Source organism: Miscanthus floridulus, chromosome 6 (genome assembly GCF_019320115.1).
Source record: "Miscanthus floridulus cultivar M001 chromosome 6, ASM1932011v1, whole genome shotgun sequence".
Taxonomy (NCBI): Eukaryota; Viridiplantae; Streptophyta; class Magnoliopsida; order Poales; family Poaceae; genus Miscanthus; species Miscanthus floridulus.
Window position 1 is genome coordinate 26,668,720 of NC_089585.1, and position 71,868 is coordinate 26,740,587.

Consider the following 71,868-nt stretch of genomic DNA (forward strand, 5'->3'; position numbering starts at 1 on the left):
CGAACTAACAACGTAGTAACTTTAAACAAGGCACCTAACACCTATGGGGCAGTGTCAATCATGGTGAACAACCGGCGTTTCTTCTTGTAGATCGGTGGCTGCCCAAGTTGAGCACGTAGTTCATCAACTTGCTTCTGGAGGCGTCTCTCGGCCCTCTGTGATGCACGCAGCTGTCCTTTAACTTCTTCAACCACCCCTTGCATGGCATGGACATGCTGCACTGTTGCTTCTAGAGTTGGGTCACTCTTTGGTGGAGCCAAGACCTACCAAACACCCTCATGATCATTACGAGGAAGGAACCTGAAACGATCCTCCCTCATGGTCTCAAAACGATAGCCATGGTAGTAGATGTAGGCGTCCTGCGCTGCATCTTCCATGCCATCCAAGGCATGGGCCCTCCTAGCAGTGGCATGGTGGACAGTCTCCACCTCATGTCCATTCTTAATGTCATTCCAAGCAGTGACAACCAGCTCTACCTTCCAAAAGGTTGCCTCCAAAGGATGCTGGTACTCTGCGCAATGATAGCTGATGGAGCCGTGTAGATCGGGGTAGTAGTCATCTAGCACATGGGTGAGGAGGGTGTGGTAGTAGGCCATCTCTGGGGCTAGCTTGAAGTAGTACTTGTACTTCCAGCCTATCTCCTCATCCACCACGGGGACAGCTGGGGATGGCACAGGTGTAGGTGAAGTAGCTGATGACTCCTCGAGTGTAGCTACAACAGGATAGACTGGTGCAACAGCTGGAGTAGGAGCAGGTGTAGGTGTCGGGGTAGCCATCTCCTCATCGTCAGAGATGATCACAATCTCCTTCTCCACCTGTGGAGCACGTGGGGTGAACAAGGCATGGTAGCCAACAGTGCTGAGGCGGGTAGTCTTCGAGTTATGAGACATCTATAGATTTAAAGTGAGATAGAATTAGAATCAATAATTTTATATAATAGATTAAGGTATGAAAAGCATAAATGTTTTAATAAAATAACAAGAATAAGACAGTAAGCAAGAAACCAGAGGAGCAAAGATGCTAAAACGATCATTTCTAACTAGGCTTGCGTCCTACAGTCAACACAACTGTGATACCAATTTGTCACACCCAATTTTAAGGATAAAATTGAATGCACTAACTCATGTGTGCCTAGGGATCAGTCACACACATAAGCTGACAAATTATAAAAGAGTATCATCATAGTGTATCTTACATCATGATATTAACATAACTTAGTCTTATACATCATAGTGGAAAATAAAAGATAACTCTCTCTCGTGGAACACCATCACAAGAAAGGTCAACTAGTGGACCACAAGCCTAATAATCCTTAGGAAATTCCTCATACCCATTGTCATCTGTTACCCATCCAGGATTTTTATCCAAATAAAGAAAATAAACAAGCGTAATTACTTCCCATACTTAACAAGATAACATGGGGTTATGTAGCTCAAAAAGGACGACACTGGTTTACTGCAGTTAGCACTTTTAGTAAGATAGGATTTTATTACCAATTATTATCAAGTTATGCTTAAGCTCCCATTTATACCCACATAATCAGATATCAGAATCATTTGCATCATATTATCATCGTATACCATCATAAATGAACCACAATGAGTAACCAATTATTCTGTGAGTTTTCCAGGCCGCTCGTGACCATGAGCACGGCTGTTATAACAGTTTGTAACCCTCTGCAGAGGTGGTGCACATTCACCGTGAGTCATGATTCCCATATGCCCGGGTTAATTACTCCCATGTCACTGCCAAGGTGAGCGGACAGGGTACACTATGAAGCAATTTCATAGGTTTCTCTAACAAGTTAGGGCCGCTAGGTTTCCTCGGTAGGCAGATGTAGGAACCCTCCCTTTCCTATGGCACATATCCATCGTGGCTATACATATAGGAACAAAGGTAGCCCTATACCCAACGTGGCAAGCCCCTCTTACGCCATAAAGGTAACCTCTAACAAGCTAGAAAAGGTCCTATTACTGAGCTAAAGTTAGAGCCATATGACTCTTACAGTTGCACTGTCAGTCCCAGCTTTTGTCGACAGATAAGTCCTTATGGAGGGCCAGGAGCAACATGATCAAAAGTCATTTGCACTTTCGCCCTATGGATCAGTTGTTACAAATCATGTTATACTTTTAGTTCTATAGAACCATTAACCATTGTATAGATCATGTTCAGTTAGAGCACTAGCAATCTACCCATATGCAATTAACCCATAGGAGTTAAGGGAACAAGTCATCAAATGACTAGAATGTCCTTATGGTTATCAAAGTTAGACACATGCACATGAGTAAATGATTAAAGCGAATAGGACATCAAGGTAGGCCCACGCTATACTTGCCTTGGTTCACAAACTCTTACTAGTCCTGCTGGTCGTCGAAGAACTCTTGATCTCCAACGTTCTCCTCACTGTCTGAACACGACCAACACGGCAACACACAACATTCCAGGAACATTCATGCAAAGCAAACAATCCTACAATTAGAACAGTACACCAATAGTATAGAAAACAAGATAAAATGTTTATGAAAATAATCTATGTCTTGCTACGATCACGTCAACGCGAAGTTCACGAAAATCGGAGGTAAAACGCGAAAGTTATGAATTAAATGGGGTTTTCTATAGCTCTTTATTTAATTAAACCTAATCATGAAATTTAAAAGTTGCAAACTTGATTAACAGTGGTACTAACATGTAGATTAGGAAACTACGAAGCTAACGCAATTTGAACGGATCAATTCAGAGCTAAAACAAAGTTTTTATGAGCAAAACAAATCTAGTGGCACTTCTGTAAATACTGAAAACATATTTTGAACTAAAACAGTGCACTTTACGTTTTCAAAATGAGAAAGCGTACTCTAGAAACTACGCTAGGGACTGTAGGTTCAATTTGGTGAAAACAGGGGGTCTCTTAAGAAAATTTTCCCGCGAAGGGGTATCGGCCACTGAGAGCCGTTGGATCAAGGACGATCGGCTCAGATTAGATCAGGGAAATGAGAGAGAAGGAGATGACGGCCGGAACAGTGACACCGGCGGCAAGCTCCATGGCCGGCGGCGTGGAGGTCACCGGCGCACGCGGTTAGGGGCCTACGGGCCACGGTTCGAAGAACCGAAGGCACCGGGAGATGGAGGGGGTTCTCGCGAACCCGTCCAGGCCAAGAAGGCGGCCGGAGGAGAGGGCCGAGGTGGCGGATGCCATGGCCGGTGGTCGAGAGCTCATGGTGCACACAAAACGGCCACAAGAAGCCATGAAACGAGAAATAGACAGCATGGGGAGAGAGAGGGGAGCGAGAGCGTTCTCACCGCGGGGAAAAACGGGGCGGAGGCAGCTCGGGGACGGTGGTTCATGTGGAGAGGCGGGCGGCGGAACCAGCGATCCTCGGCATGGCGGTTACCTCAGGCATGGGTGACGCGAGAGGGAGAAAGGAACAGCAGGGAGAGTGGGGAAGGGCTCGGCGCCATTTTGTAGAGGCCGGGCATAGGGAGGACGATCCCACAACACGGAACGTGGGCGCGGTGCGGCGGCGGTTGCGGCTGACCCATTGGACCGGGCACGGGGCGAGCGGGAGGTCGGGGGCGGCTCTAACGGGCGGGGCTGGGATGGCAGCGGCTGGGCGCAGGGTGGAGGTGCGGCAGCGGTTGCTGGCCGAAGCTAGGCCGACGCGCTGCTGGGCCGCTCGAGGCTGGCTGGCGTAGAGGAGTTGGGCCAGCAGCCGGTTCAGCCAGCAGGAGGGAGAAGCCGAGTGGGCCCAAAAGCGAGGGAAAGAAAGGGGAAAACGAGCGGGCCGGCTCGAGGAGAAAAACGGAGCTAGGCCGAAAGTGGAGAAAAGAAGGGGAGGGAAAAGAATTCCTTTTCTTTTTTCCAAATACATTTTCCAATCTCATTTTCAAGTTGAATTTGAATTCAATTCAAATTCTAGTCAAAGTCAATCATTACAAAAATAAATGTGCAGCAGCATAAATGCATCAACATGTTACTAACCTTATATTTGATTTTATTTTCACAAAAATTATTTCTTTCCTATATTTCAATGTTCACATAATAACATAATTAAATCAATTTTTTCTTATTTCAAAAGACTAAAATTTTGGGTGTTACAATTCTACCCCCCTTAAGATGAATCTCGTCCTCGAGATTCGGGTGATTGCTTACTCAAATAGTTGGGGATAAGACTTTCTCAGATCCTCTTCTCTTTCCCAAGTAGCCTCATCCTCTGTATCCCAATTCCACTGCACATTGCACATCTTTATAGTTCGGCTTCTTGTAACTCTTTCAGTAGTTTCCAAGATCTTTATCGGATACTCTTCATATGTAAGATCTTTCTTAATAGCAAGTTCTTCCAAAGGAATCTACTCTTCTGGTACCCTCAAACACTTTTTCAATTGAGAAACATGGAACACATCATGCACACCTGACAAACTCTCAGGCAGTTCCAACTGATAGGCTACTTCTCCATGCCTCTCTAGGATCTTAAAAGGTCCTATATACCTTGGTGCCAACTTTCCCTTCATATTGAATCTTTTCACACTTCTCATTGGTGACACCTTCAAGTACACATAATCACCAACTTCAAAAGTCAGCTCTCTTCTGCGAGTATCAGCGTAACTCTTCTGTCGGGACTAAGCCACTCTTAAGTTGTCTCTGATCATTCTCACTTGTTCTTCCATGTCTCTAAGGACATCGGGTCCAAACACTTGAGTTTCACCAGTCTGATTCCAGAACAAAGGCGTTCTACATTTACGTCCATACAGCGCCTCGAAAGGTGCCATCTTGAGACTCTTCTGGTAACTGTTGTTGTACGAGAACTCTGCGTATGGCAGACTCTTATCCCAACTATTACCATACTATAGTGCACAAGCTCTCAACATATCTTCCAAAATCTGGTTGATCCTTTCAGTCTATCCATCAGTTTGCGGGTGGTAAGCAGAACTAAAATTCAACTTTGTCCCCAAAGATCTGTGTACTTTATGCCAGAATTGCGATGTAAACTGAGTGCCTCTATTCGACACAATCTTCTTGGGAACACCATGTAAGCACCCTATTCTTTCCATGTACAACTCTGCTAATCTTGCACCCGTATAGGTAGTCTTGACTGGTAAAAAGTGAGCAACCTTGGTGAGTCGATCCACTATTACCCATATTGAATCATAACCTCTTTGAGTGCGAGGCAAACCTATGATAAAATCCATACCAACTTCTTCTCATTTCCATTCAGGAATCTTCATTGGTTGTAGCAACCCTGTAGGTCTTTGATGCTCAGCTTTCACTCTTTGACAAGTGTCACACAAAGCCACATACTTTGCCACATCTCTCTTCAAACCATACCACCAATACTTCTCCTTGAGATCCAAATACATCTTCGTACTTCTGGGATGTATAGAATAAGCAGACTCATGGGCCTCTTGCAGAATTGCATCATGGATAGCCTTCACTTCAGGTACACATATCCTTTTTCTGAACCAAAGAGTACCATTCTCATCCATCCTGAATCCTAGTGCCTTTCCAAGCACTACATTCTCCGCTATCTCTTTTAGTTTTTCATCCTCCAATTGACCTTTGCATATCTCTTGTTCTAATGTAGGCTCTATCACCAATTCCATTGCATTAGTGACAAAACTCAAGTTGAGATGCTCCATTTCAGCACACAACTCTACTGACATAAATGTCATCCCAAGTCCATTAGCATAACTCTTCCTGCTAAGTGCATCAGCTACGACATTTGCTTTTCCCAGATGATAATGCACTTCCAAATCATAGTCATTGATCAATTCCAACCAACGATGTTGTCTCATATTTAGATCTGACTGGGTAAAGATATACTTCAAACTCTTGTGATCCGTATAGATATCACTCTTATGCCCAATTAGATAATGTCTCCAGATTTTCAAAGCGTGAACCACAGCTGCCAATTCCAAGTCATGAGTAGGGTAATTCAACTCATGCTTCCTCAATTGTCTAGATGCATATGCCACCACTCTTCCTTCTTGCATAAGCACACATCCAAGGCCCAAACAGGATGCATCACAATATATAGAGAAGTTCTTGCTTAAGTCGGGTAAAATCAATACTGGAGCTATAGTCAATCTCTTCTTTAGCTCATCAAAGTTTGCCTAGCATTTATCAGACCATACAAATTTGGCATTCTTTTCCAATAGAGCTGTCATAGGCTTAGCAAGCTTGGAAAAACCTTCAATGAACCTCCTGTAGTATCCAGCCAATCCCAAAAAGCTATGAATCTCACTTACATTGATTGGTGGCTTCCAATTCAACACATCTTGCACTTTGCCTGGATCCACTGCTATTCCACCATTGGAGACAACATGACCTAGAAAAGAGACCTTCTTCAACCAAAACTCACACTTGCTCCGCTTAGCGTACAACTTATGTTCTCTAAGCTTTTGCAAGACCAACCTTATATGTTCAGCATGTTCTTCTTCGGTCTTGGAGAATATCAGTATGTCATCAATGAATACCACCACAAATTTATTAAGAAACTCCATGAACACCTTATTCATCAGATACATAAAGTATGCAGGTGCATTGGTCAATCCAAATGACATAACGGTATACTCATACAAGCCATACCGTGTAGTGAATGCTGTCTTGGGAATGTCTGAGTTTCGAATCTTAAGCTGATGGTATCCTGAGCGGAGATCAATCTTGGAGAACACATAGGCTCCTCTCAACTGATCAAACAGGTCATCAATCCTAGGCAAAGGGTATTTATTCTTGATTGTAACCACATTAAGTGAACCGTAATCTACACACATCCGTTGACTATCATCCTTCTTATCCACAAAGATCACAGGTGCCCCCCATGGGGAAGAACTAGGGCGTATGAAACCTTTTTCTTGCAACTCTTTTAGTTGTTTCTTAAGCTCTTCTAATTCATTAACCCCCATTCTATATGGACGTTTAGCTATTGGTGCAGTTCTAGGTAATAATTCAATAATGAATTCAATGTCTCGGTCAGGTGGCATACCTGGCAAGTCATCGAGGAAGACATCCAAAAACTCCTCCATGACATGATCTTGTTCAATAGCATCACCATCCAACTGATTCATAGTGGCTGTTGGCTGAGCTTGCACTTCCACTTCTACATAGATTCTATCTCCATTGGGTGATGTCACAATAATAGATTTCTCCTGACACTGAATCACTGCTCGGTGTTGTTTCATCCAATCCATTCCCAGAATAAGATCAATTCCTGCTGTTCTCAACACAATAGGTTTCACTTTGAAGTCTACCCCCTTAAGGAAATGCTAGTTGAGGGACTCCAATAAGAAGCGGGCATACTGCCTCCTAGTGAATTTACTAGTATGGGGTTTTTCATGGCACACAAAGGTATGCTATGCATTCTAACAAAAGCTTGGGAAATAAAATAATGCGAAGCACCAGAATCAAAAAGTATTGTAGCAGAGATAGAGTTGACGCTGAACGTACCCAACATGACCTCAGGCATCTCCTGAGCTGCATCAGATGACACATAGTTCACCTTCACAGAGTGAGGTGGTCGGGCGTTGAACTTCTGATTGCCAGTCTAGTTCCGAGGAGCTTGCTGGTTCTGCTTCTTTGGACACTGATGAGCATAGTGACCTACTTCTCCACAGTAGTAGCATGCATTAGGGTTATTGGGTGCACCACTCTTCACAGGAGCATTGTTGGACGGTCCCTGGCGTGTTGCCGGATTGCCAGTCTGTTGCGGGGGATGCTGATTACCATATTGTTGCTGGTACTGAGGACGTTGCTGGAACTGGTTACGTTGAGGATACTGACCACGGTTTCCCTGGTTAGATTGTCCTTGATTCCTTTGCTGAAAACCCTACTGGGGATAGGCACGCGGGCGGGTGTTACTTCCAGAAGCTTGCCCTTGAAGCCTCCTCTTCTTGGCTTCCATCTCTTTGCGCTTATCGTCAATCATAATAGCGTGGTTCACCAAAGACTAAAAGTTAGGGTAGGTGTTGGACATCAGCTGGAGATGCAGTCCATCATAGAGTCCCTTGAGGAAATGGCGTTGCTTCTCCTTATCCTCAGCTACATCATTTGGAGCATAGCGTGATAGTTGAGCAAACTTGTCATGATACTCCGCCACAGTCATGGATCCTTGCTTGAGGGATCTGAATTCCTCTTGCTTCAATTCCACCAGTCCATCAGGGATATGATAAGACCGGAACTTGTCCTTGAATTCCTACCAGGTGATAGCAGGAGCATTGTTGGGGTGTCCATACTGGAAAGAATTCCACCAATCCTGAGCTGCTCCCTGGAGTTGACCAGAAGCATACAACACCTTCTCAAGATCGTTGCATTGTGCTATGTTAAGTTGCTTCTCTACAGCACGTAACCAACCATCTGCCTCCATAGGGTCTGAGGCATGAGTGAACACCGGTGGGCGACCCTTCATAAACTCTCCATGCTTATCTCTGACCTGAACAGGCGGTGGTCCTCTTACAGGTTCATTATCCAAGCGCTGCATCATAGCTTGCATTAACTGCGCTTGCATTCCCATCAATTGTTCCATGGTCACAGGTGGCGGTGGTGGTGGATTTATGAGAGCATCACGTCCACGACCACAGCCTCTGCCTCTTCCTCCTCTTGCGGCCATCTGTTTTCCAACAAATGCGCAAAATTTAGAGATTTCCAAATTATAGAGAGCTTACAAAAAATAAAAAATCATGCTGAGAATTTTCTGGACAAGATTCAAATTCAGCAGTTAAGTAAATCTGTTATAACTCGAGTTTTAGAGATCCAACAGTGGTGTACCAAGAACGGTTGGAAAGATTAGGAGATCAGCTACAACTTTTATTTAGATCACTTTTACAGATTCTGACATACACATGGTCAAAAATAGAGCTAAACCAAATCTGTTCTGGGTTCCAGTCTGCACAGGAACATTAACTTGTGACAGCTAGATCTCACAAACCTGAACAGCTATTGACGTGATTCCAGAGACATTTGAAAGATACAGAAGTCTAGTTATCTCCACAAAAATTTCAGAATTTTTGACAGCCCAGATTTTGAGATACATGATAAAGAACACAGGCTGCTCTAGAAAACAGCATAGCAGAGATAAGATAAAGCAAACCATCTGCATTAAGATTTCCTCTAAACTTAAGGTTCCAATCTATGGAATTTGTGGACATGCCCACAAACTTCCAGCAAACAACCAAACTCCAAATCAACCAAGTTCACAATTAAAGACATCTGATCACTAAAGTTCACAAAGACACAACAAGACTAGACATGATACTCAAACTAACAACGTAGTAACTTTAAACAAGGCACCTAACACCTATGGGGCGGTGTCAATCATGGTGAACGACCGGTGCTTCTTCTTGTAGATCGGTGGCTACCCAAGTTGAGCACGTAGTTCATCAACTTGCTTCTGGAGGCGTCTCTCGGCCCTCTGTGATGCACGCAGCTGTCCTTTAACTTCTTCAACCACCCCTTGCATGGCATGGACATGTTGTACTGTTGCTTCTAGAGTTGGGTCACTCTCTGGTGGAGCCAAGACCTGCCAAACACCCTCATGATCATTGCGAGGAAGGAACCTGAAACGATCCTCCCTCATGGTCTCAAAACGACGGCCATGGTAGTAGATGTAGGCGTCCTACGCTGCATCTTCTATGCCATCCAAGGCATGGGCCCTCCTGGCAGTGGCACGGTGGACAGTCTCCACCTCATGTCCATTCTTAATGTCATTCCAAGCAGTGACAACCAGCTCTACCTTCCAAAAGGTTGCCTCCAAAGGATGCTGGTACTCTGCACAATGATAGCTGATGGAGGCGTGTAGATCGGGGTAGTAGTCATCCAGCACATGGGTGAGGAGGGTGTGGTAGTAGGCCGTCTCTGGGGCTGGCTTGAAGTAGTACTTGCACTTCCAGCCTATCTCCTCATCCACCACGGGGACAGCTGGGGATGGCACAGGTGTAGGTGAAGTAGCTAATGACTCCTCGGGTGTAGCTACAACAGGATAGACCGGTGCAACAGCTAGAGTAGGAGCAGGTGCAGGTGTCGGGGTAGCCATCTCCTCATCGTCAGAGATGATCACAATCTCCTTCTCCGCCTGTGGAGCACGTGGGGTGAACAAGGCATGGTAGCCAGCAGTGCTGAGGCAGGCAGTCTTCGGGTTATGAGACATCTATAGATTTAAAGTGAGATAGAATTAGAATCAACAATTTTATATAATAGATTAAGGTATAAAAAGCATAAATGTTTTAATAAAATAACAAGAATAAGACAGTAAGCAAGAAACCAGAGGAGCAAAGATGCTAAAACGACCGTTTCTAACTAGGCTTGCGTCCTACAGTCAACACGGCTCTGATACCAATTTATCACACCCAATTTTAAGGATAAAATTGAATGCACTAACTCATATGTGCCCAGGGATCAGTCTCACACACACACAAGCTAACAAATTATAAAAGAGTATCATCATAGTGTATCTTACATCATGATATTAACATAACTTAGTCTTATACATCACAGCGGAAAATAAAAGATAACTCTCTTTCGTGGAACACCATCACAGGGAAGGTCAACTGGTTGACCACAAGCCTAATAATCCATAGAAAATTCCTCATACCCATTGTCATCTGTTACCCATCCGGGATTTTTATCCAAATAAAGAAAATAAACAAGCGTAAGTACTTCCCGTACTTAACAAGATAACATAGGGTTATGTAGCTCAAAAAGGATGACACTGGTTTACTGCAGTTAGCACTTTCAGTAAGTCAGGATTTTATTACCAATTATTATCAAGTTATGCTTAAGCTCCCATTTATACCCACATAATCAGATATCAGAATCATTTGCATCATATTATCATCGTATATCATCATAAATGAACCACAATGAGTAACCAATTATTCTATGAGTTTTCTGGGCCGCTCGTGATCATGAGCATGGCTGTTATAATAGTTTGTAACCCTCTGCAGAGGTGGTGCACATTCACCGCGAGTCGTGATTCCCATATGCCCGGGTTAATTACTCCCATGTCACTGCCAAGGTGAGCGGGCAGGGTACACTATGAAGCCATTTCATAGGTTTCTCTAACAAGTTAGGGCCGCTAGGTTTCCTCAGCAGGTAGATGTAGGAACCTCCCTTTCCTATGGCACATATCCATCACGGCTATACACATAGGAACAGAGGCAGCCCTATACCCAATGTGGCAAGCCCCTCTTGCACCATAAAGGTAACCTCTAACAAGCTAGAAAAGGTCATATTACTGAGCTAAAGTCAGAGCCATATGACTCTCACGGTTGCACTGTTAGTCCCAGCTTTTGCCGATAGATAAGTCCTTATGGAGGGCCGGGAGCAACATGATCAAAAGTCATTTGTACTTTCACCCTATGGATCAGTTGTTACAAATCATGTTATACTTTTAGTTCCATAGAACCATTAACCATCGTTTAGATCATATTCAGTTAGAGCACTAGCAATCTACCCATATGTAATTAACCCATAGGAGTCAAGGGAACAAGTCATCAAATGACTAGAATATCCTTATGGTTATCAAAGTTAGACACATGCACATGAGTAAATGATTAAAGTGAATAGGACATCAAGGTAGGCCCACACTATATTTGCCTTGGTTCACAAACTCTTGCTGGTCCTGCTAGTCGTCGAAGAACTCTTGATCTCTAACGTTCTCCTCACCGTCTGAACATGACCAACACGACAACACACAACATTCCAGGAACATTCATGCAAAGCAAACAATCCTACAATTAGAACAGTACACCAATAGTATAGAAAACAAGATAAAATGTTTATGAAAATAATCTATGTCTCGCTACGATCACGTCAACGCGAAGTTCACGAAAATCAGAGCTAAAACGCGAAAGTTATGTATTAAACAGGGTTTTCTATAGCTCTTTATTTAATTAAACTTAATCATGAAATTTAAAAGTTGCAAACTTGATTAACAGTGGTACTAACACATAGATTATGAAATTACAAAGCTAACACAATTTGAACAGATCAATTCGGAGCTAAAACGAAGTTTTTATGAGCAAAACAAATCTAGTGGCACTTCTGTAAATACTAAAAACGTATTTTGAACTAAAACAGTGCACTTTACATTTTCAAAACCCTAGAAACTACGCTAGGGACTGTGGGTTCAATTTGGTGAAAACAGGGGGTCTCTTAAGAAATTTTACCCGCGAAGGGGTATCGGACACTGAGAGCCGTTGGATCAAGGACGATCGGCTCAGATTAGATCAGGGAAATGAGAGAGAAGGAGATGACGGCCAAAATAGTGACACTGGCGGCAAGCTCCATGGCTGGCGGCGTGGAGGTCACCGGCGCGCGTGGTTAGGGGCCTACGGGTGAAGGGTCGAGATGGCGGACTAGAGGGGGGGTGAATAGTCTTTTCTAAAACTTAATCGCGTCGGCTAACCGATACAAATGCGGAATTAAAACTATCGATCTAGCCAAGACTATACCCCACTATATATGTTCACTAGCACCTTGCAAAGATAACAATTATGCAACAAAGGTGCCGGGCTAGTTAGAGCTCTCCTAACCAATTCTAGAAGCAAGGTCACACAAACCTATGCCGCTAGTACTTTTAGCAACAAAGGAGCTCCTACACATGCTAGTAAGCAAAAGCACAAAGCTAACTAAGCTCACTAGCAATGCTCAATAACAAGGCAACCAATGCCTAATTAGAGAGCGCAAATACTTAGTTTCACAAACTAAATAATGTGACTAATAAGGTTACTAAAACCAAATTAGCCATGCAAGGGAGCTACTTCTATGCTACACAAGCAAGAAGGTAATTAGCAAGCTACACAAGCTATCTAATTACAAGAGCAACTACACAAGCTTAATATGTATAAAAGTAATTGCAAGCTTGTGTAATGGGGATGCAAACCAATGGGAAGAACAAGGTTGACACGATGATTTTTCTCCCGAGGTTCACGTGTTTGCCAACACGCTAATCCCCGTTGTGTCGACCGCTCACTTGGTGGTTCGGCGGCTAATTAGCATCACCCGCTAAGCCCGCACGTCGGGCGCCGCAAGAACCTACCCCTTGAGTGAGGGTAGCTCAATGACACGCTTTACTAGAGTTGCTCTTCGCGGCTCCCGCGGGGCAAGCACAATGCCCCTCACAAGCACTTCACCGGAGCGCCGCACAAGCTTCTTGCGCGCTTTGATGGAGACCACCACCAAGCCGTCTAGGAGGTGGCAACCTCCAAGAGTAACAAGCACCACCGGCTTGCAACTCGATCACCTAGTGCCACTCGATGCAACCTTACGATGCAATCGCACTAGAATCGCTCACTCACATAATCGAATGATCACTATCAAGTATATGTGTGATGGAGGGCTCCCAAGCACTCACAAGCATGGACACTAAGTCCCTTGAGGTGCTCAGCACCAGCCATGGCCGAAGGCCACTTCTATTTATAGCCCCAAGGGCTAAACTAGCCGTTACCCCTTCACTAGGCAACGGTCGGGCCGACCGGACGCTCCGGTCGTGTTGACCGGACGCTAGACCTCAGCGTCCGGTCGCCCGCAGACGACCACGTGTCCTAATTCCAATGGTCACTTGACCTGACCAGACGCAGTAGCTTCAACTGACCGAATGCTGGACCCTTAGTGTCCGGTCATTTCCAGTAAGCTCCCGAGCATGACCGGACGCGTCCGGTCGAACGCGATCGGACGCAGCCCCAGCGTCCGGTCACTCTCCATCTACTGCTACGCTCCACATCAGCGCGACCGGATGCAGGCAGGCAGCGTCCGGTGCTTTTGGATCCAGCGTTCAGTCACTTGACCGACGCTGGCATCTTCTCCATTCTCTTCACCCTTGCTCAAGTGTGCTAACCACAAGAATTTGCATCCGGCGCAATAGAAAGTAGGCATTCCATTTTCCCGAAAGCGTCGAATCCCGCCTCGCAAGCTCGACGGGAGGGAGAGAGGGACCCAAACCCATCTCAACCCTGCAAACACCACCTCCTTTGTAAATGTGCCAACACCACCAAGTGTACATCACCATGTGTATGTGTGTTAGCATTTTCACAATCATTTCCCAAAGGATGTTAGCCACTCAACTTGCCACGCCACTCGATCCTAGCGACAATACAAAGTTAGATCACTCGAGTGGCACTAGATGACCGATATGCAAACAAGTTTGCCCCTCTTGATAGTACGGCCATCTATCTTAAACCCGGTCATAAACTTCTCTACACACCTATGACCGGTGAAATGAAATGCCCTAGGTTATACCTTTGCCTTGCGCATTCCATTCCATCTCCTTCAATGTCGATGCAACACATGTACCAACACGATCAACAATGATATAATCCACTTCATATCATCACATGATCATATTGGTTCATCGATCTTGACTCTACTTGCTCTTCACCATTGCCATCGTCCATTGGCGCCAAGTCTTGCTCAAGCTTCACCGCCACGCGGTCCATCACTCCAAAGCCTTCGACTTGCCCTTCACGCTTGCAACCGGTCCATCAAGCCAAGTCTTGTCTTGATCTTCTCCACCTTGATCACATGACTCAATGTCATGTCTCATGTGCAATAAGCTCCTTCATCATCACATGTGTGAGCTTTGCAACATTTCCAAGCCATTTTCACCTTCATGGCATATGTTGCTCACACACATGTACCTGTGGACTAATCACCTGTGTATCTCACATAAACACAATTAGTCCACCTAGGTTGTCACTCAATTACCAAAACCAAACAAGGACCTTTCAACGGGCCACGGTTCGGAGAACTGAAGGCACCGGGAGATGGAGGGGGTTCTCACGAACCCGTCTAGGCCAAGAAGGCAGCCAGAGGAGAGGGCCGAGGCGGCGAACGCCATGGCCGGTGGCCGAGAGCTCACGGTGCACGCAAAACGGCCACAAGAAGCCATGAAACGAGAAATAGACAGCACGGGGAGAGAGAGGGGAGCGAGAGGGTTCTCACCGCGGGGAAAACAGGGCGGAGGCGGCTCGGGGATGGTGGTTCGCGCGGAGAGGCGGGCGGCGGAATTGGCGATCCTCGGCGCGGCGGTTACCTCGGGCACGGGCGACACGAGAGGGAGAAAGGAACAGCAGGGAGAGCAGGAAAGGGCTTGGCGCCGTTTTGTAGAGGCCGGGCGTGGGGAGGACGCTCCCACGACGTGGAACATGGGCGCGGTGTGGCGGCGGTTGCGGCTGACCCATTGGACCGGGCGCGGGGCGAGCGGGAGGTCGGGGGCGGCTCTGACGGGTGGGGCCGAGATGGCAGCGGTTGGGCATGGGGCGGAGGCGCGGCAGCGGTTGCTGGCCGAAGCTGGGCCGACGCGCTATTGGGCCGCGCGAGGCTGGCTGGCGTGGAGGAGTTGGGCCAGCAGTCGGTTGGGCCAGCGAGAGGGAGAAGCCGAGTGGGCCCAAAAGCAAGGGAAAGAAAGGGGAAAACGCGCGGGCCGGCTCGGGAAGAAAAACGGAGCTGGGCCGAAAGTGGAGAAAAGAAGGAGAGGGAAAAGAATTCCTTTTCTTTTTTTCCAAATACATTTTCTAATCTCATTTTCAAGTTGAATTTGAATTCAATTCAAATTCTAGTCAAAGTCAATCATTACAAAAACAAATGTGCAGCAGCATGAATGCATCAACATGTTACTAACCTTATATTTGATTTTATTTTCACAAAAATTATTTCTTTCCTATATTTCAATGTTCACATAATAACATAATTAAATCGAATTTTTCTTATTTCAAAAGACTAAAATTTTGGGTGTTACATACATAACGTGCGGTTAAGGCATATTGCGTCTTGAGTAGATCTATTGGCTAGCGAGAACCGTTCCAAGGCCCGTTATCACGGCCTGTGTGATTCTGCCTCACACCCCACTGTTAGCACCGTGGAGTGGGGATCGTTATTTAGTAGATCTATTCCTGGTAAGGCATGACTGTAACTGTGCTTTATGCCTGAATCGGCTGTTTTAGCCGATATCGAGCGCTTTCATGAATAGTTTGCATCACGAGACCGTTGAAGTAAAGATATGTTGAAAGATATGTTAGCCCCATGATCTTATTATTGTATTACGGTCTGCATGATTCTGCCTCATGCCTCACTGATATTAGTAATGAGTTAGGGTTGTCGAGTCTATTATTATTTCTACGGCCTGTATGATTCTGCCTCATGCCCCACTGGTCATGATGATAGATGAGATCTAACATGTTCATTAGATTTATCTTTATTAAACGGTTAAGTGGTGTTGAATTGTTTCTTTATATAAAAGGAGTTCGGTTAATTATAATCATTGGCTCAGCACAAACCGATCATTGTTGATATCTTATTGCCATTGATTAATATCTATTTAATTAATGATATTTATCATGAATGATAACTGATTCTTCTAACACAACCCCATGAGCTCTAATTAATTTATTCTCATGAATATACTGGAATCGATTATTTAGTCGATCTTCTCTCATATCGGCTCTCATAGCCGCACATTCGGGACTGTCTAGCAACACCGACAAGTTTCGCCCTTAATTACTGATGAACTTTTTCTCCTTGTCAATTGCAGGGTCAAATTGACTGGCACGTCTCAGGAGGATCACGCAGGATCGACCACTCCTGTACCGAAGCTAGGCGGATCTGCTCCATCGAGCGGACCCTTCCGGTTTGCTACGTGTGTCCTCGGGACGAAAATTATGTGTCGACAGATACGATCGTAGGAATGTGACATCGAGGCTAGGGTTTCGTCCGCGCTCAAGTTGTCTGTGGAATAGGATGTCGTTTCGTTGTATTATAATCCCATTTTAGAGACCACCAATAATGTTGTTTTACGGCCGAAGCCTTCTGCTAGCTATGTAGCCTATGAGTAAGCCCCTTGGACCACTGTTGTAGACCTTATTATAGATATCAATAAAGCTCGGAACCTTTTTATTATATATCTGTGTACCATCCCTGTGATTAGTGCGTATTTATGCGTGATCCTGGCGTAAATACGGATGCACTGAGGACTCTCAAATTGAGGGGCCGACAGCGCGGGCTCCTCAACGCCTTCTCCCGCCGGGGAACGTGTGCTCCTCTGCTTGCTGAAATCCTAGCTACCTATACGCGTGGTGCAAATTGGTTACATGCTTGTTACTTCTTCTGATCTGGTTTTGTTTTGTTTCTCGGGATTGATTTCAGCTTCCTTCCTTCTCTTTCTTCTTAGGGCTCGTCTACGATTGTACAGGTACAAAGGGAGTTTCAGCATCTTCAACACAACATGTGTATAATTCGAGAAAATTGACTATTTGCCATCGCAAACAATGGGCTTCGTAAAATTATCATCCGAAAGATTAACTTCGCAAAATTGCCAGCCTAAACATGTGTACCCTGATTTTGTTGCCATAATCCCTATTTAGTTCCTTTATTAATATTTATTGGGAACCTCTTCCAAGCGAAAGGACATTACTGCTCTTCTGTCTAGATCTCAGCAAGTCGCGGGTTGGCTGTTAGCGCGGCTTCCAGGTTGGCGCAGGTGCCAGCGTAGCCGCGTCGACGCCGGGCAGCGAGGGCGCGTCCACCACGAGGGACAGACTCGGACCCGGCGAGACTCGAGATGTTGGGGCTGCATCTAGCTTGCCGAGCGCGTCTGCTGTGAGGGCCGCGATGAGGGGTGACGAGCTCACTCCGAGTTCCTCCGTGGTCGTGCCGACGGCCGCCGAGGTCGCTCCGAGTTCCTCCATGGTCGTGCTGACGGCCACCGTGGTCCCGGCAAGCGCGGGTGACGGCGTGGCGACGCTGAGCACGGGTGGTTGTGTGGCGGCGGCGAGCGCGCCCGCCGGCGGTGCCGCGTCTCGGCCGCCCTGCATCGCGTACGTCTAGGGCACGCGAGCGGCGGTTCTTCGTTTGCGAGCAGTTTCGTAGATGCGAATAGTCTCATCTCATCTCTTCACATTCAGAAGTCCAACAATGTACTTTCGCGTGAAAGGGATTCCCAAAAAATATTAACAAAAGAGCTAAATGGGGATTATAGCAACAAAATCATGGTACAGATGTTTAGGATGGCAATTTTGCGGAGTTGATCTTTGGGATGGTAATTTTGCCAAGCCCATTGTTTGGGATGGCAAATAACCAATTTTCTCGTATAATTCCAAGGACAACTCTTATTTCGTGTGGCTGATTCCACGTTTTGGTTGAGGTACATCTTATGCAGAAATTACAGTGAATTTTAGAGATTTGGTAATTACTGTGATGTCCTCAACTTTACTTAGAAAATATAAATTTATGCAATGGATAGTCCAATGGCCTAATTGGAATTAGTTCTGCAGAAAATCACCAATAGGGGACTCATTCATGTGGGAGATGGCTGTTGACCTTAATCTGGTTGCCATCAAACAGTTGGGGGTAAATAAAAAAAAGATCTCTACATAATCAGCTGTTGAGAATGTCTAATTCAATACCGATATTCAATGTAGGTCAAATTAGGCAATGCGCATTCATGTGTCTGTTTTTCTCAGTTGTTATCGAAGGGTAGCAAAGCTTGGTTATGGCTGCAGCGTGTATTATGTTTATAGCCATAACAGTTTAGAAACTTCACAATAATATGGTTACTTTTTTTTTCTTTGATACATGTATCTTGGTCAATGAATATGTATCGGTTTTCCCCTTTTGTTGTCAGATTATCTTGACCAACGGACCGGTGTACCTTCTTTTTGCTAACTGGATGGATATTGGGAAAAAGTACTTGCCTATCATTGTGTTAGAGACAAGGCTATTTGCTATGCTTCTTGAATCTGATTCTTTACTTACCATCTATGTCTTCTTATGTTACCGATTCCAATCCTTGTGGTTTTCTTTTTCTTTTCCTATTGTGTTCAGATATTATATGTATTCAGGTCGATATGAAAGAAGAGGTGAAAGCAGATTGAATGTACGGCAGATTCTTTTTTTAGAGAATACCGTTAATTACTCCCTGCTGTTTATATGTATGTTATAGATAGATAACAAATAGAGTACAGTATAAAACAAGAACAACAAAATGTACGACAGATTGATAGGATAAGAGATTCATAGCTATGGTGACTCAGATTATGTTTTGGTGACTCACATTGGCAGCAATTATATTTTGGTGGCTCACATTGGCGACAGTGCTGCGGTACTGTGCATTTTTTTCCATTATGTTTTTCCTATGTTGGAGGGTTTTCCTAATTTGCCTCATACTGATCCTACTCATTTGTGCAGCTCTGTGCAACTGGATTTGGTCTGGTGGATCAAGCTGAATGAGACTGACTTTACCCCTGTTTATATGGAGTGTATTGGTGTGTGCCCTTTCTTCGTTGCAGCTACATGGTGTTTTTGTTAGAATCATTGGAGTTCAAAAATGTGGTTTCTTGATTGATACCGGCTAATGCCAGGTTTTTTTTTCGTTCCTGGAAGAAAATATGTAATGAGTGCCAATGCCTGCCATGCTAATTTTGTAGATGTCAAGCATTAGCGTGCATGAATATTAGCTTCTCTTTCTGCCTTCCTTCACCACTGCTACAATTTTTTTCTAATACATTCCAATGTGAACTTATCCTTTGTTATTTAGGCATCATGCACTGCCATAAATTCATTGCTTGCCGGCTGGGAATAAAATCATAAGAGGCCTGCTACTTTCATTTACCTATACTGAACTTGATTACTATTATTTTAATCCTGACAAAAGTTGTATTGTTATTTACTATATCATACTTCTTTGGGGGCTTGGATCAATAGCTTGCCACATTATATATGTAAGCTAGCTTCAAACAGGACTTGTGGTACTGCTTCAGTGGGTTCTGTCATTCTGTACCTTCCCTTCCATGTTTCCAGTCTAGCCTTTTTATTAGGAGATGATAAAATTCAAATACATAGATGCAGGTCTCATTTCTATACCTACTCAAAATTCAGTTTATTAACCTCGCTATCTAAAGAGGTATTTATTCTCAAATTAAATGGTTGATAGAAAGTGTATATTGTACAAGACAACGTATTGGATATGTTTTATATGTTTTATCTAGAGACGAAACGCCACCTGAAGTTTGCTTCATGAGGTGATAGCTTAGGCTTATAACTTGCGTGGTGGACAAATGAAAATACTAAAACTCTGCTCTAATAATACGAAAACAGAGTGTTGCAGTTGCATGGAGCCCGTTATGCATGCCCCTACTTTGTGGCTCTAACATTAGTTTTGTGCTTTGCAAACGTTGCCTATTTAAATAACTGCTTTGTCTTCATGCTGTCAACGCGTGGTTGTTTTATATTCAGCATATTCTTTTACTACATGATCTCTTAAATTCGTGTTACATGATATTACGTGTTCTGATATGCTTTCATCTGAACTACTTCTTTTCTACAGGGAAACACCATGTATGTTGACATCCCACAGGCCAAGGTAGAAACCAGAGGCCCACTTAGGGGTCGACATTGCTACTACCATATCACTTTCAAATTATTCCCCAGACCCCGCACAGAGCGGGAACTCTCTGCACTTGGTACGCCCTTTTTATATGTGTGAGGTAACCATTGTTTCATGACCTGCTCGCTATCTTGTGCCTGTATATTGAAGTCAAAATTGTCATTTTGAAGCATATTTTCAACCACACCAGAGGTTAAATTGATGAATTCACACAACAAATAGGATGGGCCCTAAGGTGTTCAGGTATAATTGATTTGCCCAACTCTTCCCATCAGTTTGACTTTTTTCGTTTTGGGGTCAACTAATTGGCACACAGCAGCCATTAGATAGGCCTCTTAGGTTGATGCATACAACTTAATAGAAAAGGGGGGGTACCATTAGATAGAGACCAGCTAATTGGCACATCTACCATTTTAATTTTGTAACAAATTTGGTGATCTTTGTCATTTTGAAGTATATATCAAATTTATAAAACTGCGAGGCATATATGAACTGCGGTGAAAACAAAATTCAATTGAAGACCATCAAAGAAAAGAGGAAGAAATCACACAAAAGATGGCTTGCGACCTTAACACACCGAATTCATAAATATGTTAGGTTGTGACAAGCGGCATTGGTTTCAAGGCTAAAGCATGACATCATGATAGGAAAAACAAGGCAGGAAAATTACCGACCGACGCTATGATAGGGAAAGGAAGCAACACAAATGATGGCACTTTCCTTTCCCCAATATCTGCAAACAACTGCTACATGGTAGCAGCATGTAGATTAATTACCTCACAATATTAAAAGCTAAGTCTAGATGATTAATTTTGGAAAACAGAAAAGACATGTTGCAAGCATCACGAAAACATGGGAAGAGCACACATGCTTATATATTGAAATACGCTCGATTAATTTAACAGCAACAATTCTGCCATTACTCTTTTATTCTCGTACTTTAATTCTACTAATATTACAACATCATCAGTGAGAGGCAAGAAAAAAAGCCAGTAGCCAGTTAGCTTTCCTCACCTGGAAGGTAGCTTAGAAAAACCTCATTAGATATTCAGATATCGTTTCCAAACAGGCTGCCCACCAGCTCTTTCTGTGACATTGTCAGATTGCAATTTAAAAAATGAGCAACTGAGTTTTGTGCTTTCAATTTAGACTCTCTAAACCACCAAGTAACATAATTAAAAGCAAAAGATAAAATATATTTGTGTTCAAAAAAAGAGGAAAATATACCAGTTTCAGTTTCAGTTTCAGATCAAAACATCGCAAAGATCACCAAATTTGTTACAAAATTAAAATGGTAGATGTGCCAATTAGCTGGTCTCTATCTAATGGTACCCCCCTTTTTTATTAAGTTGTATGCATCAACCTAAGAGGCCTATCTAATGGCTGCTGTGTGCCAACTAGTTGACCCCAAAACAAAAAAAAAAGTCAAACTGATGGGAAGAGTTGGGCAAATCAATTATACCTGAACACCTTAGGGCCCATCCTATTTGTTGGGTGAATTCATCAATTTAACCTCTGGTGTGGTTCAAAATATGCTTCAAAATGACAATTTTGACTTCAATATACAGGCAAAAGATAGCGAGCAGGTCATGAAACAATGGTTACCTCACACATATGGTAGTAATAATTTGAAAGTGATATGGTAGTAGCAATGTCGACCCCGAAGTGGGCCTCTGGTTTCTACCTTGGCCTGTGGGATGTCAACATACATGGTGTTTCCCTGTAGAAAAGAAGTAGTTCAGATGAAAGCATATCAGAACACGTAATATCATGTAACACGAATTTAAGAGATCATGTAGTAAAAGAATATGCTGAATATAAAACAACCACGCGTTGACAGCAAGAAGACAAAGCAGTTATTTAAATAGGCAACGTTTGCAAAGCACAAAACTAATGTTAGAGCCACAAAGTAGGGGCATGCATAACGGGCTCCATGCAACTGCAACACTCTGTTTTCGTATTATTAGAGCAGAGTTTTAGTATTTTCATTTGTCCACCACGCAAGTTATAAGCTTAAGCTATCACCTCATGAAGCAAACTTCAGGTGGCGTTTCGTCTCTAGATAAAACATATAAAACATATCCAATACGTTGTCTTGTACAATATACACTTTCTATCAACCATTTAATTTGAGAATAAATACCTCTTTAGATAGCGAGGTTAATAAACTGAATTTTGAGTAGGTATAGAAATGAGACCTGCATCTATGTATTTGAATTTTATCATCTCCTAATAAAAAGGCTAGACTGGAAACATGGAAGGGAAGGTACAGAATGACAGAACCCACTGAAGCAGTACCACAAGTCCTGTTTGAAGCTAGCTTACATATATAATGTGGCAAGCTATTGATCCAAGCCCCCAAAGAAGTATGATATAGTAAATAACAATACAACTTTTGTCAGGATTAAAATAATAGTAATCAAGTTCAGTATAGGTAAATGAAAGTAGCAGGCCTCTTATGATTTTATTCCCAGCCGGCAAGCAATGAATTTATGGCAGTGCATGATGCCTAAATAACAAAGGATAAGTTCACATTGGAATGTATTAGAAAAAAATTGTAGCAGTGGTGAAGGAAGGCAGAAAGAGAAGCTAATATTCATGCACGCTAATGCTTGACATCTACAAAATTAGCATGGCAGGCATTGGCACTCATTACATATTTTCTTCCAGGAACGAAAAAAAAAACCTGGCATTAGCCGGTATCAATCAAGAAACCACATTTTTGAACTCCAATGATTCTAACAAAAACACCATGTAGCTGCAACGAAGAAAGGGCACACACCAATACACTCCATATAAACAGGGGTAAAGTCAGTCTCATTCAGCTTGATCCACCAGACCAAATCCAGTTGCACAGAGCTGCACAAATGAGTAGGATCAGTATGAGGCAAATTAGGAGGTGTATTTGGATGGATAGTTACCTTCGGATGCATCATTTTGAACACAGGAATGGAAGGTGGCCTGCTCAACCATATTAGCCGTGTTCAGATGGATAATTACCTTCTTAGGTATTCCTTCACAAGCCTAATCTTTGTCTATATCAGTGTTTGGTTGTCCATGTCGAATGATATAGTTTCAGAATTGTTTACCTTAGTCCTTGCTACAAATAATACTCCTCTCCCATATGATTTGTTCGGAATTAATTCCCAGTTCAGTTAGTTGCACACGCTGTACACGTTTGCTTTATTCGGTTTCAGTCAACTTCGTTTCCTTTTCATACATTTTTTCTCAAAATTTATGGAAGATCTATGCTTTGTACATGAGTATTGAGAAGCTCTATATATGAGGAATGACTGAACTGCGAAACCAAGCTTGAAAACAGCCCTCCTTCCCTGTGTTCCATCTAAAATAATACAGCTCAGAGGCTTCACCTGTTTCTCCATCCCCTCCCACAACATCATAGGTAGTGTTCTCTTTTTAGTTATTATGTGTACCGGTTTAAGCTCAGATAAGCATTTGGTTTGTGCATACCTTACGGTGCTCAAATTGAGACTATACCTGCAGTGATGGAGAAATGATGGGAGGAAGGGTAGCAAACGCTCAACAGAGTACATGGTAAAATCTTGCTGCACCCTAATACTTTGATTTGACATAATTTTTTTTTCCTTGGACGTGTTTGATTTTGTTTATTCCCTTTAATTTGCTGTCATTCGCAAGATCAAATAGGAGGATGTGTATCCGATTCCTCCACACACAAAATAATATGGTATGCTTTTTTTGTTACCTGCGTTTGTTAGTGTAATCAACACTATGTGCACTGTGTTCCACTACATTGATCCACCAGCATTAGTTCCTAATTTTGTTTTTCCTATGTCAGTCAATACATGTTGTTTGTAGATTTAGATTCGCAGTTTACAAGCTACTTGCTATTCTTAGCTATATGCGTGGTCTTGCTATGCAGACATGTCTCAATTTTACATGGCAGCCCTCATTTCTTTTTCCTATGTCTAATTGTGATTGTAGTGTTTTTTTATCATCTTTTTTCTCTAAACACATGACACTGTTTGTTACCTCAACCCCATACCCATTATATGCTGATGGTGTGGTGTGGATCACTGGAACTACGATGAAAGCCTCTTTGCTTATGATCTGTTGTACTAAGCATTTGGATTTATTTTTCCGATTAAAAAACAGATTCATTTTTCATCTTCCGTATAGGTTGTCATTGTTTCTGCATGATTTATTTCAAATTCTGATATGCGGATGTACTTCATATTTTTTTGTTACACATACTGTTGAAATTAGGAATAGCAAAATGGAAATGCCCTCCTTTTTTTACGTGTACTATGTGCATAATTAGTTCCTAATGGCATTAATCTCACATCCTTTTTTTTTGGTTTCCAGGTATAATCACAGAAGGACGTAATGTTAAAGGGTACAAGTTTTTTTTTCTCCCCTTTTGTTAGGCCTTGTCCCTTGACTGATCTTCATCTATGTTCCACTATAGTAATCGACATCAAACCATGTATGCCTTGCTGCGGCTTGACACCGGAGGCAGCAATGCCATGTTCCTAATGAATAATCATGGTTCATGGAAAGCCACACTTTTTTTTTTGAAAAAAAAGGATTTTCCAAGTATTTGGTTTCCCCTCTTGCTTAACCTTCCGCGCTATGGCGCTCGCGTTTCACTAGTGCACCTGTAAGACGATTTTATCTTGGCATAATAAGAAAATTATGATTCTTTATAAGAGTCATTCTATGGTTAAGCTTTTCGAAATGTGTTTTCGTTGTTATAGAACCAAATACCTAGTGGCCTCCAAAATATTGTAAATAAATGTTAAAGCTCAAGCATGGCATATTTTTGTTGTGTCTGGTATCATAGATTTTACAATTTTAAAATTAAATTTTTTCCTGGAATCCTATATCTGAGTCTTGTTTAAATTGTTTAGCCTCAAAATGTTTTTTAATCTAAAAAATCATTTGAATTCATGGTTCAGAAAGTATTTTTTATGTAATTTCTCAGCATACATACTCAAGTAAAATCCAAAGTTCCATGCATGCTCAAAATTAGGTTTATTTGAAATTAAATTTGAAAACATTCAAAATAAACTCAAAATTTTCATGGATGTTACAGATAATGGACACGTATCATGATTTTTTTTAGCTTTTCTCCGATGCCTTTAAATTTGATTTCAAAGTGAAATTTAATTTTGAACATGTGCATTCATCTGCATAGACAAATGCATCTTTATAACATGCACTTAGATGTAACTTTTTTTCTTAAAATGTAACTATATCAAAACCAAAGATTAACAGTGCCATCCTTCTGGAGTCGGATCAATCCGGACGATATAGGCATGTTTTCCGGTGTTCTTTGCCTTGCATGCAATAGACAATCAGATAAGGAAGCTAATGCATCTGATACAGCCCATATAGGACATGTTTGGCATAGTTTCACCAACAGCTTCCTGAGCTGCTGTGAGCTGTTTTTGTCAAACACTTTTTCTTGCAAGACAGTTCATGGGGAAGCTCCTTTTTTATGCTCTCACAAGAGAATGAAAAGATGTAGAGCTGGAAAAGAAGTAGCTTTTCACGGCTCTCCTATTGCCCAAATAGTTGGTGAAGTTATTTTGCGAAATAGTTTTTTCAAAACAGCTCAGCTTCACCGAGAAAACTGCCCACGAAGTGCCAAATAGGGCCATAGTCCTAGTTTTCTTTTTTTTTTTCTTACTTCTTCTATTTCAAATTGTAAGAAATTGCAATTTTTCTAGATATATTAATTTTACTACGTATTTAAATATAGTGTACATCAAAAGTATAAAAAACTATATGAAAAAGCTAAAATGACTTGCAATTTAAAATGGAGAGAGTAGTTATTTTGATTGTTGAATTATATTAAAAATGATAGGTTGAAAATTTGAAATCTGTTTGAACTCTTAACTTCTAGGAGAAGTTAACCAAAGTAGGTAGCAAGGCCTGTATATAGAACTAGAAGATACTCCGCACGTTGATGTGGAGATTGCGAAAAATAAAAAAAATAAGTAGAGATGACATGGATAGCTTGTACGAAGAGATTAAAAATTAGTAGCATGACATGTCTATTAGTGAAAGATGACGTGGATAGTTAGTGGAACATGACGTGGATGTCTTGTATATTGAGATAGAACTTAAGATGACATGGGTAGCTTGCATTAAGAGGTTGGAAGTTAGTGGCATGATATGGCTATTAGTGAAAGATGATGTGGATGTCTTGCATGTTGAGATAGGACTTGAGATGTGGGTAGCTTGCATTAAGAGGTTGGAAGTCAGTGGCATGACATGGCTATTACTGGAAGATGATGTTGATGTCTTGCATGTTGATGTAAAACTTAAGATGATATGAATAGCTTGCATTAAGAGGTTGAAAGTTAGTGGCATGACATGGTTATTGTGGAAGATGATGTAGATGTATGTTGAGATATAACATATAGTGGTGATTCGTTTGATAAGAGATATAGATAGAGAGAAGGCGAAGACGACACTGCATCAGTTCGCATGCGACTGAGTGGAGCTCTGTTCAGTCTTGTGTTCAGTTGCTGGCTACGAGATGGACTCATGGAGAAGCAAAAGAGATGGCGCAGAAAAAGGAAGTCTTTGTGCATCTTGGACCCACGCAAGTAGGCATGCCATGCCATGCTTACCCGGTCATCAGTATCTATCTACTTACCATATCAGTCACAACAAACCTTCACGCTGCCCACCTGATCAGCCAATCCATGACATAGCCGCCGCCTCTCCTTGCCTGCCAACCCAATCCATATCCACGGTCCACCCCAGCTGAATTATTCATGGCGGCTGTATAAATTACTAAGCAGGGCACAGATATCCTTCCTTCCTATCTCTCCTACAGATCGACAGAAACACTCCTCTTCCTGTTCTTGGCTTCTTGCAGCCTGCCGTCCAGACGGCCTTCAGCTGCACCCCGATCAGTTTGCTTGGATCGTTGTTACCACTGGACATGACCTACTCGTCCTTCTCCAGTGACCGGTACATGATCCTCGTCAGTCCCTAGTTGATTGAATTCCTCCTCATCCTCAAGATTCAGTAGATCCTTTCTGTTGGATCAATGACGATGCGTCCGTGCTAACAATCGTCTGTTGTCTGATGAGACTCTTTCAGGCCTGTCGGAGGTGCAGCAGGTGGGGCGAAGAACGCGCCGGCCGCCGCCGCCGCGGGATCATGGTCGCCGTCGGTGGAGGACGCGATGAGCTTCGTGCAGATGGTGAAGGAGGCGTTCAAGGAGCGGCACCCGGACAAGTACCACCTCTTCCTCCGCGTCATGGACGACTTCAGGAACCAGCGGGTCGGCATCGCCGAGGTGGCGTCCACCGCCAAGGCCCTGTTCCAGGACAGCCCTGACCTGGCGCTGGGATTCAACGTCTTCCTGCCCAAGGGCCACAGGATCCAGGTCGGCCTTGATGAGCTCGCCGCCTGTTTCATCAGGGACATGAACCTGGACGACGACGACGACGGCCACTGAGGCTGACTCTGTTAATTACTCTGCCTGCGTGTGCTCGCCACACGGCATCTATTTTTCTGTTAAATTTTCCATGTTCTCCCCCATTTTATTTCTTGCTACCGATTGTACTACTCGCCAACGGTTCCATCCTATGTACATAAATTTTGCCTTGTCGACTCCTTTCGAACATCATCACCTGAGAAAAAAGGGCTCAAAATCTCTCTTCGTTGTCTAGAACTACCCATGTGAAGGAACTAAAATTTTGTCAAAATTGCACCTATGCAGCAACAAATTTGCCTTGATTAGTATACACCACTATCCCGTCTTTATTCATTTTTATTTATAGATAATTCCCCACGCGTTGCCTGCGGGAATTTTGATTCACCAAATTTTAGATGCGTATATGATGGATAAAGGAAAGAGTAAAGTACTATGATATTTGATTAGGATAATAGAGTATGGCAGAAATATTAGGAGTGATATGGGAAAATTTTGTAGGTAATAGTAGTAACTTATGCAATCAATAATTTGCTGATAAATTAGACAACCCAGCCGCTTTGATCTAATCCATATCAAGACAATACACTTTGAAATACGCAGATTGAACAAACATAAGATACCATTATCAAATGCACTTCACTGTCAGAGTCTCAGCTAACTCGTCGATTAAATCTGACCAACGTGCATATGAGATTCAGTTGCAAAATATGGAATACATATTCACAAATAATTTATTTAGAGTAAAGTTTATGGTCGGTCCTCAAACTTGTACTGGTGTGTCATTCCGGTCCCTAAACTTAGAAAGTGTGTCATTCTGATCCGTAAACTCTATTCAGATCTCATATTCATCCAAATGGGTCTGGGCCCTATGTCAGTTCTATGTGCCTCTGGGACGTCGTTTGGGTGGACAATCCTAGCGCGTGTTGCTCGAGGCCGTTGTAGAGGCGCTCCCTCCCACCCACGACGCATCGCTCGAGCGCGGCCGTGATCTCCACCAGCGGCGGCGGATCGAACCAGCCCATGCTCCCCGGCGGCTGCGCAACCAGCCACGCAACACGTTCGTGAGACGGCAACATGGGTCTAGGGTGCGCGGCCACAAGCAGCACGCTAGCGCGCGCACGACGGGTACGCCTCCTGCGGTAGCCGTGTCACGGTCGTGCCCGTGTCCATCACCATGCCGTGCCTAATCCCGGACACGCCGACGTAGTAGAAGCTCGGCGCCTGCGGGTTGCGCACGAGCGGCACCCCACACGGCGCCCTCCAGCACCGCCTCGCTCCGCCCGAGCACCAGCGACCCGCCCACGCTCGCCGCCCCGAGGACACCTCGTACTCGCAGCCGCCGAATCGCCTCACCCAGAGATGCGCAGCGTCCGACAGATGGCCGAGCCGCACGACACGTCGGAGAAGGTCGCCGACGTGTCGTGGTGGAAGAGCAGGTCCGCCTGCGTGTAGCACTCTCAGATGACATCGCTGCCGGAGTCCACCACGAGGTGCTGCTCCGTGGGTGGCGAGCCCACGTCCACTTGGACGAAGTACTTGCCGCCGCTGCCCTCGTCGAGGCCCGACACCACCTTCTCTACTCCGTGCCGAGAGAAGAAGTCCGTCGGCTGGTACGTCGGGGACAGGCGTCTCACGATCACAAGGTACTCGGCGCGTGCACTGTCACGGGCCATGAGGTCAACCATCACGTGGAGACGCACGGGATACGTCGCACCGGTGACTGCGTCAAGGGCTGTGGCGGCGGCGCGCCCGTGCGGCCAAGCGGCGGCGGCGGCGGTGGCTCGCCCGCGTGCCTGCGTCGCGTGGCGAGTGCTCGCTCGTGTGCCTGCGTGGAGGCGGCGGCAGCTCGCCCGCGCCTGCCCAGCAGCGGCCGACGCGCCCACGCGGCCAAGCAGCGGCGGCATGACGGCGGTATGAGCCAGAGAAGACTGACTTTTTTTTTAAAAAGAACCCTTATAAAGTTTATAAATATTTGGTTTTTTTGTGTCTGGGCGATATTATATATAAATCCCACCCCGCGCTAATCTTCTAGGGAAAATTGGTTCTATAGCATTGAAAGATGGCAAGAATCGGAAAATACCATCAAAAGAGTTCTGTTACGTAACGTACCATTGAAAGATGAAAACATTACCTGAGAATAGCATTTCGTCATGTTGTCACGTTTGGAGGTAACGGCGTCCACTTCCCTTCTCCATTCCCTCTCTTCTCTCTTCTCTAGTTTAAGCGGACTGCGGCGATGAAGCTCCTTTGGCGTTGTCCGTGTGGTCGGCGGTGACGGTGGGCGCCGAGGAGGCGGCGCCGTTGATGTTGAAGCTGGTGGCGCTGGTCGGGGACGAGGTGAGGACGGGAGGGGAAGGGGTGATCCTGGACGGGTTGAATGACAACAGTGCAGCAGCGCCGCCTGGGGTTTGTAGCGGCGCGGCTCCTGCGGAGGCGGAGGCGCTGCGGCAGGCGTTGTGGCCGCCCAAGAAGTTGTGCTTGTTGTTGTGCATCCAGACCTTGAAGACGCCCTTGCCGACGCCGATGTTGCGGCACCACTCGTCGACGATGGCCTCGTCGCGCTTCTGCAGCCGCCACCCGAGCCGCTCCCACAGCTCATGCATCCGCTACTTCTGCTCGACGGTGAACTTGGTGCGAAACCGCTTCCTGGGCATCGTCATCGCGCCCCCGGCGGGCGGCGTGCTCGACGGCGTCAGCTGCTGGGCGGCTGGGGCCTGTAGCCTCTGCACCGCGGCCGCCACTGCAGCCCCGGGCGTGCCGCCGGAGCCAAGCGAGAGCAGCATGTGCGGCGCCGTCGCGAAGTACGACGGCGGCGGCGGGGGCTGCTGCGCCACCGGTGCCGGCACGTGGTGGTGCGACGGCGAGGGCGGGGACACCGAACGCTCCTCGCCGTACTCCGAGCCCTCCGAGTCGGAATCGGAGTCGTCGGCGTCGACGACCCCCGGGTGGTGGTGGCGGTCCTCGGGCGTCTCCTCCCCGCCGCGGTGCGGCTGGCCGTGCAGCACGCTCGGCGGCGGCGGCGGCGGCGGCGCCGGGAGCGCCAACGGCGCAGGCGTAGGCGGGGAACCCTCCACCGTCCGGCGGTGGAAATTGCGGTGGCACCCGCACGCAGTGCACTTGAGCGACGTTGGGTCGGCCGGGTTGGCCCCCGACGAGGGCATGAACTCGCCGCACCCGTCCACGGCGTGCCCGCCCAGGCTCCCGGCGTGGTTCTTGAGGCACTCCCGGTACAGCGGCTCCCCCCCCCCCCCCCCCCCGGCCCCGGCCGGCGCCACGGCCGCCGGCTTCACCTGCTTCTTGAGGGCGGCGCCGTTGGGGAACATGACGGGCTTGTACTTGACGTCCATGGCTTCCATGCGGCGCGGGCGCCCCCCACTGGGAAGTGGACGCCGTTACCTCCAAACGTGACAACGTGACGAAATGCTATTCTCAGGTAACGTTTTCATCTTTTAATGGTATTTTACGTAACAGAACTCTTTTGATGGTATTTTTCGATTCTTGCCATCTTTCAATGCTATAGAACCAATTTTCCCAATCTTCTATTTCATGCAATCAAGTCTTTTCTATGTATTCGGGCACAGATCAATACCCGTTTAGATGAATACGAGACCCGAAGAGAGTATAAAGACCGGAACGATACACATTCTGAGTTTAGGGACCGGAATGATACATCCACCCAAGTTCGAGGACCGGCTTTGAGTCATCTTGTAGTTCCTGCTCACTCCAGCAAGGCAGCAACTCATCTGACTGAACATGCAAACCTACTGAAATAGCGATGACCTTTGAGCAGCACTGCAGCAGGAACATGTGCTCTCCCTGTCGAGCAGCAGCAGTAGCACGCAGAACGGTGATGAGGCCTTGTGCATGGTCACCGTCGTGCCCCTGGTGAAGGCTTCCTGACATGTCGATGATGTGGTGGGCTGTTGACAGAGCCGCAGGCCGCTGTAGGTGTAGCCGTCGATGGGGCAGTTGTGCGACGCGCGGGGCAGGACTCCTCGTGGCTCAGCTTGTCTGTATACCGAACGACCTCATGACAGCCATACCTCTCGAACCTGCCGGAGGTGGTCGAGGCCGCTAGGAGCTTCTCGAGTGGCTGGCAACGGATGTCGCCGATGGACTCGGTACAGCTTCAGGACTTGCCAGGTTGCCACTCGAGTGGAGGCAACATTTGTGCGGAAGCAAAGCATTTTCAAATAGGAAAAAGGTGCTTACCTGCGCACTGATGCTCGTGGAAGGAAGGCACCCTCGCAGCTGGGAGATTTATAGGCTTGTAGGGTTGGGGTGCGTTTAGATCCAAAAAATTTTGGATTTTGGTTCACTGTAGCATTTCGTTTGTATTTGGTAATTAGTGTCTAATTATGGACTAATTAGGTTCAAAAGTTTCGTCTCGCGATTTCTCGATCAACTGTGTAATTAGTTTTTTTTTCGTCTACATTTAGTACTCCATGCATGTGCCGCAAGATTCGATGTGACAGTTACTATGCAAAATTTTTTGGCAACTAAACGGGGCCTTGGCCGGCTTAGCCCCTAGTGAGATTTCGGTTGGCCGGCTTAGCCCCTAGTGAGATTTCCTGGCACCCAGCTCGGCCTATTCGCTTACTCGTAAACGATCGTAAATTTCCAGCCAGAAACAGTGTTTTTCTCTCACACCAAACCAGCCAGCAATAAATAATCCACGATCGTTTACGGCCTCCGAACAGGCTTAGCTAGTGCAAGAAGAAACCCTTAGCTAGGCTTAGTGGAAACGCACAGATCGGTCGTTCTCCCGTAGCCAGGCTAGCGTGGGCAGCGGGGGTGAATCGCGTCACCTCCCTTTCATCGACTCGCGATGCTCCCCGCCGCCGCCGGTGCGGCCGCGCATGCTCGCGCCGCCATCTGTTGCCGTCGACGTGGGCTCGCGCCGCCCTCCGCTGTAGCCGAAGTGGTCTCGCGCCGCTCCCTGCCATCGCCGGCGCAGGCTCGCGCTGCAGCATCCGAGGCCCGAGGTGGGCGCGGTGGCGTGCTCCGAGGGCAGAGGAGCGAGGTGGGCGCGATGGTGTGCTTAGAGGGCGGCGCGACCGTGAGGAGGAGCTCAACTGTCGTCGCGGCGAGCTGGAGAAGGTGGTCGCGGCGTTGGAGCATGTGGTGGTAGGCGCACGCCGCTCACTGCCATCGCCGCGCGCGGGCTTGCGCTGCAGCAAGAGGGCCGAGGAGCGAGGAGGCCGCGGTGGTGTCCGTGCGCCGGAGGAGCGAGGTGGTGTCCGTGTGGCTCCTCCGCGCAGCTCCTCGACGGACATGGCTGGTCAGATGTTGTCCTCCTCATCACAGGGTTGCCGCCGCCGCTAGACATCCGCGCAAGCCCGGGAGCCCAACGACGTCTGCCCCCTGCTCTTGCGCGGCCTGCACGCGCCATGGCTGCTGCCTTCCTCCTCCTTCGCTCGAGCAACAGCCACCACCGTTCTCCCCTCCCACCTCCGCGGTTGGAGATGTGCTAGAGCTCCTCGCCGGAGATGAGCGCGAGCGTGCCGCCGTGGTTGGAGATGCGCCAGGGCACCGACGCCTCATTGCTATCGGCGAGGGGAAGGACGACGCTACAGTGCAATGGCGACGGCATATGGCTGGCTACATCTAGATGGCAGAGTTGCCCGTGACATGTTCAACAAAATGCCTCAGCGAGGTAACCTTACCTGAATGGAGACGAGATGACTGTGTTCGAGCTAACGAGGCGACCAAACATGATTCGGGTAAGCCAGGCTTAGCTAAGACGAGTAAACCAAACAATAGCACCTTGCATTGGGAAAGCCAGGCTTGTGTTGCACCGGTTTAGTTGGCTAGCCAGGTTAGGACTAAAATGCAAACCAAACACACCCATATTGAGGCCAGAGCCCAGAGGGAGAGGAATCAAAGAGACATGGATCCAAGGAGGCATAATCACATTAATAAACCTAACGTGCCACATGAGTTAATTTTGAAACTGATAATTAATAATTTGATATGTATGGTCTGAGGTACGGGAGTCATCACGGCGAAGGAGAAAAGGCTGTGGTGCAGTTTGATGCATATTTAGTGGAGAAGATCAGGTGGCCACGTAGTGGAGACTGCGCGTTGAAATTTGATGACATGGTAGCACAAGGAGCGAGAGAAATACCGTAGTGGGGATATCCTCTTTAGTTATAGAAGATCGAAGATTCCTTTCTCATTAATTGGCTGGTAAAGGGCAATTTCAAAACACTAAATTCTAAATTGTAAGATTTAGCTATTATGTAAAATAGAAAATATATAAAAAAATCATCATACAACGGTGTAGGTAATTTTTTTTGTCCATATTTGAAATCTAGAGGCATCCGACAGTCAAGGTCTCCAGACTAAGCAACAAACGGACGAATAGCAAGGCAAGCATTTTGGTCCTACCAACAATTAAATAATGAGAAAATGAATAAATAGAGAGGCCTAATGCACAACATGGATGGTTATATGTTGATCGGTAGATTTATGGATCATATGTAGCAGTAGCTCTTTTTTTCCAACCCGCACCTCCTTCTGCTCAGCCAAAAGGGTTGTTTGGATGAAGCCCCTCAGTCTGTTCGTTTGTTGATTTCAGTCAGTGTATATCAGTCAGCGAACAATGTTTTTCTCTCACAATAAACCAGCATCAGCCGAGCTTATCAGCCCAGAAACCAACCAACGAACAGGCCGCCTGTCTAGGCCATGTCCTAAGCACCTCTGCCAGGCCCACGCTCAAGAAATCGGTCACCTAGCCTCCAAGCACCTTCCGGCCACTTACAGGCAACTCAAATGCCCAGGCAGGATCTCAAACAAACATGCCCAAAATTTGCTCAGCCAACGGTTTCGTCTGACCGCCTCATGCCCGTGAGTCTTGCAACTCCGTGCCTGCTAGTCATCACGACTAGCCTAGCTAGCCGTGCCTAGGCAAGGGTTATTCTCATTTTTTAAGAAGTTAAATATTTTCAACTTTGATCAAATATATATAAGAAAATATTGGCCCTGTTCGACTTACCCCTATATTCGGCTTGTTCGGCTTTTTTTCAGCCGGAACATTGTTTTTCTCTCACAACAATTCAGCCGGAACAGTGTTTTTCAGCCAGTTTCAAACCAACGAACGGGACCATTAATATTTAGAAGACATAATTAGTATTATTAGATAAATCATTGAATATATTTTTATAGTAAATTTATTCGGATATACAAATATTACTAATATTTTAGATAGATCTAGTTAAATTTAACAAAATTTAAGCATAAATTTCATTGCTCGACACTTTTTAGCAGCGTCTCTAACTAGTCAAAGTCCAATTAAATTAGTACACGTCTCCATAAGCCCATATAGGATATATGTGGGCCGTGCTTCCCGTCTCTAGGAGCACGCGGGCCGCGAGACAAAGGACACGACTAAGCATAATTGTGGGCCATCGAATCTCATCCCCGTTCTGGGCTTGGGCTGGGATGTACGTGTCCCTGTCACGAATGTCGTGGAGCTACCGGGCCCATGATCCAAGTGACCTGTCCCCAACTTTCCGTTGACTGCCGTATCTCATAAGAATCGTAGTCACACACGTACACCATCCCATGCCCAGCCCCCTGCTTTTACTTTCACTGACATGTGGCCTCCAGCACCGACCCACGACCTGTGGGTCCACATGTCATAAACCAAAATGACTTTCTGCACGTGCGCTGTGTCGACTGATGCCTCACCGCTTCGTCTTCCCCACGACCCCATCCCCACTTTTGCCTTTCCCCTCCTCTCGACACCACCAACACCACACCACACTACTCCACCGCCGTTCGAATATTCCAAGCTTGAGGGGAGGAGAGCCGAGCGCAGAACCCTAATTGCCTCTATCGATTGCTAACAGGTGCGCCTCTTTCTTCGGCTTCCTCCCCAGCGGCCCAGCGGCCGTCCTTCCTTAAAATACGGGCATTCTAGCTGTTGCTGTTGCGGGCTGCTGCGCCCTCCAATTCGAGTCGCGCTTCTTAACGCTTTCCACTGCCATTGCCTTGTGCTTGGCTCAAGCTATCTGTCAGTCGTTTGCATTTGGCTTGTAGTTTCGTGAGGTAGTCTCAGTATTTGGTTCAAGCTAGCTGCCAGCTGTTGTGCCTTGTTCGAAGGCTTTTTTTCTTCTTCTTGTCCAGTTGTGAATTGTGACTGTGGTCCGATTGGGGATATATGCCCTGCGCCTTCTGAATCCTATCCCAATGCATTTCGATGCAACCGAGTGGCCGGTCTTTCTGCAGTGGCAGCAGAGTGTTGCCATCATTATTATCGTGATTCAGTATGCGTGTGGCTGTTCTTTAGTTTCCGACATTCATTATTGCGCCATCATCGGTTGCAATTCGTTCTAGTTCAAAATCTGTCTTGCTTCCAGATTACTGAACTCGTGCTATACAATTAAGTCTTTTTAATTGTTCCTTGAGATGTTCAAGGCTGCTATTGGCTGGAAGGAATTCGTTTGAACCCTTGTTTGGCACTACGCTCAGTCAGTCAGTTCAGTTGATTGGTTCATCCTAACGAAATGACTTGCTTCACACGTTTTACCTGAGCTTCTTTTTCCTGTTTGGGGAATACTTCTTGATTTTAGAAAATTGGAAATGATTGCCCTTACATCATAATGGAAAGCAGGCATGGTTGGTGCTTTTGTTATTGTGTTTGGTGTTGTGGTTGGCATGTACTGAAATTCCACTCTAATCTGTTGGCTCTGGCCAATCATATAAAAAAAACGTTGGTTACAAGCCTAATGACACTTCCTGGTAGCTGCTGCTGTTCTGATTTTCTGTTGACACGGTTCAGAGGCAGATTGTAACGTAGTTGTTTGTTGGTCTTAGTTGAGACTGCTTATTTTCTGAGAAAGGTGTGGTAATATTCCTTTAATGATGGTAATTTCTTCTTCTTTTGCAGCTCAGACCTCAGAGGCAAAGGAGGTACAATGCCAAGAGCAAATGAGATGTTGAGGGCAGATTCAAGAATGATGGTGGTCTTTGGTGCCTTGACATCGAAACCAGAGCAGCTGACATTTGAAGAATCCCTCAGATTTGTCAAGAAAGTGAAGGTGAGTTGAATGTTTTAATAGTATCTTATGTCATCGCATGATTTTCATCTGTGCGTGGTCAAAACGCCTATCCTGAGTTGTTGCCCCGTCTAGTAAGTTGCAATGATTTTGCTGGTATCATTCACTTACAATATAATACTGAATCTCATCTCATGTTTGGATGTATACTGAGTTACCAACTATCTGAAATCTAATGTGATTGGAGGCACAGTTGTGGGTTTCTAAGCTTGGGATTGTGCAATGTGGTGGTGTCTGCACGTGTGCCATCCTTGTAATCGAAAAACACCTTCTAAAATGTGGGGCTTACAAGTATTCCTACCTGTGAGATCCTGCTGATACCTGAGTCTAGGATTTTGAATGAACAATTTTCTGAATGTTGTGTTTTCTTTTTAACTTATACTCCCTCCGTTCCATACTATAGTTAACTTTAGCGTTGTCCTAAGTCAAACTTATCTAACTTTGACCAAGTTTTTAGAAAAATATGACAACATCTACAAGTTCAAAAAAAATGCCCTATCAAGACATATTTCATGGTACATGTTTTTTAAAAGTGCTGGTAGGAGTTCTTAGTAGCTTGTAATGATACTAGTTTGTTATTATAATTATAAATGTCGATGCATTATTCTATGTTGGAGAAGCTTGACTTAGGACAAGGCCAAAGTGAACTATAATTTGAAACGGAGGGAGTAGCAGACATAGCAATCAGCATGGTAACTTGCTAGCCTGCCCTGCAGGTAGCTTCTAATGAGTGATTGCTCATCTTGTAGTATGTTAGCTCGTTGCCTGGGAATTGCAACCGCAGTTTTTCAAATTATATAAACTGGAGCATCCCCAAAAATATACTAGTTGTTTAAACAATTAGTGGAACAGAAATGAGTGAGTTAATTAATAATGCAAAGGTACATGGGAAGAGAGACTCTACCAAGAGACCTTTTTGACTGTGAACTCATTCATAAGTTCTGCTGATCTCAAATGGAACAAATCGGAGGCTTCCGCGATGACTTTAGACCACTTCTAATATATCAGATAAGTTCGTAGTATAGTTTCTAGATCATGCTGAATCTGTGAATCAGACCCTTTTTCAGCATTCATGTAATCATGACCGAATACCATATACCTTGCATCAACCTCCAAGTAAAAAAAAAAAAAAAAAAACTGGACCTGCGAGGGTATGACCACCCCCAGGCATTGCATTAAGAAGAAGACCTTCGCACGCAGGCCCAGAAAACCCTTGAACCCCTGCCCCACCCTTACACAGCGGCACCGTCCGCCGGGATGCTCTAACCAGTTGGACTAGAGGCCCTTTGGTGCTTACATTTGAATGATGCTTGGTATAGTTCATGACTTCATGTACAGCTATAGTTCTTACCTTTTTCTATATTCCTTTCATCTATTTGGATATGAGTGACATATAATAATATTTGCACAGCAATATCTCAGTTACTCGTCCTTCTTATGACCTTGCTTCACAGGCCCGTGATTACATGCTGTACTTGTCATTATTTGACATTCTTGGCGGAATGGAATTATCCCAGCTTGATGCCTACCGAGAGGTATGAGTATCATCCTCTCCCTGGCCACATTTACTGAAATATGAGTGGACCCCTATGTTCTCATTGTTCTCTGTTTGTTCTCCAGTTACAGCTGCTGTTTCATAATCACCCAGATTTGTGTGAAGAGCTTGAGAAGTTCAGACCACCGGTGCCTATAAAGCAGGCGACAAACAACATTTGGCCCTGGGTCATTGTTTGTGCTGTCCCATTGGTTGCAGTCAGCCTGATCCCGGCGCTTGGGAACCCAGTACTGTGGTTTGTTCAACAAACTATTGGTGAAAAAATAGCCATCTGACTGAAGAACCACTGCGGTGCATATATGTGCAGTTGACCTCTTATCTGTGCCATCACAATTGAATTAATATATCGTCTTTATATGTGTGTGTGTGTGTATATTAGAGTAGTATCCTGGAAGGAAAACTTGGGTTCTTGTCACCAAGTACCACTCGGCAAGAAATTTAGTCGGTACTTGCTGGGAGCGCAATCGTGCAAGCCCACCAAACATTACCCGTTTGGCCATTTGAGTTGGGTTTTAACGCTGAAATTTGTCTTATGTTGATGCTTATGCTGATTTGTTGTGAGAGGAAAACATTATGCGTTTGTTGAAAAGTACTGCCAAAGTCAAGCGAACAAGGCCTCGCTCCCATGGAATATTGGAATCTCTTTTGCCAGCTATGACTAAGCCCAGGGTTGTTATTATGCTGTGAGTTATGGGTTCACCTCCTTTTTCCATCAATGATCTGATCAACATTATGTTAGATTTTGTTACACTCTGGAAGAAAATACGCTCGATCGGGTATGAAGAAACACATTAATGACTAGTTGAGACTATCATTATGCCTGTGGATTGAGTTTCAAGGACTAGTTATTATGCTATATGGAAATGGAATCCCGTTAGAATAAGTTGCCGTCTATGTGTGACTTGTTACAGACTCCATAACAGAATTGATCTTTCTTGACCTGAAACAATGAACACGCTAAGAGTGCCTGAGATAGTGTTGCAGAGAGTAAATAGCTCTGTCAGAGATATTCATGATCTAATCTGATATGGCTCAGTACGAGTACGATGAGATCGCGCTGCTGCTACACTTTTTATGCCGGGTTTATGACTATTATGAGCACTTCGCTAGTACCAACAGTCGACCTGATCACCTGACGCTGCTTCATTAGTTTCGGTGGTTTAGGGCGATGAGCTTCTACGCTGAAAAGTAGGGAAGGTCATTTGCAATCTACTACTACTTGTAGCAACCATGTTTACTTGGGAGAAGAAAGTTTTTGAGACTTTTCCCTATGTGTCATTATAAAAGATCGTAATTCCATGTGTGTCCCTGAAAAAATTCAGCGGTCTTCAGCGTCACTACTCCAACTTTTTCGTGTCCTCCATGCCACTTCCGTCAGTTTGGACTCTAACGTGAAAAGACGAAAATACCCTTAAGTTCAAATATGTTATTAATTTTTTTAGCATCTTAACGACTTCAAATGAAAAAAAACTCAAAACTAGAAAGTTGTAGATCTCGTCGAGATCTATAATTTTCATATAAAAATTATTTTCATTTAATTCCGCAAAAAATATGATTTGATATGATTAATATATTTTAGAAAAATCATAATATTTTTTTGCGGAATTAAATGAAAAAAAAAATTATATGAAAATTATAGATCTCGACAAGATATACAACTTTCTAGTTTTGAGTTTTTTCATTTGAAGTCGTTAAGATGCTAAAAAAATAATAACATATTTGAACTTAAGGGTATTTTCGTCTTTTCACACCTGCAGTTTGACGGTGTTAGAGCCCAAACTGACGGAAGTGGTATAGAGGACACGAAAAAGTTAGAGTAGTGACGCTGAAGACCGCTGAATTTTTTTAAGGGTACACAGAGAATTACGATCTTTTATAATAGTACAAAGGAAAAGTCTCAAAGTTTTTCGCTGGATTATACAGGTCAAAGTCAGAGGAGGCTTGGACGCGCACGCAGACTCCAATGACCGGCATGCTGGCACCGCACCAACACGCTACGGGCCCTGTTTGGCTGGTTGCATGTATCCATGGGCAGGCTGATCGCATGCAGGCTGTTATTATGTTTGGCTATGTAGCCTGGTTCGGAAGAGAAGTTAGTTTGGTTGTCCGCATGAATACAAATCATGTAACACAAATATGTCAAAAAAATACTAACATGTTAATTACTTATGGTATTATGCCATAATAAATTTTAATTTACCTAATCCAATCTTAATTTGATTTGAAATCACTTAATATTCACTAATTATGTGCTAATAACATCATTAGCTATGCTAATCTTGCACAGCGCGAGCCTCCGGATGCGACCAATTCTGGATGCAGCATCCTTCGTGCTTTGAGTAGCGTGTGAGCCTGGCCCAATGATCCGTCCAGCCAACCAAACGCGAGCGCATGCATCCGAGCGGCCTGGCCCAGCCCTCATACAGGCTACCAAACGCGCCCTACGTAAAGCGGCCTGGAATGGGAGTCCGCGCACTTGTGTTTGACGTCATAGAGCTTTTAGTCGGCTCGCTTTTTACAGAAATATGTAAATATTCTGGATTTGGATGCAGGTGACACTGTAGCATCCCGTCGTTTTTTAAAACAATTATCTTCGGACGTGGTAATATTAGGAGTCTGGTTCTATAATAACTATCTGCTAATATTATCCCTTTTACATCTATATAAACAGGTGTAGCTAATAAAATAGCTAATTGTTAGCTAGGCCTCTAGATAATGACTATCTTATTAGTTGGACCAGATCAGATAATAGCAGCTAATAATTATATTGATAGCATTCTTCATTAGTTGTGCATCCAAACACCCTCTAGCTAATAGTTACCGCTAGATAATATTAGATATGATTATTACTCAGCTAACTATTAACAGATAATGAACCAAAGAGTGGCCAGGAAGCAGTAGATTGCGTCATTGCGTGGAATCTCACTGAAAACCGAAGTCCATTCAGAGTGTCACGAAGATCTCACGTTCCAGGACTGGGTCGAGACGGAAAGGCACTCCGTGTTGTTGCCTAACCCTAGCGGTTACCAATAGCGGAGTCCAGATGATAAAAAAGAGGTTAGGGAAACATATGTGCATCGTGGCGAACGGGAAAAAGGCAAATACCGCTAGTACTCGAGTAGCTAGCTCGTCCTATGCCCTGTTTGCTTGGTTATAAGACATACTTTTTCAATCAACGAACAGTATTTTTCTTTCACAATAAATTAGCCAGTACTTTCAGCTATGACTTATCAGTCAAACAAACAGTGCATTAGACCATAGCTTCGACTTTTGGACGATACGCGTCCTTAATAAACTATATGGAATATATATAATCTGGTTTTTGCTCTCCAGGCCAATGAGCGGACACAATTAACCGATTATCAGAATAACTGAAAATTTTGTTTATAAATAACTCAATTTTTATATATGCCCAGGCCTACCTGCGCCCTAGGTCCTATATGGAGGCAAATCCGGCAGGCCACGCGTTAGCGTTGCACCTTGCACGAGTCTTGCAGATCAGTACTAACCCGCTCTCCAAGCTAGGAATTGCGTCCACCAAAACAAAATTTCCTTCGCCCCGCATCCGCTTCGCACTAGTAGAAACTAGGAAACGTGCCGGCGGAGGTTTGTCAGGTCAAGTTGTGTGCTCCGGTTCAGCAACGATCACACACTGAGCTCGCGGCCTCGCGCGTCGGCCGCCTGGTCACTGGTCAGGATGATGCTAGACTACTGTAGTACTGTGTGTCAGCAATCGGATAATAATAAAAACTAAAAAACGAGTACCATCGGTATTACTACATTGTCCAACAGCTCGTATACCCTTTTCATTATTATAGTACTCCATCTGTCCTAAATCATAAGTCATTCCAACCTTTTTAAAAGAGTCAAAGTATCAAGTTTGGCCAAATTTATATAAAAAAAATAAAAAAAAATTATGATACCAAATAAGTATCATTAAATTCTTCATTAATTATTTTTTTTATGGTTTACCTATTTAATGTCATAAATCTTTGTAATTCTCTCTATAATTTTGGTCAAACTTGAGATATTATGACTCTCCAAGAAAGTTAGAATAGTTTTATAATTTGGAATGGAGGAAGTATTTATGTAGTTTAGTAAAAAGGGTCGATGTTGTGTGTGCCTCATTTTCACTAGTGAACGGTGGCATAGATTCGGCGGTTGAACAAAGTCCTATTTGGCATGGTTTTAAACAACTCTAAATGGTGTTTGGTTCGCGAAGATGTAACGCTATCTGAATATAAAGGATAATGGAAAGCCATACTCGTAGTTCCTTCATTGTTTCTTAGTTTATTTTGAAAATAGAGATAAAAACGATTTCTAGTTGCGATGCACAAAGGAGCCAAAGCCACAACTGGCCAAAGCTCTACCTGGCCTAAATATACTTCTTTAAAACTAAAAATATTTATTATATTTGACTTTGTATGGTCTTTGTTATATGTCTTTGATCATTGATTTTTAGAACATTTCTTAAGATCTTTCAAATTTATGAGATTTTACAAATATTTATAAGCAGAACATACATATAACTTATATTATATATTTCCAAAATGAAAATTCCTCCCTCTAACTTTTTACCTGACTAATTAGTTGTCTTGAGTCAAATATTTCTATATTTGACCATTAAAAATTTGTATAGGTTATCAACATGAGGTTTATGTTTTTAGATTCACTATGAGCAATAATTTCATTACAAATTGTAAGTTAGTGTGGCTTTTTAAGATACATAGTTATTACTATGTATCTAGAGTTCTAGACAGAGTGTCTATGCCTATGTATATATCAAAAGTTATGTATCTAGAAAAGTCAAAACAACTTATAATTTGGAATAGATGGTGTAATATATACTTTACATGTTGTGATAATACTACATGGATTTTTGAAATTGGTGGTAAAAGTTAGAAATATTATAGAAAGCTTATTCAATCCATTCTAAATTATAAGATGTTTTTAGCTTTTCTAGATACATAACTTTTGCTACACATTTAGATGTACACTATGTGTCTGTCTAGGTATCTATATAATAAAAGTAATGTATATAGAAAAGCTAAAAGTCTCATAATTTATGATTGAGGGAGTATTTATATTAATATTTTTATGATTTAATTAACAAACCTTGTAATAAATTATATGTTTTTATGACCGGAGTATTTATAAAAAGATTGATAACACAAGAACCCATTACTTCTCCTTAAATAGAGAGTGACTTTGGACTTCGTCGCAATGCTTGTAATACAGGATAATTCAGGGCAAAGCTAGGTAGACATAAGTTGCTCGTGGCTTTAGTTTTTGGAAGAAGGCTCGTCATTCTCATTTATGGCCCAAAGTGTACCAGGTAGCAAGAGGGATGGTGGTTAGGTAGCATACAAATTTTGGCAGCAGGGGTGTCGTCCGGAGAAGGATTATGGTCCGATGAGAATGGGGACGGAGAAATGAACACAGATAAAAGAAAGGAAACAAATGTTTGTTTGGCAACTCCTAGGTAGGGGTGGTCATACTTACCTAAAATAAAAGATCGAACCAAATTAATCAAGACTGAAACCGAATGCTTCATTGATTTGATCATCGTTTCTAACTAATCGTGTTTATTTCGGGTAATTTGGTCTTAGTCCTTGGTTAACCGAACTAACCAAAATTGTTGTCATTTGCATGATGAACTCTTATTATGTTTAAACCTTGAACAATTCAAGATTTATGTCAAGTTGCAACAAATATATTGGTATTAGTGTTATACATTTTTTGCGTTTGTCTTATCATATTTTATACTATTCAAACATGCTTTGAAAAAGGGAAATTGATGCCAAAATTTATCGTTAGAACATGTCTTAAAACTATTTGGTTAATTCGGTGCTGACTTGAGATCGAATAGAATTATTTGATCTTCAATAGTTTGTAATGTATTTCAGCCTTATTTTTTTGGATGACCGAAATCTTGAAAAAAGCAAACAAAATTCATAGATCAGATCAAACACCCACCCCCTAGTCCTAGAGTAGGCTAATTCCATAAAGAGCTATGTCAAATGATATTTTGTAGAGGTGATTCCAAAATGAACTAGGGCGTGTTTGGCTATCGCCACAGCTCAGGATGCGCTGCAAAGTGCGGCGAACAAAACGGCCGCCCGAGAATTAGCGTGCTACGGCCCGTGACTAAAACTATCGGCTGCGGAGTGCGCCAAAACCGCGGCAAACTGTGGCAGCAGTGTTTGGCTCCAGCAGCGTGCCATATGTGCGGCGCGGCGGCGTGCGGCCGCCGCCGCGTGGTTTGGAAGCCATCCAAAGAGTTATGGGAAGGAAAAACTATCTTTCACGTGAATCACTTCTCACATAGGACTGTTCCTCCACTTATTATAGAGTATCGTTTCTATTAAAAATCATTTCCATGGAAGAGGAGTAGGCGAGAGATCACATATATAGAATATAGAGAGGCAGATGAGAGTACCAGAAGGGAGAAGGAACGTGAGCACCTGTGCGGATCGATGCTTCCATCTAGCAGTTGTACTAAAGACTAGCACGAACAACATTTTCATGGGTCCAGTTGCAGGGCGTGATGATCGGTAAGTGCTCGTGGTAGGGCTCGCAAAAGTTCGAAGGCTGCAGTGATGGAGCTCTTTCCGTTTTTTGGATGACCTCGATATTTAGAATTAGGTGTTTTAATGAATTGTACTTAAGGTGATGAATGAATCGGACTTCCTCCGTTCCAAATTATAAGTTGCTTTGACTTTTTCGATATATCTATTTTGCTATGCATCTAGATAAATAATATGTCTAGATATATAGTAAAATAGATGAATCAAAAAAGTCAAAACGACTTATAATTTAGAACGAAAACAGTAATACATTGGACGGATTTCTCTTCAATAGGTGAATTTGGACTATGCATATACGTACAAGCTATTTGGTCCGTCATCTCCCACTCAAGCAAACCCTAGCGCATCGCTAACAATAGACAGCCATATACGTGTGCATACCAGGAACTATTTGTATTTGCGACAAAGTTCTATACGTCTACACATCCTCTGTGAGTGCCTTTGTGACTCACGCAAGACGAGACAGAAAAAATTGTCAGTGTATTTCTTTCCAAACAAAAGGAAATCTGGAATGCAAAATAGGCCCACACACGCACGCCCGACGGCGCACCCTCTCTCCTGCGAGACGGGCCGCCTGTCCGGCGCGGTTCACCTCCGTATATCGTATTATCAGCTATGAGTATTTTTCTTTCACAGCAAAAACATGACAGCGAGAGAAACAATCAAATAAACATGATGCTAATCCGCCGGTAATCGCCCAGACCGCCACGCCGCCCAGCCCAGAAATCCAAGTCGTGGGCCGGGCAGGGGCAGGAGCAGGGGCAGGGGCAGGGGCAGGGGTTGGTATGCGCACCCGCCGCCGCTGCCGCCCTGCCGGTGTGCGTGTAAGCGTGTTCGTGTTACCCACAGCACTAGCCAAGCCTCCCCGACGCGGTGAGCTCACCCGCCTCACCGCCTCGTAACCACGCCTCACCCTAGCCGGGCCCATCCCCGCCGTCCGCGTGGCTCTTATCTCGGATCCGGCGGCGTCGGGCGGCGCAACAACGGCCGGGGGGCTGCGTCCCCTCCGCGATAAGTTTACTTAGCGGAGCCCTCACCCCCGTTTCCTCCCCAGCCCAGCCCCCGAGCCGTTCCCTTTCATTTCGTCTCTCCGCCTCGTCTCGCTCCCTTTTCTCGTCTCTCTGGCGTTCCCCCCACCCCTCCCTCCCTCTCCTCCCCTGGCGATTAGCTCCCGCCCGCCTCCCGCTCCCCACCGCGCTGCACGCCGTGCTGTTCCCCGCGCTGCGTCCAGCGGCGCCTCGAGGGTTGGAGGGTGCTCGTGGCCGGCAGATCCGGCGTCGGCGGCGGCTGCAGGCGCGGAGGCGAGATCGGCGGCGGTGGCGGCGGGGAAGGCGGAGCGCGCGAGGTGGTGGTCGAGGGAGGAAATCGGTCGCGCGCCGAGGCGACGAGGAGGCTGACGAGGAGGTCGAGCTCGCCTGGTGCTGCATGGGGGCATGAAACGCGGCGCCAGGGACGACGCGCACATGGGGTCACAGCTCAAACGCCCCAACGTTGCCCGATCCGATCCGTGAGTCCTCGCCGCGCCTCTCCGGCCCGTCGCGCTCCGGTTCCTCGCCGCCGCCGCTCTCACTTCCGTTTCTATGTTTTGTCTTTGTTGCCTTCCATTCTCGGTGTTGGGGTTTCCTCGCCTCTCGATGGAGTCGCCGAGGAAGCGGTCGTATTTGAATCTGCTCGACTACTTCGTGGTTTCGCTTGAATTTGTTTGGTTTTTTTGCTGAATTTGCTTTCTTCCGCCCCAATTTCAAGTATAGTATGTGAAAATGTTTTTTTTGGGTTTTTTTTCTCCTTGCGGTTTTATTATGTGATCCAACGGTCCGTTTTTTTTTTTTTTTTGCGTGTCGCAGGTCGGCTCAGCCACAGCATATGCCCGTGCCCGGTTCAGCGTCTGCGGCCGCACCGCCGCCTCAGGCTGGTGCTGCTCCGCCGGCACAGCCACAGCAGCCGTCCGGCGCCGCCTTGGCCAACCAGAAGCTGACGACAAATGATGCTCTCGTCTACCTTAAGGCAGTTAAGGATAAGTTCCAGGACAAGCGCGAGAAGTACGAGGAGTTCCTCGAGGTCATGCGCGACTTCAAGAGCGAGAGGTCCGTCCATGCTGCTGGCGCTTTGGCCAATCTGATCCATACCGTTTCCAATGTTTCCCGTGGAGCAAAAAATATTAGCTTTCCTTTTCTACTCGATACTATTGTGTTGCTCTGTTGGATGCAGGATCGACACCAATGGAGTGATTGTCCGTGTCAAAACGCTGTTCAACGGGTACCCTGAACTGATCCTTGGCTTCAACGCCTTCTTGCCTAAGGGCTATGCGATCAAGCTACAAGAAGAGAAGAAGCCTGTCGATTTTGTGGAAGCTATCAATTTCGTGAACAAGATAAAGGTATAAATACATGCATACGTGTATAGCCTTAGCCCAGGTTGATCTATCGTGCACCAAAGGTGTGATATGTAGCAAACTGGTGATTTATTGCACATTTTTTCCTTTCACAGAATCGGTTTCAGCATGATGAACAAGTTTACAAGGCATTCTTGGACATCCTCAACATGTACCGCAAGGATAATAAGTCTATCCAAGATGTTTACCAGGAGGTTCTATTTTCTCTTACTGGTTTGGCCTTCTATGTCTACGCTCGTGCTAAATTTGTGTGTTTTCTTGTATTTTTGGGCAGGTTGCTTTGCTGTTCACTGAACATAAAGATTTGCTTGAAGAGTTCCAGCACTTTCTGCCTGATACCTCAGTGGCCCCACAAACAGTGGCCTCAAGGGGTGGTTTGGTTAAGCGGGAGGACAGGGGCTCTTTAGTGCCTCCTGCAAATAGGACCCTTCACAATGATAAGGTACAAATGACTTGTAGTTTTGCAGGCTCCACTTAATTTCAATTTAAACAATAGTTAAATAGCTTGCATGAAGTAGGATCATGCAGTACTATACTCCTTTTTCTAGACATCTCTTATTCTTAAAAGATAGTTGACATGCCATTTTTCTCTCTCATTCTTCAGAGGGACAGAGCTTATCTGTCACATGCTGACCGTGATTTTAGTGTTGACCGCCCTGACGTGGAGCATGATCGCCAGAGAAGACGTCTTGATAAAGAGAAAGAACGGAAGGTGGAAAGGGATAGAAGGGATTATGAGAGAGAAGACAAGGATGGTGAACATGACAGCAGAGATCTGGAGATAGGACAGCGTAAGCGAAAGCCTTTTCCAAGGAAGATGGAGGATAATGCAGGTGCTGAGGCACACCAAGGAGGCCCCAGTGAGAATCATGGAATCCATAGTGTATCTGCTTCATCATATGACGATAAGGATGCGCTGAAGAGTAAGTGTTTTGGAATATTACACTAGTAATTGCACATCATTTATTCTCTTTGCTCAGTACGGTATGCAAGATACTACACCATCCTTGAAAGTTAAAATGTGATTTGGGTGTGGGATGACCTTAAACAATACTGACTTATTGATATTATGAAACAACACCATCCGTGATAGTTAAAAAATGTGATTTGTGTGTTGCAGAACCTTAAAATAATCTGGATCATAGATGTTAAGAAATGATGCATAGACGTATTTGTTACTACTATGTGGCTGAATTAAGGTTGTTTTAGTACCATTTATTCCTTTTCTGTAAAACCTTGCTCTGGCATTTCAAATACGTAAGATGTCGTGCATTTTGATCGAGAAGTAATGCACAAACATGCTTACTATTGGAGTGTTTATGCTCTCAGGTCAGTTGGTTTCTTTCATATGCTGTAGAACTTGTTTGCTTTCCACTTTTTGGTTACTTAGTATGTGGTCAAATCTTTTTTTGCTGTAAAGTGCCATTAGTATCTACAGTTGGAGAAATTTGTTTGCTCTCTGTTTGTTGGTTATGCCCATGCTTTCTCTTGCAATGTTTAGGTGTATACACGCATGAGTTCCATTTCTGTGAGAAGGTGAAGGAAAAGCTGGAGCATGAAGCTTACCAAGAGTTTTTGAAATGTCTACACATCTACAGCCAAGAGATTATCACGAGAAGTGAACTGAAGAACTTGGTTGGTTTCTTGTTTGTTTATTTTATTTTATGATCCATGCTTAATGTTTGAATTTTTTCATATTATTACTCACTTCAGTTATAATATGTCTAAGTATCTGTGCAAATTTACTTGCCACAAAGTGAATCATGAATAATTTACATTGATTTGCAGGTGAATGATATACTCCAGCATTATCCAGATCTCATGGAAGGGTTTAACGAATTCTTGGAGCATTGTGAAAATATAGGTAATTTACATACTTTATACATTTGGATGGTAATCACATAATATTTCCTTTGCCCAAGTTTCATGGTTTTAACTAGTTTTTGCCCCTTGTCGCAGATGGATTTCTTGCCGGTGTCTTCAACAAAAGTATGTGGCTACTAGATTGAAGCTTTGCTTAACAATTTCTTAATGCTTTCAAAATATCATATTCACATTGATTATCTAATATGAAGGGCCAACTGCGAGGGTTGTTAAAACTGAGGATAAAGAAAAGGATAGAGATCGGGACAGGGAGGACAGGGATAGAGATCGGGAAAAGGAAAGAGAAAAGGAACGAGAAAGGCTCGATAAAGGATCAACATTCAATTCAAAGGAAGGTTCTAGTCACAAACCTCCTATGTTCTCTGGCAAAGAGAAGTACAACCTATCCAAACCAATATCAGAGCTTGATCTCTCAAACTGTCAACGCTGCACTCCGAGTTACCGGCTTCTACCTAAAAATGTAAGCTGATTCATATCATGTAGTTCTTTGTGTACCGTGTTTCATATAACATTTGGTTCAATCATGTTTTCAGTATCCCATGCCCCTGGCCAGCAACAGGACTGATCTTGGAGCCTCTGTTCTGAATGATCACTGGGTGTCAGTGACATCAGGAAGTGAAGATTATTCGTTTAAGCACATGCGGAAGAATCAGTACGAGGAAAGCTTATTTCGATGCGAGGATGACAGGTGCTTATTTATCTTGGTTATACATATGGCATTGGGCATTAAGAGTCAATAGTTGTGGGCATATGAACTTCAATGAGAACAATCTTCCACCATTCATGTTACTAAGGGCTTGTACAGCTACCACCAATATTCAGTGTCATGTTGGCCAGTGTTTACCTTATGTGAATACTGCAATAGTATTGGAGCTAAACTTAGATTTGTTTGAAAGAAAATAAAAATAAAAAGAAAAAAACCATTTGCTAAACTGCTTGTGCGCATTCGATTAGTCAATGTTATCTCTGTTGTCCATTTTTTTAAATCCTCTTTAAACAGCACGTGAAGCATAGTAAATTGTGCTCTCTCAGGGGGGTTGACAGATTTCTTGGAGCTGGGTTTTGGTAGCTTCGTTGAAAGCATTTAGATGAGTTATTTTATCATTAGTTTGGACCAAATATAAACATTTAAAGCTCTTTCATTGAGTCTACAAACAACAGATCCAAACTGCCCTTAGTGTTAAGAAATAGTTTATGTTACATGCCATATTTTCCAAGCCTACTGTGCTTATATTTCATGCATTGCATGCTTTTGTTGTTGGACCATTTTGAATTGGGTATTTGTCGATGTGCTACAACTTTCCTCTTTTTTCGGTTACCTTTTTTTTTTGATAGAATATCATTACTTGTGTGCTTCAAGTGCATGTTGTAAACCATTAAGCACATAAAGAATTAGTGCTAGCGGAAATCTGTATTTCTTGGTCTAGTTGACTCTCAGAATGATATTGGTTGCTTGTGATCAAAGTTGAATCAGTTTCTCCTGCACTTATGTATGAATTGAGCAGTTGAACTCTAGCAGTTAGGGTGGATAACAAACCAACTGCACTTTTTTTGAGCTTTTTTCGAAATTGACATAATCTTGTTTATCATGATGTCCTAAATTGTTTGAGACCCAACTTCAAACCGAGCTTAATGAGCCGAGCCGAAGTTGAAAGTCATTCAAATTCAGTTCATTTTTATTCTAAAAGAAAATGAGTTCTATTGGAGCAGTTTTGAAATGAGCCACTGAGCCGGCTCAATGAGTTTTTTGTCCAGCCCCGCTAGCAGTTGTGCTACTGAAGTTTATGTCTTAATGATGCTTTCGTGTAAAGCTTGAATAGATGAAGAATATAATCCGTGTTAACAAATCTAGTGGTACTGCAAGTGTTACGTGTGCACATATTGTCTTATTACCTATAATTATGCCATCTAACCAGCAAAGACTCAAAACCAGATTACTAAAACGCTGTGGTACTACTATAATGAGCTGGTGACTACCGATTTTTTCCGTGCTAACCAGTCTCATTTGTTTTTGTTCGTGACTGATTGATATTGTTTGTTCTTTATAACCTATACATGTGATGCTTACGTTGATTCAATACATGCTGGTCGGAACTTATTCTTAAAATTTCAGGTTTGAGTTGGATATGCTGTTGGAATCAGTTAATGCAGCGACTAAGCGTGTTGAAGAGCTGATAGAAAAGATGCAAGACAACTCAGTCAAACCTGAGAGCCCAATACGCATCGATGAGCATTTAACTCGTAAGTATTTGTTCAGGCATAAGTTAAATATTTGAGGATACTTGAACTGAATGGACTTTGACTGTTACTGTTGGTTGATAACATTTTCAGCGTTGAACCTGAGGTGCATTGAGCGACTGTACGGTGATCATGGTCTGGATGTGATGGATGTTCTACGCAAAAATGCTAGTGTTGCATTGCCAGTTATTCTAACTAGGCTCAAACAGAAGCAGGAGGAGTGGTCAAGGTGTCGATCAGACTTCAACAAAGTTTGGGCTGAAATATATGCCAAGAATTATCACAAGTCACTTGACCATCGTAGTTTCTATTTCAAGCAGCAAGATACGAAGAACCTGAGCACAAAGTGTATGTAGAAGTAAAACTTTAATTACATGTGAATGTTTCTTCTGGTTGTAGTTGCACTGTTGCCTGGTCGCTAAACTATACTATTTATTCCTTGTGTAGCTCTCCTGACGGAGATAAAAGAAATTAATGAGAAGAAAAGGAAGGAAGATGACGTGCTCCTTGCCATTGCTGCTGGAAATAGGCGGCCTATAGTTCCCAATATGTCATTCGAGTATGTAGACTCGGAAATCCATGAAGATCTACATAAGATCATTAAGTACTCCTGTGGCGAAGTCTGCAACTCTTCAGATCAATTAGATAAAGTGATGAGAATATGGACAACTTTTCTGGAGCCAATTTTGGGTGTTCAGCGAAAACATGGGTCTGAGGATCCCGACCTAGTTAAGCCGAAGATCCGAACAACAAAATCGGGTCTTGCAAATGTGGGAGAAAGCAATACTGGAGCTGGGATTGTCTCCAAGCAAAGCAACGGTGATGAAAGTGAACAAGGGCCGTCATCTCGGGCTAGATTAGCAAATGGAGTTGCAGCCGACACTCAAAATGGTTTCCATGATGCAGATCGAACTGCCCGTAGGGGTGAAGAACCATCAAACGCTATACTAAATGGAAGAGTGCATGGTGCTATCTCTGCAGATGAAACACCTTCCCTGAGCACACAAAACATTGCTTCTACCGAGCGATCAGCAGAAAATGCAGCTGTTGTTAGGACCGAACAACATAAGGCAAATTCGGAACTTACGCCAGGTTTGTTCTGCTGCTTCAATATTCTTTGTGCCCAAAACATGTTGATTAGTTTTTTTTTTAAAGCCGGTAGCCTCTACCTATTTTTTTTGTGTTTTTTTTATTAATCCAGCCCAGAAATTCACCCCCCCGAGGAATCGAACCTGGCCCGCTGGGGTGCTACTAAGGAGCTCCAACCACTAGGCTGGAGACCTGTTTGCTGTTGATTGCGTTTCATATTGCTAGTTCTTATATCTGAATTAATTTGTAGGCGTGAATGCTTCTAGAAGTTCTCATGATGCAGTTGAGGCAGCTGGTGAAGGCAAGACTGGCAATGAAACATTACTTTCTGCCGAGGTACAAGATTAAACTTTGAGCTATGTACAATAGTTGGATATTTAATGTTTATGTAATATGTACATTAAATTCTTTCCAAAGAAAAGCATCCAGCAAATTCAATGAGCCATATTTCTATTTTTTCTTTGGCAGGGAGGGGAGACGGGGAGGTTGGGACCATCTTTAAATGGCACCAGCGAGGGAACTAAAGGGCGCCTAAATAATGATGGTTCTGCGCCCCATACTTCAAAAGTCGAAAGAGAAGAGGGTGAATTGTCGCCAAATGGAGATTTTGAAGAGGACCATTTTGTTCATTTCGAAGATGGAACATCTAAAGGAAAGGAAGGTTCTACAAGCAGATCGTTCCAGGGTAGGCCTGGGGAAGTGGTACCGTCTTCTGCTGAGGCAGCTGGTGAGAATGATGCTGATGCTGATGATGAGGGTGAGGAAAGTGCTCAGAGGTCTACTGAGGACAGCGAAAATGCTTCAGAGGCGGGTGAAGATGCATCGGGCAGTGAATCTGGTGATGGTGAGGAATGCTCTCGTGAAGATCATGATGAGGAAGAAGAGGATATGGATCATGATGATCAGGATGCAAAAGCTGAAAGTGAGGGCGAGGCAGAAGGAACAACTGAGACACATGATGTGGAAGGAGGAATATCACTACCACATTCAGAACGCTTTCTGTACTCAGTTAAACCACTTGCCAAGCATGTACCTACAGCTTTACATGATCGAGAGGAGAAGTTCTCACGTATATTTTATGGAAACGATTCATTTTATGTCTTGTTCAGACTACATCAGGTCAGGTTTCAAGGACCTTTTGTTTTATATCTCTGCATTCACTTTCTTTTTGCTAAATAAATGTCTATTGCAGATCTTATATGAGAGACTACTTTCAGCAAAAACAAACTCTTTCACTGCTGAAAAGAAATGGAGGAATTCCAAGGATACAAACCCTCCTGATCTATATGCAAAGTAATATTTGCATTCCTGCAGTGTTAACAATGCATCATATCTGTATATGATGAATAACTGATCTGTCTTTCCTATGAAGGTTTATGAGTGCGCTGTACAACTTGCTTGATGGTTCTTCTGACAACACCAAATTTGAGGATGACTGTCGAGCTATTATTGGGACTCAATCATATGTTCTCTTTACTTTAGATAAACTGATTTATAAAGTTGTGAAGCAGGTAAATTGCTTTACCCCTTTGTACTGTCCACTTTGTTTTTTGGGCCTGGATGACAGATTCATTATTCAACTTCCTGATGCCAGCTTCAAGCTATAGCAACAGATGAAATGGACAATAAGCTTCTGCAGCTATATTTATATGAAAAATCAAGATCTCCTGGGAGGTTCTTTGACCTAGTTTATCATGAAAACGCCCGTGTCCTACTCCATGATGAGAGCATATACCGATTTGAATGTGTAAGTATCATTTTATGCAGTTTCTGATGATATCCATGCCTCAAAAATTTCTTGTGTTCTCCTGTACATGTGGCAAAATGATAGCTCGTCTTGTCTACTACAAATATTTCAGTTGCAGTGTACTGTTGGCAATTCATCATGCTTTTCTTTTTGTGAATGATACTGATTAGTTTGTGATGTCAATGTCAGTGCTCGAGTCCGACAAGGTTATCTATTCAGCTGATGGAATATGGTCACGAAAAGCCAGAAGTGACTGCAGTATCAATTGATCCAAATTTTTCTTCGTATCTTTTTAGCGAGTATTTGTGTAGTACGTCAGACAAGAAATTATCTGAAGGCGTCTACCTTGGAAGGTATCTTTTTCCAACCACAGTGAAGCTCCTGATTCCATTTCCCTTGTTTGTTCCTGATCGTGTACTTCTCTTCCAGGAATAAGCGGAAATATTCAAATAATGATGAACCTTCAGATTCTTTGAAGGCAATGGATGGTATCAAAGTTGTGAATGGTCTTGAATGCAAGATATCCTGCAAGACCTCTAAGGTATGCAATCTTGTTTCGTCTGGACATTCCATCTCAGGCTTTATTGTAGTTGAGAATAAAGCATATCTGGCAATACCATGGATGCAGGTCTCATATGTCCTTGATACTGAAGATTTCTTGTTCCGGCTTCGGAAGAGACGGGAAATTTTGCGGGGTGGGAATGTGCCCGACAGTTCGCAGATTTCGAAAATATATGCTGCAAAAGTGCAGTGCTTCAATAGGTTCCTATCCAAACCATAGGATCATTTGGCATACAAATGGTAATTCAAATAGCTTCCATAAAGATTGCATCATGCTGTTCTAGGCTCAGTTTTAGCATATTTTGTTTGTTTCAGACAAGAGTTTGCTATCTATAACAGTCCATTGCCTTTTCACCCTTGCAGTATCGAAACCTGGAGATATTGCTGGGGTCCCAGCTGCTTCGCTTGAACAATGATTCCATCGACAATTCGTCTCTGAGTGCCCTTTTGGAATAACAGATGGGAAGGCATATATAGGGTAAATACAGCAAATTGAAGCGAGCATGCAGGCCACAGCAGTCAAGCTCTGTTGTGCTGAAAGATGTGTATATATGTATTAGCAGCATGTTGTTTGTTCTGATTACCTTTTTACTGGTTTTCGATGGTAGGTCTATTCCATCAAGTATTTAACTAATCATCATTTGTTGCTGTTGGTATAGGTCTTCTGTTCTTTTTGCCGTCGTTTTGCATTGAAGATATGTAGCCGAAACTAAAACCTGTGTAATCAAACAGACCGTAATTTCATAAGCCTCTTGAGGTGCTTTTCTACCCTTCATTAAAGCTTTTGAGGCATTGTCGCCAGCTATATATCTTGTGTGCATCCGAGTATAAGATGTGTTTCTTCTTGATGTTATGTGCATACTGGTGGCCAAAATTAGTGGACGTTTTAGCCACTATTTTTTTACTATCGGAATATATCTTCTTAAAGCTATTGGAGATTTGTTTTCTGAAACGTCGTTTCTGTGGTGATGCGTGCATGTGGTGTTGCCTTGTGGCCTTGTGGCGTGGCTGCGTGGGTTCGTGGGTGCATGAGTTGGTTGGCAGGACCGTCGGGTGCAATTGGGCTGCTCAGTAGGTAGGATCGGGTGGCTCTCATGGGCCTTCTTGGACTTTCCGTCGAGACCAGGGCGCTCCGTGAGTGCAGCCACACCAAACGCCCTCGCGTCTCCTAAAAAAAAAACCAAACGCCCTCGCGTGAGAGAAGCGCTTCTAGTTGGCAAAACACGAAGCCACACCAAAGGCGCTCGCGTGCAGAAGCGCTTCTAGTTGGCAAAACACGAAGCCACACCAAATGCCCTCGTGTGGTGCCCAGCGGCGCTCCGTCAGCGCGGCCACACCAAGCGCCCTGTCGTGGAGCACTGGAGTGTTCATTTTTTGGAAAAAGTGTACATAATCCTCCCACCTTTGGCACTGTGTCTACTTCACCCTCTGAATTTTGGAACCATCTAACGAACACATTAAAGTTTCCCAAACCATTTAATTCACCCCCTGGAGTGGTTTTGACAGTCGGTTTTGCCTACGTGGCACTCCAAGCTAGCAACAAAAGACCTGCTGGCAGTGGGCTCATCTGTCACGCTCTTTCACACCTTCAGCCGCACCTCCGGGAGGCTCACGTGCGTGGCCTACTTCCGCGCCGTGCTCAGGGGCATCGTCGGGGTCGGGGTCTAGGTCCGGTGGCTCCGGGGCATCGTCCAGGCTAAGCGACCATAGCGGTTCTTCTCAGCGACCAGCCACGCGAGCCGCCGTGCCGCTCGACCCGGGCCCGGTCGCACTCACCACGACCGTGTGTTGTTGGGGTTGTAACCCCGGGGTGTCTCAAGGCACCGATTAGTTAGCAGGCCGCATGACCCGCAATACAATGGCTAACAAGGGCCCGAACGACCAAGGCCCAGCGAAAGTCGAGCGGAGCGGGCAAGGAGCGAAGGCTGGGGTCATCCCCGACCCCTTCCACCCGCCTTAGTCACACGACACTCGCAAGACGCATGACCTCCCCCCGTCACGACCCCCAGAAGGGATGGGGAGAGGCCGAGTGCGGCTAGGCACGCCTGCTTTGACAAGAGCAAGCATGTCGCACTGACCCCGCAAGGACCAAGGGGACAACAGTCACCTTGGCCTGGTAAGACGCCATCCCTGTGCCATGACGCACCGACGAGACAACACCGCACCACGGTGGCAATAGGTACGATACCCACCGTTCAAATATGGACCGACTAGACGCTTGTACGATCCCATCCACTATAAGATGGGATCCACGACAAGGGACTCGACGAAAAGGTCATCCAGACCGGCAGAGTGCCCCGACCCCAAAGATCGAGGTCGTGGCCCTCGGCCCCACAAAACGACCAAGCGAACGATGACCTAGGGCGGCTACCTACTTTGGGTACGACGCCTCTAGGAACCAGGAGACGATGACAAAGGCCACTATGGACACCGCATTGCACAGGACGGCTGACGGACCACCATCGAGGCTACAATGCCGCCACAGCCGGCACAGTAGCGCCACGCCACACCCTGTCGCAACGCGGCCAGAAGACCATGACGATAGCCACGACCGGACATGCACTAGAAGATGGTGTAGCTTGCAAGCCAAGTTAGCTAGGACCTCCCTCAGGCTCTCGACCCTTCGGTCGGGAGAACCTCCTGCTTTGTAGCAAGGATCCTCGAACTCTATATAAGGGCAGCCAGGGTACCCTCTCTAGACATTCTGAATCCTCTACCATTCTATGAATTCACCATTGTAGTAGGGCTCCTAGAGCTTTCCTTCGAACAACCCTTCGCCTAGCATAGGACCTTCCATCTCTTCCACCTTTCTTGCACCCCCATTGTAAGAACTTTAGAGCATTCAAGCGAGGAACACACACTCGATCATCTCTGAGACTGGACGTAGGGCTCCGGTCGGAACCAGTATAAATCCTCATGTCCATTGGATGCTACCATCGTCTTCCTAGAGCAATGCGACAATCGCATAAGTTTACTAGTCCAGTTTACAAAACACCGACAGTTGGCGCGTCAAGTAGGGGACATTCGTGCACTATCATTTGTTGAGAAGGAAGCGATGGCTCCTCGCACTGTCGGTGGACTCGCTGGTGGAATGGCTCCCGGCGGCCACATCCGCCGCAAAAACTACGAGTTCACCAGCATCATAGGGCCAGCACCCGCAACCGCCCGTGGCTACGGCCCAAATCTCTGCTATAGAAACTCAGGACATGTAGCCCGCAGCGGACACACTCTCAGAACTGCCTCCGATGGCAGCATCCTAGAGTTCACCTACCCAGAGGGGCCAGTACCCTCGCTCATCGTTGGCCACGGCCAGGCCTCCCTTCTAGGAAACCAGAGGTCCATGGCTCGCAACAAACTCGATTAGGGTATGGCCTCAACCGGTGAAAGTGCTATTTACACCAAAATTTAGGAAGAACACGTGAACTCGAAGCCTCCAGGATTGTGTCATCAAGGAATTGATTAGATGTGAATTGGTATCAGCTAATTTAGATGTGATGTCAGAATCGACTATTTTATGGATGATGTCAGCAGACGACGTCAATGGGCTATACTTGAGTGGTGCCAGGAAGATGTGTCAGACTCTACAAATAAGGAAAATTGGGGTCCAAGTTATTATTAAGTTAAGAAGTTTTCTTTTATTCCAAGAATTGTAATGAGTCGTATTTGAATAGTGAAGCGACCGTAACGCCTAAGAGGGGGCGGTGAATTAGGCAACTTAAAATTCTAACTCTAAACTATAGCCTCTTTTTCTAACCCTAGCAAAACCTATGCAAAAGATGAACTATCTAAATGTGCAACTACAGTTTTGCTAGTGTGTTGCTATCTCTACCGCAAAAGAAGTAATACAATCAATGTAAATGCGAAAGGTAAAGAGCAAGGTAGAGATATGCAAACTCCCGTCGATGACTCCGGTATTTTTATCGAGGTATCGAGAAGCACGCAAGCTTCTCCCTAGTCCTCGTTGGTGCCCCTCGCAAGGGTCAAGCTTCCGGTCGGGTAACTCCGTGGATAGCCTCGGGCCTTCCCCACGTGCAAGTGGGTCTCCGACGTGCCTCTCGGCAAGCCTCTCCCGGATGCTCCTCGCTGTCTTCACTATCAAGCTTCCAGCCGAAACACCACGGGCCTTGTTCCCTCCGGTACACGGTGGCGGCCACACCACAAACGCGGTTGGTGTGATCTCGCAAGACTTCAAGCCCCTTCGATGTACAACAATGGTGCACGCAAGCACTGAGTGGTAAGAGGTATGCAAACCTCACTAAACACTAGGCCTAAACCTAGAGCAAGCGCATGAGCGATGGTCTAATCAACCTAAGCACTTCGCAAAGCACCTACGCTAATCACCTAGTGAATCACTAAGCTCTATGCAAGTGGAGATCACTAAAATGGTGTATCAACACCCTTGGTATGTTTCCTTAGCTCCACACATCTCAAATGGCCGGTTGGGGGGTCTATTTATAAGCCCCACTGAGAAAGTAGCCGTTGGGGACGAAATCCCGCTTTTCTGCTACTGACCGGACTCTGACCAGCGTCCGGTCAGCACTGACCGGATGCGTCCGGTCACGAAAACGGCTCTCTAGAACCTTACTGATGTTGACCGGACTCTAGCACTCAGCGTCCTATGCAGCGTCTGGTGCAGCGTCCTGTGCATCGGAGCATTCGGTGCAGTGTCCTGTGCAGCGTCCGGTGCAGTGTCCGGTCGCTGTTGTTGACTCTGCTATTGCCGAGCCTCTTGATCAGAGCGTCCGGTGCAGTGTCCTATGCAACGTCCGGTGCAGCGTCCTGTGCATCGAAGCGTCCTATGTAGCGTCCTGTGCAGCGTCCTGTGCAGCGTCCTATCACCTCTGTGAGCTTGTTTCTTTGCGATCTTGTGTCCGGCTTGGTTCCTATCTTCGTGCTTAGACTTTGCTTGATATCTTGGGTCTTCTCTTGTGCTTCTAAGGTCTTGCTTATGGTGTTGATCATCGGATCATTACATCGCCTTTGTCCAAGTCACGCCTTGCATCCTATTGACCTACAAAATAATCACTTGCAAATTCATTAGTCCAATTTGGTTGTGTTGGTCATCAAACACCAAAATCCAAAGTGAATGGGCCTAGGGTCCATTTTCCTTACAATATCCCCTTTTTTGGTGATTGATGCAACACGACCAAAGCAAGCAAATAATAGAATTTTAAAATTTAAAAACTACCTACTTGCTAGGATGTAATGCAAGGGGCAAGATTATATGATGCTAAAATATACTACTTGTAAGATTATATAAAAACTTATCTTGCCCTTGCAAATGTCCCCATGTGGTATTATGGATTTAAGCCTTGCTTCCTATAAATTCTCCCCATTACATAGGCTAATCCATAATCCACTATCCTCCATTTCTCGGACCATTTCTACAAATTAATGCTTGCTTTTGGTCCTCTAAATTCTCCCCCTTTGGAACCAAACACAGAAAAGGAAGACATTAGTAGCACAAGGGAGGGTCAAACTTTATGATCCTTTGTATGTAGAGTGGAATAGGTCACAAGATTTGACTCTCACATTATATAGATTAAGCTCCCCCTAAATATATGCATACATATGATAGAAGACAAAGCATATGCATAATTGGCAAAGTATTGCACAAGAGAATTTAATCTATATAATACACGGAGCAAGCATATAAATATCAAAATGAAATCAACATGATGATATTGGTTTAGAAATACCACATGTAGGAATCAATTTGATTTCTACCACTTGCAATCGGTGGTGGATATTTGAAGTATGATGCTTAACTCTGGGGACTCCATTTTCCTTGCAATAAGACTACTACACACATGATAAGCTTGAAAAGGTGTTAGTCTCAAAGCATCCAACTTATAGATGAACCTCCCCCTAAATTTGTGCACACAAGTATGGATTACTTGTAGGAAACATGCACATTGATTTTAGAATAAAAATACCACTTAAAAATTGTCATCACATGAATGTGAGAGTCATTTTCGAAGGCGGTATTCAGGAGAAATTATCTACAATTTGGACTTTGGCACATATTAGATGAACAATTGAAGGAAAAGCTATGTGCCATGCTCCAAAACAATTTAAAACCATGTAGGATTGCTCCAAGAAATAAGAATGAAACCGAGCAAGCCTACCATATGAAATACCTAGTGTATGCATGATAAAAGATATAAACATGCAAATGCAAACCTAGGCATGAAAAGTAACTAGATGCTTAAAGATACCAATTTGTAAGAAATACCACTTGAAGGAAGTATCAATTGAAAGTAATAACATCTAGTTACCTAACATGGGAAGGGGAATTTGGGTCCATAGCATTCACTAACCCACTTGGCAATGATTTTGTCCATCATGATGCACCCCATGAAATGCACCCATACTTTGCCAAGTCTCCAAATTCCCCAAAGTCCTTTGGATTTCTTACTTCCCTTTTTGGGATCCAAACCTTCTTGGTGCTCCTCATGTTGGAAATGATCTCCTTTGGCACCCAAAAGCGTTTGACCCCATTGTTGGCTTGCTTGTTCACCTTGATGGCCACCACCTTGTTATTTTTCTTCTTCTTCAAGAGATAAGGTGTGGAGGCCTTCTTGTCCACCTTGTTGGTGTAGGTGTTGGAGAGCTTGCTTGTTTGCTTCTTCTCTTTCTTCTTTGCTCCTCCCCCATTCTTCACCTTGCACTCATAGGACTTGTGACCTTCCTTGTGGCACACGTAACAAACCATGGTTTGTCCTTCATCAAGCTTCTTCACTCCCTTAATGGTGTTATCTTGATGAAGTTGGGTTTGCTTTGCCTTGCCTTTCACTTGAGTCAAGTCCTTGGTGAGGCGAGCTACTTCTTGCTTGAGTTGCTCATTCTCCTTTGCAACCTCTTGTGTGCATGTATCTACAACAACTTTCTCAACACAAACTTGGTTGCACAAAGGTGAGTCTAAACATAAATCATTACAAGAAGTAGAGGCATCCTTTTTATACATGTTAAAGATAGAACTTTTCTTTTTAGATGCCTTGGTGGGGGTTGTACTAACGGCTTCAAGATTAATAACTTTATTAGTTAGCTCATCACAATGTTTGCACATGGTTTCCATTTTTGCAAGTAAACTTTTATAAGCATCTTGTGAGCTAGCTAACTTTTCTTTTAATTTTTTATTTTTCTTTACAAGTTGCTCATCATTGATTGTGCATTCATTTGTTGTTGCACTAGCCTTAAGTTGCTCAATTTTAGTAGATAATTCAACATTGAGATTAGCAAAGTTCTCATATTGTTCAAGCAAAGTTTTGTATGCTTCTTATGAACTATCTAGCTTTTCTTTTAAACTTTTGAGCTTCTTTTGTTGACTAGTGCAAACTTTAGCATAATTAAGATTTTGTTGCACAATTTCATCATAAGAAGGCATATCATCATCACTATCACTCTCACTAGAGGATGAGCTTTCATTACCTCGTGCCATAAGGCACACACGAGAAGAGCTTGATGATGAGTGCTTGCGGCCTCGCCTCTTGTGATGGTGTTCTTCTTCACTCGAAGAATCATCCCATGATCTTATTGATGTGAGGGCTTGGTTCCTGCGTGCCTTCTACTTTGTCTTGGGTGTGGGCTTGTTTGGACAAACTTCCACAAAGTGTCCCAACTCGCCGTATCCATAACATCCTCTCTTTCTTTGCTCATTTCTTTGATTGGTGAAAATGAGATCTTGAATTTGGATGGGCACACCCTTGACATTGAGCCTTTGGATCATCTTCTCCACCTTGTTGATTAATTTGATTGATTCTTCATCAAGGTTGGAGGTGGAGGAGGAAGATTGATCATCATCACTTGAATCTTCATCATCATCATCGTCGTCCTCATCTTCTTCTTCATCTTCACTTGAGGAGCTTGAGCTTGTCTCAACTTGCTTCCCCTTCATCTTCTTTTTTTCGCTACATGCGAGAGCTTTGCCTTTGCTTGATGAAGAAGCTTCTTCTTTACCCATCTTACGTGACATTTCAAATGCCACTAACTTGCCAATAATTATGCCCGGGGTCATGGTGCTCAAGTCCTCCATGTTTTGAAGGATGGTGATGATGCTTGCATATTTCTTTTGTGGTAGCACAGAGATGATCTTCCTCATGATGTCCGCATCATCTAGCTTTATTAATCCTATTGAATGGAGCTCATTGATAATTAGATTCAAACGAGAATACATATCACGAATAAGCTCATCATCATTCATTGTAAAGGAATCATAATTTTGTTTAGCTAGACAATGTTTTTGCTCACAGACATTACTTGTGCCATCATGGAGCTCTTGGAGTTTTAACCAAATTTCATGTGCCGTATTTAAAGTAAATACTTGGTTAAACACATCCATGAAAAATGATTCAAACAAGCAATTCTTAGCTCTAGCATTGAAATGCATTTCTTTTTCATCACTCTTTGTGGGTTTTTTGGGATTCTTGATGGGTTTCATCCCGTCACGAGTGACTCTCCATACACCCAAATCAACCGCCTCAAGGTGGTAAGCCATTCTAGCCTTATACTAAGGGAAGTTAGTGCTATCAAAGTGCGGAGGCCTAGAGGTATCCATCCCAACCACTCTAAATAGCATCGGTTCAACGACGGTTAAGCCAAAGGTCCAAATTGAGCCAACCGGCTTTGATACCAATTGAAGCGATCCTGACGCCTAAGAGGGGGGGGGGGTGAATTAGACAACTTAAAATTCTAACTCTAAACTATGACCTCTTTTTCTAACCCTAGCAAAACCTATGCAAAAGATGAACTATCTAAATGTGCAACTACAGTTTTTCTAGTGTGTTGCTATCTCTACCGCAAAAGAAGTAATACAATCAATGTAAATGCGGAAGGTAAAGAGCAAGGTAGAGATATGCAAACTCCCATCGACGACTCCAGTATTTTTATCAAGGTATCGAGAAGCACGCAAGCTTCCCCCTAGTCCTCGTTGGAGCCCCTCGCAAGGAATCCCTCGCAAGGGTCAAGCTCTCGGTCGGGTAACTCCATGGATAGCCTCGGGCCTTCACCACGCGCAAGTGGGTCTCTGACGTGCCTCTCGGCAAGCCTCTCCCGGATGCTCCCCGCCGTCTTCACTATCAAGCTTCCAGCCGAAACACCGCGGGCCTTGTTCCCTCCGGTACACGGTGGTGGCCACACCATAAACGCGGTTGGTGTGATCTCGCAAGACTTCAAGCCCCTCCGATGTACAACAATGGTGCGCGCAAGCACCGAGTGGTAAGAGATATGCAAACCTCACTAAACACTAGGCCTAAACCTAGAGCAAGCGCATGAGCGATGGTCTAATCAACCTAAGCACTTCGCAAAGCACCTATGCTAATCACCTAGTGAATCACTAAGCTCTATGCAAGTGGAGATCACTAAAATGGTGTATCAACACCCTTGGTATGTTTCCTTAGCTCCACACACCTCAAATGGCTGGTTGGGGGGGTCTATTTATAAGCCTCACTGAGAAAGTAGCCATTGGGGATGAAATCCACTTTTCTGCTACTGACCGGACTCTGACCAGCGTCCGGTCACGAAAATAGCTCTCTAGAACCTTACTGATGTTGACCGGACTCTGGCACTCAGTGTCCTATGCAGCGTCTAGTGCAGCGTCCTATGCATCGGAGCATCCAGTGTAGTGTCCTATGCAGCGTCCGGTGCAACGTCCGGTCGCTGTTGTTGACTCTGCTATTGCCAAGCCTCTTGATCGGAGCGTCCGGTGCAGCGTCTAGTGCAGCATCCTATGCATCGGAGCGTCCTATGCAGCGTCCTGTGCAGCGTCCTATCACCTATGTGAGCTTGTTTCTTCGCGATCTTGTGTCCGGCTTGGTTCCTATCTTCGTGCTTGGACTTTGCTTGATATCTTGGGTCTTCTCTTGTGCTTCTAAGGTCTTGCTTATGGTGTTGATCATCGGATCATTACGTCGCCTTTGTCCAAGTCACGTCTTGCATCCTATTGACCTATAAAATAATCACTTGCAAATTCATTAGTCCAATTTGGTTGTGTTGGTCATCAAACACCAAAATCCAAAGTGAATGGGCCTAGGGTCCATTTTCCTTACAGAATAGGATTCATGTTTAGGTTCTGGGTATAAATATTAGACCCTGATTATTATAAAAAAGGATGAACACTCAATCAATACAATCTTTCTAGCTTTCGCCATCGCATTAAGAGTAGGAGTACTATAGATCTCAACGAGTTCTTTAGCAAATAGGGATGCATCGATTGATCGACCTCCAGCTTGCTTGTGAGTACCGTCATAACTTGTATTGTGCTTGTAAAGCTACATCAGCTGATTGATCTTTTATGAGTTATAATATAAGTTAGTTATCGATCTGTATCATAGTTTGTAAGGCTGCATCAGCTGATTGATCTCTTACAAATCATAATATAGATCAAAGTTATTGATCTTGTGTTAAATAACTTGTTGTTTAATACAATATCATCAGTTATCGAACCTACTAAGATTAGTAAGATTTTTCTTGTTGATTTTGGTTGATTCACCAGTTATCGATCTTGCTATAATTAATGTTTTATTAATTATAACAAAATCACTCGATTGAGATAGAGATAGATCGACATCATATCATCTCAATTGGTCATTCTTTGATCTGGTCACGCTTTAAATCTTATAATTGATGGCTTAATTCTGCTAGATCGACTGTTTTATCTCTATTCCAATCAAGCATAGTATGCATTCAAAGACATGTTTCAATCTTGAATAAACTCACTAGTTAATGAAATCTAATCTAATGACACTACCATAGCTACATCGATCCGGTCGAACCTCACTGATAAGACTTTAGATTATAAATTATCGATTAGTGGTCTTATTCATGATCAAGATATGTACTTTGTTTGTTTGCTATGACTACATTGGCTATTTTAGCCAATTTGCCTATACTCTCACGCATATATCATGTTTTTCATGAATCTGTCAACATATAGATGGTTTTATAGATTCTTTGGCTTTAGTTTGTTATCATTATCATAGCTACATCGATCCGATCGAACCTCACTGTTGATGATAATAGATTAGATTCAAACTGTTTGTAGATTTATTTATATTAAACAGTCGATTTGTTCACATATTATACTCTTTTCATCAAACTTATCGGCTCGACGCTTTATATCGGTCATGTTCTATTTAGCCGATGATGCTTTCTGATGTTCCATGAGCATCGATTATTTTGATTCGTATCATTATCGTTTAATATTAGCCAATAATCCTTGATTTAAAGTTCTTCATTTCATGGATACGCTAGATATCGACTATTTAGTCGATAGTCCCATTGAATCAGCTATCTAGCCGTACATTTGGAACTGTTTGGTGCAACACCGACATGTTCTATCTTAAATTACTGATAAGATTTTATCTCCTTATCAATTGCAGGTCAAATTGACTGGCACGTCGTTGGGTTTTTAGAATCGGCTGGTTCTGTATTGAAGCCAAGCATATCTCTGGTCTCGTTCCACTCAGATCTTCTGGCTTGCTGTGTGTTGATCACATTGCCACATTTTTGTGTCAACATACTTTTTGGCACGCTCGGTGGGACCACAATCGTCATGGCGGTTCACAACAAAGACATTCTGATGGTACCTTATGAAGACTTAACTAATGAGGATAAAGATGTCATCAGCTTCGTTTGTATCTATTGTTCCATAGAGGAGTTTTAGAACAAGTGTTTGTTGTCATACACCAAAACACATGACAATAAAGTTATTCAGAAATATCCACTGCCGAGAGTTTTGATGCATGGACAGTCAGATACAGACGAAGCTGATGATAGGCATTTGTTTGTAGAAGCTGTCAACAAATCTATTCATGATGCAATGTTGAATCATAATACAACTTTCTTGAATACATTCCACAATACCATGACGGAGGTGTTTCATGGATTTCCACTTGATCAGGTTGGACCGGTTTATTACAATATTCCACATCCATCGACTTAGGGGACTAATCAAACCGATACTAGCCATCAAGAAGCAGCACTAGCTAAGAGTGATGATGCCCAGGCAATTCAAAATTCATCTAAGCAAATTTAGGGTGCTACTATTAATCAACTACAATATAATCCTGGATCATTAGTACAGCATGTGCAATAGACGATAGGGCAAGTTTAGAATTAGATGATTAATTTTGGTATATTAGGCCAAATACCACCGTCAGCTCAAAAAATAGCACCATCGGTTCAAAGGATTCGTAGAGATATAGATCCTAATGTTTTTAATAAGAGATTTCAAACAGTAAATCAGCAAGGGGCTCGATAGATAGATATTCCCCAAGGATACTATTATGGTTTAGATTATAATACCCTCAATATGATTCAAAATCTAGGATATCAAGGCACTCAGAATTTCAATCTGTAGATGGGTCAGCAATTACCAAGAAATTCAAATTCAAATGCTGATGAATTGCTGCTTAGAGTAACCAAAATGATGAAAAATTAGTTTGGTTTAAAACCAAAAGGGCAGACCTTTTCATACAAACATCTATATCCATAGTGGTATGATTTAGTTGCCCTTCCTATGAATTACAGGCTTCCAGAATTTGCTAACTTCACTGGTCAAGATAGCACAAGTACAATAGAACATGTCAGTCGATATCTTACTCAGTTGGGTGAAGCCTCTATTGAGAAAGCGCATCGAGTTTGTTTCTTCTCTTTGTCCCTATCAGGACCAACTTTCACTTGGTTTTCATCACTAGCGGTTAATTTTATTGCCATTTGGAGTGATCTTGAAAAGAAATTTCATATATATTTCTACACTAGGACAGATAAAAGAAAGATCATAGATTTGACAACTATAAAGCAAAGGGCTAATGAATCAGGTGCTGAGTTCCTTCAGAGGTTCCAAGAAACAAGAAACTTATGATTTTCATTGAATTTGACTGATGATCAGCTAGCTGCGTTGGCCATTCAAGGAATATTGCCGACATGTAGAGAAAAGTTGCTCACGCAAGAATTTGACAATTTAGGTCAATTGGCTCAACGGGTGGCAGCACTTAATAACTAATTCTAGAATATGCGCAGAGATACCTGATTCTAGAAGAATGCTACAATCGCTGAAGCTTATAATCCATATTTAGTCGATGATGATGATGAACAAGATAAAATTACCGTAGCTAAATGGAATTGGGGTAAAAAGATAGTAAGGGTTCCAAATCCTTGCGGAAAAGAAGTTGAAGAAAGTTATGATTTTAATGTTATAAAAGTAGACAAACTTTTTGATTTCTTGCTTGAGAAAGGACATATTAAACTACCAACAAGAAGAAGAGAGATATGAAAGAGAACAAGCTGAGTCACATTGAAATTATCTTTTCTTCAGACATTGTTGGAACGAAGGTTTGAGATTACCTACTAGAAATAATTGCCCAGAATCTAACGAACAATATTGGGAGTTTAGGCAATCTCAAGCCAACCGGTGGTCTATTCATGATTGAATTGCATATCAACGTAATGATGTGGATCGGTGCTTAAAAAATAGAAGCATTCATGATCGGCTTAGAAAGCGAGTTGTTGATCAGAACTGGGCCGATTATGAAGAAGAGGATGATGAAGAGTATGTTTGGCAGGAAGGACAGTGGTGTCCAGGATATTTAACAAGAAGTCAAAAGAGAAGGGTACAACGCTTAAGGAGTAGAAAATTAGAACAGATCAAGAAGTTTATTTGGATTTTGTTGAATTAGAGTATGAAGAGATGGCTGTCCAATTGACATTGATACATAAAGCTGTAACACCCCTGGTGTTACGAGCTTGTTTAGCACCACGATTTAGGCCTAAGTAAAAAATCCTAAAACGAGTTTCTCGGATTTTTGATTTAAAACGTACTTGATGCGATGAGTGAATCAGATGACGTAGTTTTTGTGGACTCAAATAAACGCCCAAGTTAAATTTCTTAGTGCATAGAAATTTTAGGAATATCCGATAACGGTTCTAGCAAATAAATAGCGAACGGCTTGTTTCATTGATTAAGCATGAAAAACAATTTTTATAAACAAAAATATGATATGACTGGTATATAGTACTTAAGTAAAATTCAGAGCTTGATTTTGGTTGTATTTAAAATATCGAGTAACAAACTCTAGTGCTTTAGCCGTGTTTGAAACTATAAATAGTCAGCTTGTTAAATGAAGATTTGAGAGCTGAAATAATAATGAGAGTGCCGCTGGCCACTCGCCTCACCTACCTCGCCAGTACAACGCGCGTATTGATGGATGAGTTGGTCGGGCTGCTGCTGTCGTGTACTGCTTTGCTTGTTTCCCTTCCTCACTACCCGTTCCGTCGCTTCACCCTATGCGTCTTGGTGTGCTCTCTGCTCTCTGACCTTGCTTGTCTTGCCTGCCTTGCTTGTCTCTGCTGCTGCTGCCTCTATTTGTCTGCCTCTTCATTATCTCTGCGCTGCCATCCGTAATGGAAGTTGGCCAAACTCACAAGCTGCTTTCTTCCTTTTCTATTGCTGCTGTCATGTACTACTTTTTCTTGGCTCCGTCCGCTCCCCCTCTCTGGCCGTGCACCTCCCCTCTGCTCCGACCATGAGCCGCCAGTGCCGAGCTTCGCCCCAAGCACCCCGGCGTGGCCTGCTGGTCACCATGAGTGCCGTCCCACAGCGCCACCACTTGGCCGTGGTTGCGCCAAGCATCGTGTTCACCGAAGGCTCCACCCTTCCACGACACCGACATCTCGCTAGAGCATGACGACCTCACCCTTCCCTACATCGAGCACCCCAACATGTCCTCCATCGTCTCCACCACATCAGTGTCCATGCAGACACTCGGGGCCACACCGCTGTTGACCTCAACCCTGTCCACCATGATGTCATGCCCGGACCTCGCCTAGGCCACAACCATGCCACCACAACTCTGTGGCCCTATGGACGCACCTCGCCTCCTAGAGTTGCAACCGCGCTGATGACCCTGCCGCAGCACCTCACTGCCTTTACTTGCGCCTGCTGCGCTGTCGCCTAGCTCCTCACGGGCACACGTGAGCCCTCGGCCTCGCACCGGACCTGCTGCTCCATGGCCTCTCCTCCACCATCATATGCGCTGGGCGCACCGCCTCGCTGCTAGCCAGCCATAGCTACTCACCTCTACGATCGTGATTGACCATGCCGCTCCTCGCATGCCTCTCCGCTCCCACGCCGGCCGCTGTGCATGGTCCCAACGACTAGCACCGCCTCTAGCCATGCCGTGGCCACCTTGGGGTCACGAAGGGAACCGTGATGGAACCAGCCATCCCATCGGCGTCGTGGCGCACCTCCCCATGCCACCCCCACACGCGCGTGCATGCCATGCCGCGCCACCACCACCCATGCCCATCCTAGAGCCACCATTGCCCCGCGTGCCGTCCAGCCATCCTCGCCTAGCCGGCGCAGCCGCTGCCGGTGTGCCTGGCTCCTTGACTCTCATGGGCAGGCTTCTAGGGACCGGCTCAGGTCTCGCTGTGGCTAGCCCAAGGCCACGCGGGTTCTCGTGCAACTCCCCGATGGGACTCCCACCACCACCATGCCTTCTCGGCCGAGATTGGTCACCGACCAGAGCTCCTCTACCTGGTGCTCTGTTCGTGGAAGATGAAAAGAAAGGTGAGGAATGAGAATAAAATTAATACAGGGTTCTGATGGCTAAATACGTGACTCATACAAATAGTACACGCTGGACTGATGGTTACTTTCGAGAAAGCGCAAGGTCCTTTTTGCATAATTATGCATCCTCTATGGATCCTAGCCATGTGGGCCGGCTGTTGGGCTGCGACCTGCGCACCTAGCCCGACTGCGCCCGTGACTGGCCTACCGCCGTGCCGCTTGGGCCATGCTCGCCGGTCTGGACCAGCCTTGCGCCGCTGGGACACGCGCGTCGCATTGCCAGGCCTGCCGCGCGCGTCTATGGGCCGCCCACGCCCGCGCCCGCCTAGGTCAGCCTGGTGCCTCCCGTGCCTCGGCCGCGCGTCCGTTGGGCCGAATAGGTGGCCGCTGGCCCAATTAGTTTTATAAAGCAAGTGTTAATTAGTTTCGGGAACAAACTTGTAAAATCAATATAAATTTGTGTAGTTGACCAAAAAATATGAAACTAATTTTGTTAGTCTTCTAAAATCATGATATACTTCTTAGTATATTTTGTTCACGTAGTTTGATAATATTCTTGGAAACTATATAATTAATTTGAGGTCCTTAATATTGTAAAAATATAAACTTGTAGGAATTTCTGTGATAAATCGATGATTTTGTTGACTCTAAATTTTTTACAGTAAATTACTAATGTTATTAGTTGCTCACTATAATTTTTGTAGCTCAAGAATAATTAGTTGCTAGATAGATAATGATGCCCTATTTCGAATAAAAATTAATTCGATCGAATAGAATAAAGAAACACATTGGGTTTGTATAACTAAAACATTGGTTGGGAAATAACGCCTTATTCGACAATATGGATATGTAGCCTAAGTACGGTCATCGTAGAACTAGCTCGTTAACTTGAGAGGCATAAATCATATTTTATGAGTCACGGTTGCAGTCGATTAATGATGGCTTTGCATTGCATCGCATTGCATATCATAATAGGAACGTCGATGGATCATGGAGTCATCAGGAGTTGCTGGAGAAATGGTGCTTTTGGAGATCGATCACCTTGATGGAATGCTAACTTCTGATTAAATCTTACCCAGCATGCCCTGGTGCATAACCTCTATTATTCTACACTTTAAATTATATTTGTGCATTAAGTTTTAAGGAGGTTAATGAAACCCACTTGCACATATATATCTTTATCCTATGAGTCTTACTAGTATGATAGGATCGTGTAGATTTCTATGCTACAGGACTCCGATAGAAGTCGAGTGATTGCCTATCACTCGTGAGATATAGGAAATATATTACTGTATTATTGTCACTTGGAAAATATAAATGGTGGAAAGAAAAAATGGTGACCGGGCAGGGATATGGTTTGGGTATTGGTGGGTGTAAGAGGTTA

The 71,868-nt window shown here is 44.1% G+C and overlaps 3 protein-coding genes and 1 pseudogene across 4 annotated transcripts; 3 read left to right on the top strand and 1 right to left on the bottom strand.

The window, feature by feature from the left end:
* The first annotated feature begins 27,075 nt into the window (after window positions 1-27,075).
* Window positions 27,076-27,999, top strand: LOC136461912 (paired amphipathic helix protein pst3-like). The gene is made up of 2 exons (XM_066461276.1): window positions 27,076-27,329; window positions 27,462-27,999. The coding sequence occupies exons 1-2, from the start codon at window positions 27,301-27,303 to the stop codon at window positions 27,820-27,822; spliced, it is 390 nt and encodes a 129-aa protein (XP_066317373.1). The 5' UTR covers window positions 27,076-27,300; the 3' UTR covers window positions 27,823-27,999.
* A 2,021-nt stretch (window positions 28,000-30,020) lies between these two features.
* LOC136461910 (zinc-finger homeodomain protein 9-like) lies at window positions 30,021-31,157 on the bottom strand (annotated as a pseudogene).
* Window positions 31,158-35,522: 4,365 nt separating this feature from the next.
* On the top strand, window positions 35,523-38,776 carry LOC136461911 (uncharacterized). Of its 2 annotated transcripts, none has more exons than XM_066461274.1 (4): window positions 35,523-35,654; window positions 36,695-36,845; window positions 38,318-38,398; window positions 38,484-38,776. In XM_066461274.1, exons 2-4 carry the CDS (start codon window positions 36,723-36,725, stop codon window positions 38,691-38,693), a joined length of 414 nt encoding a protein of 137 aa, XP_066317371.1. In that variant the 5' UTR covers window positions 35,523-35,654; window positions 36,695-36,722; the 3' UTR covers window positions 38,694-38,776. The 2 variants fall into 2 exon arrangements, with proteins under 2 accessions (XP_066317371.1, XP_066317372.1); XM_066461275.1 differs by having other exon boundaries at window positions 36,700-36,845.
* Window positions 38,777-46,068: 7,292 nt separating this feature from the next.
* On the top strand, window positions 46,069-55,723 carry LOC136461909 (paired amphipathic helix protein Sin3-like 3). Its single transcript, XM_066461273.1, has 23 exons — window positions 46,069-46,512; window positions 46,850-47,089; window positions 47,214-47,382; window positions 47,493-47,591; window positions 47,672-47,839; window positions 48,002-48,320; window positions 48,899-49,032; window positions 49,186-49,261; window positions 49,357-49,386; window positions 49,473-49,741; window positions 49,815-49,969; window positions 51,395-51,522; window positions 51,613-51,867; window positions 51,967-52,611; window positions 52,859-52,944; window positions 53,077-53,727; window positions 53,801-53,901; window positions 53,981-54,119; window positions 54,203-54,355; window positions 54,545-54,708; window positions 54,785-54,896; window positions 54,984-55,156; window positions 55,280-55,723. Exons 1-22 carry the CDS (start codon window positions 46,439-46,441, stop codon window positions 55,134-55,136), a joined length of 4,320 nt encoding a protein of 1,439 aa, XP_066317370.1. The 5' UTR covers window positions 46,069-46,438; the 3' UTR covers window positions 55,137-55,156; window positions 55,280-55,723.
* Window positions 55,724-71,868: the final 16,145 nt, after the last annotated feature.

Coding starts and splice junctions, on each gene's coding strand:
- LOC136461912 (XM_066461276.1), top strand. CDS start 27,301: ATGACCTACTCGTCCTTCTCCAGTGACCG. Junction 27,330..27,461: donor TCGTCCTTCTCCAGTGACCG/GTACATGATCCT, acceptor AGACTCTTTCAG/GCCTGTCGGAGGTGCAGCAG.
- LOC136461909 (XM_066461273.1), top strand. CDS start 46,439: ATGAAACGCGGCGCCAGGGACGACGCGCACATGGGGTCACAGCTCAAA. Junction 47,592..47,671: donor TCCAAGATGTTTACCAGGAG/GTTCTATTTTCT, acceptor ATTTTTGGGCAG/GTTGCTTTGCTGTTCACTGA. Junction 51,868..51,966: donor GAAGAACCTGAGCACAAAGT/GTATGTAGAAGT, acceptor TTCCTTGTGTAG/CTCTCCTGACGGAGATAAAA.
- LOC136461911 (XM_066461274.1), top strand. CDS start 36,723: ATGCCAAGAGCAAATGAGATGTTGAGGGCAGATTCAAGAATGATGGTG. Junction 36,846..38,317: donor GATTTGTCAAGAAAGTGAAG/GTGAGTTGAATG, acceptor CTTGCTTCACAG/GCCCGTGATTACATGCTGTA. Junction 38,399..38,483: donor AGCTTGATGCCTACCGAGAG/GTATGAGTATCA, acceptor TTTGTTCTCCAG/TTACAGCTGCTGTTTCATAA.